At 34.2% G+C, this 68,252-nt stretch overlaps 1 long non-coding RNA gene and 1 other non-coding gene across 2 annotated transcripts; both read right to left on the minus strand.

Annotated features, from left to right (window-relative positions):
- Nucleotides 1-27,921: 27,921 nt before the first annotated feature.
- LOC130973753 (uncharacterized) lies at nucleotides 27,922-29,071 on the minus strand. The gene is made up of 2 exons (XR_009084264.1): nucleotides 28,936-29,071; nucleotides 27,922-28,577 (listed from the first exon to the last, which is right to left on the minus strand). It is a non-coding gene; the product is annotated as an uncharacterized LOC130973753 (long non-coding RNA).
- A 21,441-nt stretch (nucleotides 29,072-50,512) lies between these two features.
- On the minus strand, nucleotides 50,513-50,616 carry LOC130977681 (small nucleolar RNA R71). The gene has a single exon (XR_009085364.1). It is a non-coding gene; the product is annotated as a small nucleolar RNA R71 (small nucleolar RNA).
- Nucleotides 50,617-68,252: the final 17,636 nt, after the last annotated feature.

Genomic DNA, 68,252 nt, shown 5'->3' on the forward strand with positions numbered 1-68,252 from the left:
GGTGAAAAATTGTCAAGCTAGATTTTCGAGAAGAGCAATATTAGCACAAAAAAGATCTCTAATTTCCAGACCCCTAAACTTCTTAGGGGTGACCAACACCTTCCAGTTAACTACATTCAGGTCTCTACCATCAGCTTGACCCTTCCATAGAAAGTTCTGCATCATGGATTCTATTTTATTAGTTACCCCTTTAGGGAAGAGAGATACCTGCATGCAGTAAGTAGGAATCGCAGTCACAATCAAATTGAGCAAATAAAGTCTGCCCATCTTATTAAGCAATCTCTCTTTCCAACTGGCTAGCCTTTCCTGAATCTTGTCTAGAACATCGTTGAAATTTGTGTGTGTCACCCAAGAGTGATTAAGGTTCACCTCAAAATACTTGCCCAAGTTTTGGATGAATCTGATGAAGGACATTCCGGTAAAAATCTCTTTTCTTGTCAGCCCTCCATGACTGGTTCACAATATCTCTATATCCTGAATGAGTTTCCCAAGCTGAAATAAATCAAAAAGGTCTATTCTTTTTTTGTTAGGGATGACCTATATAGCGCACTAGGATAGGACAATGATCAAACTGAAACCTATTTAAAATTTTTGCATAAACTTCTAGAAGAGAGATAACCATCCACTATTGATACAGATCCGATCAAGTTTTTTTGCCACCTAAACACCATTTTTAACCCTTCTGTACTAAGAAAATCGTCTCCTAATAGTCTTCAAGTCAGACGTATTACTATCCCCTAAAGAGGTAGCAAGCCGATCTGCATGGCGACTCGAGAAGAGGCAACTCTTATATTCATCAGAGAATAGTACTTCATTAAAATCACCAAGAACAATCCATGGTTCACAGAAAGATGAGGACTGAGTAACAAGATAATCCCATAGCAAACTCTGGTATTAAATTAAGGATTACCATAGATACCACTGCACCTCAAAATCACATTATTTATCTGAACCTCAACTATAACACACTGATCGAAAACATCAACCCATTTGCAGTGAGCATCCTGCATTGTAGAAAGGAACCAAATACCCCCTTTTGTCCTGATGCCTCCACTATACCAAAAGAGTGATAACCAAGTCTTCTCCAGAACAGTTTCAAGTGTTGAAAAGGACAGTGAGTTTTAACCACAATAAAAATTATAGGTTTAAATTTTCTAACCATCTCTTTATAAATTCACCCGGGCTAACTTATTAGAAGTACCCCTAATATTCCAAGCTATTATATTTATACTATCCATAATATAAAATATAAAAATATAAAACAAGGGGGATCAAAATGCTTCACCAACCTCAAACAGAGGCTTGCCCAGCAGGAGTGACTCCTGCGACCTTCATGTTTGCTAGAACTCCATGGAATATCTCCACATTCCCGCCTACTATCACAACAATAGCCGGCAATGTGCCTTCCTTCTCCAATGGAACCACCACGGTAACATTCTCCTTTACGGGTGCAAGAGAACATGATGATGCTTCCACCGCTGTGTCTCCAATCTTCTCAACCAGCGAGCTCTGTAGGGACGCCGGCCTTGGTCGTTTCCGGAGAGAGGAGCCGCGAGGCACTGGGGTAGTCGGGTTGAGGAGATTGAAATCTCACCATCACAGAGAGCGCTGTGTCCGAACTTGACCCGTGACCCGACCCTAGCGTGATAGGAGCTGGAACCATCCGTGTGAGGGAAGTGGATGGTAAGCTTGGTTACCCTACCCAAACTGGTTCTGGATTGAGTGCCTCTTTAGGCCTTGTTAGATTGCTTCTAGCCCAGCTTGGTTTTTGGTGCAGATTTTGAGAATATCCACACCTGAACCAACAAGTACACTAGGTCGTCCAAGTAATACCTCAGGTAAGTGAGGGTCGATCCCATGAAGACTGAGAAACTGAGCAACAATGGTTAACTGATTGTCTTAGTCAGGCAAGCAGAAGAGTTGGTTTTGTGGGTTTTAAAAGCATTAAACAATAAATAAAGAGTAAAGAAAATAAACAATGCATTTGGTGTAGAAATCAACGAGAGAAATAGTTAAGGTATTAGAAATGTTTACTTTTTCGGATTAAGTTTTCTTACCAACTATTTTAGTCATGCAAGATTCATTTCATGGCAAACTGTAATTGATTAAACCCTAATCTCTTAGTGATTTAGTCTCCTCTAATCTTCATCAACCGCCAATCTCTTGGTCACCTGATTCTGATTAGAGGGTTAAGTTCAAATCTAGTTTATGGCTACAAAAACCCTAATCATCCAAAGCTAAACAGATTATATGTCACGTATCCAAATTAGTTCAAGTAATTAGTAATTTAGGAGAAATTTACTTTCAAGCTGCGTTCAGGTGAGAGACCTCTCCCAAGGGTCACAAGAACGCATCTAGAATAAGGGTCATACTCTCTTTCCACCCAAATTCATAAAATTAAGAACGAAAGTAATCTTTGAAACTGAATCAGTACATTAGTTAAAATAAAAAAATAATAATCTTAATCCATAGAAATAAACAGAGCTCCTAACTTTAACCAAGAAGGTTTAGTGGCTCATGACTTACAGAGAAAACAAGGGTTCTAAAAAAGTGTGAAAGAGAGAAGATCCTAGATGCCCCCTAAAAAGTGAATCTAATCCCTTTTATATCTAACCTAATTTGATTTGAAAATAAAATAAAATAATAAATACTAAAACTAAAAGATATTATTTGTAAATAAGAATTACAAAAATAAAAGATAAAATAACTAAATAAAAGCTAAATCCAACTAGAGATACTCCAAGAGTGGGCTTTAACTCGGGCTGCCTGGCGCTAAACGCCAGTTAGGTGTTTAGCGCCCATAAGGGGTAGAGACGCTTCTGTTTGCAAAGCTTGCTGGCGCTAAACACCAGCTTGGTGTTTAGCGCCCAGAGGGGCAGCTTCAAATCGTTTCTTTTTTGCTCCAAACTCTGTCAAATTGCTCCGAATTTAACTTGAAATTATACAAACACTAAAACAATTCAAAGTAGCATCCAAAGAGAATTTTTGCACTAAAATATAATAAAACTTAATAAATACTACTTGAAAATGACTAGAAAATAAAGGGAAAAAGGGTACAAGATGCTCACGCATCACAACACCAAACTTAAACTGTTGCTTGTCCTCAAACAACTAAAATAATATAGGACTGAGAAAAGAAGAGCGAAACTCTTAGGACTTGAGTGTTCATTTAAGCTCATGACTAGGTATTGAGTGGGGCTAATAATACTCTAACTCCGAATATGTTCGACATCTCACTATCCTTCGAAGCTTAGAAATATTGATGTCTCTCAGAACTAGAACCCAGATGATATTATGGACTCTCTTTCTCTTGAAGCTCTGATTGATCCTTGAACACAAATTTTTCTTTTCTTTTCTTTTGGTGCTTTGCATCTTGATCCTAGCCGTGACTCTAAGTGTTTTGTCCTCAAGCTTACCATGGCACAGAAACACCACAAGCACTTAACTGAGGAACTCTTTGAGTTCTAGTTTTTCTTTTTATTTCTCCCAGACAATGGTACTCAGAGCATTTGGCATATTCTGTAATTGCATTTGGTCTTAACTCTTAGTGCTCTGTCTCAAGGATTACTTGACACATTCACACCACAAGCATATAGTTAGAAAAATAACTCATTTGAGCTTTTAATCATTTTAGACCTTCCTAACCATTGATGCTCAGAGTCTTGGACCTTACTTTTTATTTATTTATTTATTTATTTTATTTGTTTTGCTTCAAAGACCAATGTCTTACTTAGTTAGAGACTCCATAATACTTCTCTAAGTTCCTATACCTCAAGAACTAACATTCTTAACTTCAAAATCATATATGCGCTATTCATTCATACATCCAAAAATTAAAGATAATGCCACCACATCAAAGTAACTAGAAAAACTCATAATATATACTCAAGCCTCATGCAGTTTACTATTTCTTTTCTTTTTCTTTTTATTTTGTCAAGTTCAGTGAGTAATACATGAGACATCTTTCAAAATAAACATAAAATGTAAAAATAAACAACTAAACTAGAAAGTAATAAACTACTCCCAATGATCATGCAAAAGCTTGAAACCAAAAACAAAAAATAAGATAAAATACTGAAGAACAGAAAAATAAGGGAAACAGTAGATAAAGAAACTCAACCTCCTCAGTCATGATGGCTGCTACTCCCTCCTGGGAATCTTTTCTAGCACTTCAGCTCATCTATCTCGCGCCCTTGCCTCCGCTACTCCTCCACCAACTGGTGGAGGAGGGCTGAGTGATCCTGGTGCTCAATCCTCAGCTGATAAATAGATGACATCAGCTCCCCTATGGATGTGGTCATTTGGTCCCAATAGTCACGGAGAGAAAAATAGAATCCCTGAGGCTTCTCTGGAAACTCCTACTGAGGCGGTGGAACTGGCTCCTGTGTTGGTACACGTCCATACTCTCTAACATGCTCCATATCCTTCCTAGTGATAAGTCTATCGACCTCAATAGGGGTATCTCCATCAATACGAACTCGGGCCTCAGCACACAGGTGAAAGATGAGGTGAGGAAATGCCAATCTCGCATAGGTGGAAGCCTTTGCTGCTATGTGGTAGAGCTCCTGAGAAATCACTTGATGCACCTCCACCTCATTGCCAAGCATGATGTAATGGATCATCACTGCTCGTTCCACTGTAACCTTGGACCGGTTGCTTTTGGGGATAATGGAGCACTGAATGAACACTAGCCATCCTCTAGCAACTGGCTTCAGGTCATGCCTATCCAGCTGGTATGGCTGACCTCTGGCATCCCTCCTCGACTGTGCTCCGGGGAGGCATATGTTTGGATGGATCTGGTCTAGCCTCTAGTCAATATTGACCCTTTGAGTGTATGAATGAGGGTCTTCTCTGGTGGTAGCAAGTGTAGTGCTTCTCTCACACTCTTGGGACTAAACTTCATAATCAATCCTCGAACCATGGTGCGCTAGTTCTTCGGGTCCGGGTTCACGCCTTGGCATGCTTGTACTTCACCCAAGCATTGGCGTAGAACTCCCTGACCATAAGCATGCCCATGTCAGTCACAGGGTTGGTCAGAACTTTTCAATCCCGTCTCAAAATCTAGTACTGGATCTCTGGATACTCATCTTGCTTCAGATCAAAGCGGACCTCAGAGATCATTTTCTTTTTGCTCACTATCTCATGAAAGTGATCCTCGTGGATCTTGGAGAAGAATCGGGTGAAATCATAAAGACCGGAGGCAGTGGCCTTCTCTTTCTTCTTCCTTGAGAAGGATTCACCAGTTTTGAGTGTCATAGAAATAGTAAAAATAAAGGAAAAAATGGAGCGTTCAACACCAAACTTAAAAGTTTTGCTCGTCCCTAAGAAAAATAAAAAAATAGAAAGAAGGGATAGAAGAAAGTAATGTAGTAATAGAAAATCTAAAAGAAAAATAGGGGAAGGAGGGAGGGGGCTTACGGCTATGTGGCTTGAATGAAGGTGGAAAGATGATAGTGTATGAAAGGGATAAAAGAATAAGAAGAGAGGAGGTATTGAAGGTGTGGTGAAAGTGAAAAGGAAGCGGGTATTTATAGAGGGGGATTGGGAGGGTTCGGTTTTAAGGGGTTAAGGTGGGAGGTAAATGAAATTTTAATGCGGTTATTGGGGAGGAAAGATTGATGGGATTGAGGAATGGTGATTGGGTGGAGTGGGGGTGAGTTGAAAGATGTATAGAATTTGATTGATGGATGGAAGGTGATTTTATGATTTGGGGTGGATGAATGTGGATGAAAAGTGAGTAAGGGAGAGAGAAAAAGAAGGCAGTCGATTGGTCAAAGTGGGTAGGGGTTTTAACCATGGGTTAAACTTCCTTTTTCATTCTCGAAACTGGCATACTGGGTGCCAAACGCCAGTTTTGGGAATAGATAGGTGGTGCTAAATGCCAACTTGGATGGGGTGAAAATACTTCAAAATAGTGGCCTAGCTGCTCCTGCTTCCTCTTTGTGGTGTTAAACACCACCTCTCCTTGCTCCAGGGTGTTCTTCTCTTCCTTCTGAGTTCTCCTGTCCCTGTTCTAAGCACTGTGCATGATCACAAACAAGATTAAACCTAGGAAAACTGTGAAAATCAATGAAAAGTAAATGAAAACTCAAAATGAAATAAAAACTAAAGGATACTCCTAGTTAGGTTGCCTCCCAACAAGCGCTTCTTTATTGTCACTAGCTTGATGGTCAGCTCCTCTAAGGAGGAGGTTCATAGGGGCTCAGGTCCTCGTCCCTCACTGTGAACTTCTTTCCTGTGCTATCATGTATCAACTCAATATGCTCCAAAGGCAGAATTTTATTCACTGTATGAGGTAGGACTGGACTTCTAGTAAAAACCACTTTAATCCCATGTGAGAAGTCTTCAGTGGAAATCTTTTTGTTCCTCCAGCCCTTAGGTACCTCCTCCATAGGACCTCCTCCCTCTTTGGTGGATGATGAATGCCCAACACCAAACTTAGGTTTGATGTTAGGAAAAATTGGTTTTGTTTCCACCAGAGGAGGAGGTTTAAGCAATGAACTTTGCATGCAGGCACCTCCTTTTCCAAAGAGTGGTGAAGGTTTAAAAACCTTGAATACCAAGTAGTCTTCATGCATCTTCAGAACCAATTCACCTCTCTCAACAGCAATCAGAGCTCTCCCAGTAGCTAGGAATGGTCTTCCTAGGATGATGGAGTCGTTTGCATCCTCTCCCATATCTAGTATCACAAAATCTGTAGAGAGGAAGGGCTCTCCAACCTTGACCAAGACATTTTCCGCTATCCTGTGCACCGACTTCAGAGATTTATCAGCCATATCCAATTAGGGGTGTCAAAAATCCCCAAGAGGTGGAGATCCTGGCGGGGACTGCCTTGAACGGAGCCCGATGGCGGAGAATTTTTCCTGCAGGGACGGGAATGTGGGACAAAATTCCCCCAAAGCAGATGTAAGGACTCGAGCGGGGATCCCCGTCCCTGTCCCCGTATTCTCCACAATCCCCGAATATATTAAATTACTTAAACAACCTTAAGAATTTAGTTTTTATTTTAGTTTTGTAGTCATTTCACCTTGCATCTATACATAGAAAAGTTAAAACCCTAACTCCTCTTCCCAGTTCCCACATAGAACGCCGCATTCCAATCCATAAACACCCTCAGTCTTTCACCCTGCTCCTCGCGAAACCCTTCATCTTTGCACCCTTCCTCTGCGTTCTCTCACTTGTCCCAGCCAACCACTTTTGACCACCATCGTCACGGCTTCGCCATTGTCCGTTTCAACCAGCCCACTTACTGCATCATCACCGCACCGCCCCATACGCCCTCTTCCGCGTTGTTTGCCGCTCTTCTCTTCATCGATGTCTCTAACCTCTTCGGCCATTTCTCCCTTATCCCTGGTAAGATCCACTGCTCTCTCATTTTCTTCTTATATTTTGGCATTTCATTTTAGGTTTTTGTTTTTTTTTTCATGAATTTGATGGTGATTTTGTTTTTTTGAAGTTGGTGGCTGTTGTTTTTGTTAATGATTGCTTTGTTCTATGAATTTCTGATAATTGGTGGCTATTTTTTATTTTTTCATACTTTAATTTTTTTATTTTCTATTAATTCTGAATTCTGATTTTATTGGCTATTTATGACTTTATGCTATGCTGTTCTGTTTATGAATTATGATCTTGGCTATTCTATTTATGACTTTAAGCAAGATTGAAGAAATCTCATTGGGATTCATATCCCCTAACAGCATACAAAGATATTACTGCAATAAACATTTTTGTTTAAATCCTAAACTGGAATTTTCTTAACTAGTACAACGATGTCTGTAAACCTTTTTTTATGTGTTGTACGAACATTTTGTAAAGGTAAAGCAAATTAGTAAATCCATTTTGTTGTGTCAGAATGCATGAACATTTTGTTATTAGAGAAAAAAGTATTTATCAATATTTATAAATGTATGTAAGGGTAAAGCAAATTAGCAAATCCATGATTGGCGTTTCAATCACTCTGATCCCCTCATATGCATGCTTTTGGATCTCATAATCAAAAGTATTTATTTTTGCTTGTTTTAAGTTAATTTTGTGGTTCAATTTGTTAATAATTCTGATTCCGTGATTCTGAGTTGCTGGGTTCAATTTGCTTGTTCTGAAATGATTCTATGATTTAGTGTTTATGTATTGAATTTTAATTTAATATTTCTGTATTAAATCTTACTGTATAGGATGGATAGTTCAAGCGACTCTTATTGAAAATAATAATGAGACAGAACCAACTCAAGATTATGAGAGTTAAGCAATTGAAGCACATGTCCAAGGAACACAAGAGGAAGGACAAGAAGAAACACAAGAGGGAGGACAAAAAGTTAGCCAAAGTGTGCAAAACAGTCCTAACAAAAAAGGATTAACTTTTGAGGCTTGAAAACATTTTAGGAGGGAGCAAATAGATGGAAAGTGGAAGGCAATATGTAAATATTGTGAAAGAAAGATTGGAGGTGACACGAAACAAGGAACTAAGTACTTGCATGATCACATTAGAATTTGCCCGATTCATACTGTTAGGGGACCAAAGCAATCAATATTGAAAATAGTGCAGCAATCATCAGGTTTGACAGGAGCAGGAAGGCCAACGGATTCACTTTTGGTTGGAAACTTCACATTTATTCAAGAGGCATCACGATGAGCACTTACAAGATGGGTTATTAGGGACGAACACCCTATGTCGTTTGTTGAGCAAGAGGGTTTTCATGAGTTTATGGCTGAGACTCAACCTTTGTTCAAATTTTATACAAGAAATACACTGAGAAGTGATGTTGAGAAGATGTATGAAGCTGAAAAGGCAAAACTTCTAAAATTGTTAGGAAAAAATTCAAGCCGCATTGCTATAACTACTGACATGTGGAGTGCTGATTGTCAAAACAAAGGCTATATGGCGATTACAGCTCACTTTATTGATGATGATTGGAACTTGCAAAATCGGCTTGTAAGGTATTATTTATTGAAGGATTATCATGTGTTCATAACACGCATCGGAAGAAAAGAAAGTAATCCTTAAAGATCTATTTTGTGCTTAAACTTTATTCCAATAATATAATATATAGTAAATTAGATCTAACTACCTGTATGTACGCTAGTAAAAATCACTTTCTCCTTCAATGGTACGAAGGCGTTATGCGTATCCACACCAAGACCAACCTTTTGCTGTCAACTCTTTGACCAATGATATCTGATCTAAATTGAGAACCTCTTTGCAACTCTTTGCACACCATAAAATTCTTCTCCAAGAATTAGGCTCACATACATTTATGTGTATAGAGGTAAAGGAATAAAACTCTTGTTATTCTCTCGTGACTTTCCTGTACTCTTGACGTACATATATATAGTATGAGATTTGTTACTGATTTTAAATTTGATTCTCAATTCAAATTTAAATCATATCTTGAAATTCCAAATCTGAATCATTCAAATTTTATGAATCATATCATAACTCAATTTGAAAACAGAATCAGTTAGGATCTCATCCAAATTCAGAAATAGAATAACTAATTATTCTCAAATCTCATTTAATATTCTCAATTATCATACTATTATTATATTCTTGGTGCTAGCAAAGAATATAATAATATTCCATTTGAATTAATATAATTATTTATTTGATCAAATCAAAATAATAATTAAATAATTCTATAGCAAAAGTTAGAACACTCGTTAGTGTGTGACCCCATAGGTTCAATACTAAGCGGGTAGTAAATTAGTCATACTAAATTTATTAATCAAGGTTGGCGTCTAGCAACACTCCTCAACGACCCGATAGTATGAAGTAATATATTTTTACTAAGAACCTCAGAAGAACAAAGTATAATTCCTTCCATCTTTCCAGCTCTTGGTTAACCCTTAGAGTTTGGTTTAATTGTCAAACTCTAACTTGTTACCATTATTATAATGAACTGTGAATGACCTAAGAAACTCATTTCTTCATTCATTCAATCCCTTGGCCAATGTTTTATTCATCTCATTCATTATAATCATAGAGCTCAAACTCTTTACTGAGAGTTGACGGATTCCTTATTGACTGATCATTAATTCTACAAGTATTTAAATCATAACCAATATCCATTCAACTAGCACCCTAGGGTGTTAGGTGTCCGAAATCAAAGTATAATAAATACGTTGTTAATTACTATGATAGTCGCAGGTCAAAGGAAACTCTATTACTATGTTCATCTTGAGAATATCCTATTGACAAATATGCGGTAATTATAACCATTAGGAATTCTCAGAGTGAGTCAGTTCAATGGTCATATCCCTATATGCACCATATATATATATATATATATATATATATATATATATATATATATATATATATAATCTTTCCGGATTATTAATGTCCTTTTTAGTAATCCTATGACCAAGAACAATTTAGATTAAATTATAAAAGATTTATCTCTCAATATTATGATCACTATCACAATGATAAATCTCTAAATTTAATCAAGGACCTTATTATATTAACATTTTAATATAATAACAATAACAAATTATTTGACACATGATTAATTGGATTGTGGTCATACTACTTATTCCCAACAATCTCCCACTTGCACGAGAGCCAATCATGATAGATTGGATCTTGGGCATACTATTATCTCAATAATCTCCCACTTTCACTAGAGCCAATCAATCATGATTATAATTTTTCAATGCACATTTGTGTTTGTCAAAATTCTTTTGACCTTAAACACCTTTACTCTTGAGCATATTTGCTTGACCTTTTGTAAAATACACCTAGTGCATAATAAATATCTCATTTTCTCAAAACATGAAATCTCCCACTACAATAGTGCATAATTTTATTTTAAGGACAATCCTTATTAAACATGATTATAAAAAATCTAAGTAACCATTAGATCTATCTTTATAGAATTATATCATTATACAAATAGGCTACCTTTTCGAAAATTTAGTTTGTACTCCCACTCTTTCTTTAAGATGGAATCCATTTTCTAAAAAAGAGTTTTACCTCTTATCATAGACACTTTGTCATAAGAAGAGTGATAAAAATAATCTCATTATTTCTTTAGAGTAACCAATAAATCTCATTTATTGGACCTAATATCAATTCTATTGTTGTGCAATCTCTTAACACATGTAAAACATCTCCAAACTCTAATGTTTTTGAGTTTCAGCTTATGCCTTTTCCATATCTCATATGGGAAAAAAATTGATTTAGTGAGAAATTTGTTAATTTAGCAACATTTCTAAAACGTAGTCCAAATATTTAACAAACACTTATCTTCAAATAAATCAAATTCCATGTTTCTTTAAACATGATGGAGTACATAGAGTACTAGTATTTGTGTGTTGAGAATCTCATTCTCTATTCAATAGAATATCAATTAGATAATTAGAGATTTTACTTTAAGCTCTTATAATAAAAATACTCAATATCTTTGTTATTGGTCAAACTAATCCTTAAGAGCAATTTTAATTGCCATCCTCAATACTAATATTGAGTTTGTCTAAAACGATCACAAACATTAATCATATTAAGAAAAATTTTGTTTGTAACAAAAAAAATCTCTAAAAATGCTTGTAAGAACAATTCTCATTAAAGCCATTTGGCCAATGATGTTCCAATTTCTAAAGTTGTTTAATTCAAAATATATGGCCCAATACTCTCACTAGTTTAAATAAAATCTTTAATAGTCATGCTATCTTACTTGGGTCACTGTACATCTTTTCAAGATGTTCAATAATAAATAGTGGGTATATGCCTTTGAAATTAGAATTTATGGCTGTCCAAACAACCCATGTAAAATAATATTACAAATATTTTAAAAGTTCTGACCATTTCAAAAACAATTTTATTTGAGGATATTATTTGAATAGAATTATCATCTCCATGATAACCCTTTCATACATGAGAACAATTCTCAAATGTCAATATATTACTTTCAAGTATGCCACACAAAAGGTAGACATATTTAAAATTTAAAATATGAAAGTAAATTAAGAAATCTATATTTCTGTTAAAATTATTTAGAATCATGAATGAGTACCTTGGTTGTCAAGTTATTACTCATACCTATTCTAAATAAATATGATTAAATTGTATCACATACAATTATAATCCCAAATAATTATCTGGTTGTCAGACAATTATTTAACTGAATTATATCTTATACTCCTAGGTTATTTAGGTTCAAGTATAAAATTAATTCTCCTTATATATCATCATATGAATAAATAAATTCTATCTTTGAGTACAAGTCTCCTGTTTGTCAGATTACTCATTGTAAACAAGAGATAAATTTATTTTTGGCAAACTCCTAACTTTTAGGGTTTATCTCAATTGTTAGAGAATTTCTATCAGTACTCGTGGATTAAATTTTATACTCCCAGGTTATCTAGGTAAAATATAAAATTAAATCCCTAATACATCAAATGTATATACTGATTATTATCTTAAAAATAAAACTCCTGGTTGTCAGGCCGCTCTTTATAATCAAGAATATTAGAAAATTTATTTGTTAAAATTATAGTGTTCAAAACATATCAATTAAATTAAAATTTGATTTTTCATGTAATAACGTTTAGCCTTTAAAATTATCAAATCAAATTTGACCTTTATATATACAATTATATATATAAGAAACAAATAAAAAATATTTTGCATCTTATTTTTTTTATTATGATCAAAATCACAATAAAATTTAATAAATAAATAAAATCAAACAAAATATTTGATTATAAATATAATTTTTATATTAAAAAATGATAATTTAATCACAATTAAATAATTAAAATAAATTAACTATTAATTTATTAAAAAACTATATCAATGGAAATAAATACATCACATGCTTAAAAATAATTTGAATTAATCCTATTAATTCACAAATTTTAAAAAAACAGGAATAAAATTTAAACACAAAAAAGCCAAAGCTCTGATACCACTGAAGGATTACCATGTGTTCATAACACGCAGCGGAAGAAAAGAAAGTAATCTTAAAGATCTATTTTGTGTTTAAAATTTATTCCAATAATATACAATATATAGATAGTAGATCAGATGTAAATACCTTTAGATACTTTAGTAAAAAATTACTTTTTTCTTCGATGGTACGAAGGCGCTATGCGTATCCACACTGAGACCAACATTTTGCTGTCAACTCTTTGACCAATGGATATCTGATCTAAATTGAGAACCTCTTTGCAACTCTTTGCACACCATAAAATTCTTCTCCAAGAATTAGGCTCACATACATTTATGTGTATAGAGGTAAAGGAATAAAACTCTTGTTATTCTCTCGTGACTTTTCTGTACTCTTGACGTACATATATATAGTATGAGATTTGTTACTGATTTTAAATTTGATTCTCAATTCAAATTTAAATCATATCTTGAAATTCCAAATTTGAATCATTCAAATTTTATGAATCATATCATAACTCAATTTGAAAACAGTATCAGTTAGGATCTCATCCAAATTCAGAAATAGAATAACTAATTATTCTCAAATCTCATTTAATATTCTCAATTATCATACTATTATTATATTCTTGGTGCTAGCAAAGAATATAATAATATTCCATTTGAATTAATATAATTATTTATTTGATCAAATCAAAATAATAATTAAATAATTCTATAGCAAAGGTTAGAACACTCGTTAGTGTGTGACCCCATAGGTTCAATACTAAGCGGGTAGTAAATTAGTCATACTAAATTTACTAATCAAGGTTGGCGTCTAGCAACACCCCTCAACGACCCGATAGTATGAAGTAATATATTTTTACTAAGAACCTCAGAAGAACAAAGTATAATTCCTTCTATCTTTCCAGCTCTTGGTTAACCCTTAGAGTATGGTTTAATTGTCAAACTCTAACTTGTTACCATTATTATAATGAACTGTGAATGACCTAAGAAACTCATTTCTTCATTCATTTAATCCCCTTGGCCAAGGTTTTATTCATCTCATTCATTATAATCATAGAGCTCAAACTCTTTACTGAGAGTTGACGGATTCCTTATTGACTGATCATTAATTCTACAAGTATTTAAATCATACCCAATATCCATTCAACTAGCACCCTAGGGTATTAGGTGTCCGAAATCAAAGTATAATAAATACGTTGTTAATTACTATGATAGTCGCAGGTCAAAGGAAACTCTATTACTATGTTCATCTTGAGAATATCCTATTGACAAATATGCGATAATTATAACCATTAAGAATTCTCAGAGTGAGTCAGTTCAATGGTCATATCCCTATATGCACCATATATATATATATATATATATATATATATATATATATATATATATATATATATATATATATATATATATATATATTGATCTTTCCAGATTATTAATATCCTTTTTAATAATCCTATGACCAAGAATAATTTAGATTAAATTATAAAAGATTTATCTCTCAATATTATGATCACTATCACAATGATAAATCTCTAAATTTAATCAAGGACCTTATTATATTAACATTTTAATATAATAACAATAACAAATTATTTGACACATGATTGATTGGATTGTGGTCATACTACTTATTCCCAACATTTATGCTTTTAGCATCTTTTAAATATTTGAATTTTTAATATCATGATTGTTTATTATATTTACATTACTCTAGGTTTGCATCTGAGCCTGCACCCCATACTGCTGAAGTTCTTAGTGATGCTTTGGTGAATTCCTTGTATGATTGAAACATAGATAGAAAATTGTCAACTTTAATGGTTGATAATTGTAGTACAAATGATGCCATGATTCATCTTGTGCTTGATAAGATTTTACCGTCTAACTTTGTTAAGAGAGGGAAATTTTTTCACATGTGTTGTTGTGCTTACATTGTTAATTTGATTGTGAAAGATGGCATGAATGCAATATATGGTTCTATTGAAAAAATCAAAGATAGTGTTTTTTTGGGTTGCAACACAGAAGAGGGAAGAAAAATTTGAAGAGACTTGTAGGCAATTGAATATTAATTATAAGAGAAAGCTTGCATTTGATTGTAGAACTTGATGGAATTCACCTTATCTAATGCTTGCTTCTGTTTTGTCATATAGAGAAATTTTTTTGCGTTTAAGACACCGAGAATCTCTATATAAAGTTGTACCATCTGATGATGAGTGAAAAATGGCAAATGAACTTGTTGATAAATTAGAGGTCTTTTATAGTGTGACTGAATTATTCTCTGGCATTTTATATCCAACGACAAATTTATACTTTCCCAAGGTATGTGAAATGAGATTGACATTGAATGAGTGGTTGCTTAGTCCTAATGAGATGATTCATAGAATGGCAACAAATATGATTAGTAAGTTTGAAAAGTATTGGGATCAAATTAATGAAATCATGGCTGCGGTGAAATTTTTTTCCTAAAATATATGGAAATTTTTTTCCTAAAATATATGGATCTCAAAGTGAGAATCATCTTAGCAAGGTGAAGAAAATGATGGAAGAATTAGTATGTGAATATCAACTAAAGGCTAGGGTTAAAAGAAGAGTAACAAATGATGATAGTTCAGCTTTTACTTTGAATGTTGGACATGATGAAGGATCTTCAAAGAGAAAATTTAGCTCTATTTACTTGTAATTTGTGGAAGATACATCTGAAGACTGTGCTGCAAAAATTGAGTTGGATTTCTATTTGAAAGAGATTGTTATGGTAAATAAAATAAATTTGAAAAAAATTGATATTTTGGGCTACTAAAAAAATATTGGAGTGAAATATCCAACTTTACAAAGATTGCAAGAGATTTTTTAGACATTCCCATTTTTACTATTGTCTCAAAGTCTGCTTTTAGCACCACTGGTCGAGTTATACATCCACATCACAATAAATTGGATTGTGAACTTGTTGAGGCATTAATTTACACTCAGCATTGGATACACTCTTCAGGTAAAAGTACTAATAACTCAAATTTTATTTCGCATTAAAGTTCAATTTCATGTTAAATTTAACTCTCGTAAATTGTTGATTGATATAATATAGGTAAATCAGGATCGAAAATTCCAATTCCTTGGGACTATGTGATAGATATGGAGATTTAGGAGTTTAGGTAATTATTTTTTTATTATATCAAATTCTTATTAAATATATGATATTCTTGTTTATGATGTATGTTAACATATTTATGTTTGTGTTGTATTTTAATAGAGAACATGGAGTTGTTTGTTGGAAGTTGAAGACTTTATTTTATGCCTTTTTTAAGAATGGAAGTTGTATTTTAAAATTTCGTTTTATGAACTATGATTTGTTATTTTAGATTTCTTGACTTGTAAGTTATAATTTTGGATAAGATATGTATGTTTCTGTGTTGTAATAATATTTTGTGATTTTTTTATATTTTTTAAAGTTTTTTATAATAATTTTCATATAATGTTCAACATAAACAGATGGGGAATGGGGACCCGCGAAAAATACAGGGAACACGGGGAATGGGGATGGGGGCAATTATCCCCCCTGGCGGGGATCGGGGCGGGGACGGGGACAAAATCTGAGGATCGGGACGGGAAGCAGGGAGGCATCCCCCGCCCCCACCCGCCCCATTGACATCCCTATCTCCAATGCTATTCTTGTAGGTTGTGTTTCTTGAATTTTCGGCTTCTTCATTACGGACAAAGACATCAGATTGATACTTGAGCCAAGATCACAAAGAGCTTTGTCAAAAGTGACATTTCCAATAGTATAAGGAATCTGAAAGCTCCCTGGATCTGGCATCTTCTTAGGTAGCTTGCTCTGAATGAGTGCACTACACTCCTTGGTTACACCATTATTTCATATTCATTTAAAGCCTTCTTCTTAGAGAGTAAGTCTTTCATGAATGCAGCATAGGGAGGCTTTTTCTCTAGAATCTCAGCAAAAGGGATATTAATTTGTAGCTTTTTAAAGACTTCCAAGAACTGAGAGTACTGCTCATCCTTGGTCTTCTCTTGGAGTTTCTGAAGGTGTGGTGCTTCAGGCTCTTAAATAGGTGTCCTAGATGGAGCGTGTAACAATGTAACCTCAGCTTGTCTTGAAGCTTCTTTCTCCTCTGATCCCTTAGCAGCTTACACCTTCATCTTTAGTGTGAATTCATCATCCATTGTGAGGAATTTACACTTTTCTTTTGGGTTTACCTCTATGTCACCAGAAAGAGTGTTAGGAGGTCTCTCAGGTATCTTCTTACTCGATTAAACCACTAGTATTTCCAAGTTTCAAATGGAAGATCTAGTCTCCTGCATAAAGCTATGAGTGCTCTTAGAAAGTACTGCAACTAAAAAGGCCAAGTCAGGAGTATTCTGAGGCTGAGTGGACGCCTACTGTGGCTAAGAGGCTTGAAATTGACGGTTGTTAAAGTTATTGAACTTGTTCTGATTGAAACCGCCTTGAGAATTTTTGTTAAAGTTCTGCTGAGACTTCTGGGGTTGCTCTCTCCACCCAAAATTAGGGTGATTCCTCCATTCCTGATTGAATGTATTTGAATAAGGGTCATTATAGGGATTTCTGGAGGAATTTCTCATATAATTAACTTGCTCAGGAGTGGGCTGAGCATAGCCATAATTATCCCCTTGGTTGAAGCCTCCATTCATATCATAAGATGCATCTCGAGTACTAACAGCTGAGACTTACATCCCACTCAAGTGTTGAGAAATCATGTTGATTTGTTGTGACATGATCTTGTTTTGAGCTAAAATGGCATCCAGTGTGTCCACCTCCATAACTCCTTTCTTCACAGGATTCACATGGTTCCTTTTAGAAGAGTACAGATATTGGTTGTTGGCTACCATCTCTATAAGATCATTAGCCTCTTCAGGCGTCTTCTTCATGTATAAGGAACCTCCTGCATAATTGTCCAGAGATATTTTTGTCATCTCAGAGAGGCCATCATAGAAAATTTGTAGCTTGGTCCAATCTGAAAATATATCTAGGAGACATCTCCTGATCATCTGCTTGTATCTTTTCCAAGCTTCATAGAGGGACTCACCATCTCTCTGTCTGAAGGTCTGGAGATCCACCTTCAGTTAGTCAGCTTCTGAGGTGGGAAGAATTTGGTTAGAAATCTATTGACCACTTTGTCCCAAACATCTAAGCTCTCTTTGGGATGAGTGTTTAGCCACTGCTTTGCTCTGTCCCTTATAGCAAATGGAAAGAGCATGAGCCTATATACTTCAGGATTCACTCCATTAGTCTTTATAGTGTCGCAAATCTGCAGAAAGTTGGAAATAAATAAATTCAAATATTTTTGCGGGAGTCCATAAAATTGGCAGTTCTATTGCACCAGAGGGATCAACTGTGGCTTCAGCTCAAAGTTGTTTGCACCAATAGGAGGTACGGAAATACTGCACCCATAAAAGTAAGAAGTAAGGGCAGTGTAGAAGCTCAACGTCCTCCTAGCTCGTTCATTACCATTTGGATTGCCACCATTATTGAGATTGTTGGGATCTATGGCTTCCTTCTCAAAAGTATCCATGAGATTCTCATCGGCTCTATAAGCTCTGCCTTGTTGCAAACACCGCCTCAAAATTCTCTCAGGTTCAGGATCAAAATCAAGAAGGGGTTCTTTGTCCCTGTTCATACTCATAAACAAACAGAAAACAAAAAAAAGTGGGAATCTCTATGTTAGAGTTTAAAAAATTTCCAATGAGATATCCTATGTAAAAAAAATAAAATAAAATAAAGCAAGCAATTAAATTAGAAATTTTGAAAAACAATAAAGAAAATCACCCAAAATTTTCAAAAATTAACAAAAAAAAGGAAAATACTAAAAATTTTGAGAATTTTCAAAAAAGAAAAATTACTAATGGGACACCAAATTTAAAATAAAAAATTAGAGAAAAAATTTTAAATAAAATAGAACCTAAATTTCAAAAATTTAAAGAGAAATAAACAAACAAATAAAAATAAGAAAAATACCTATTCTAAGCAACCAGACAACTGGTAGTTGTCAATCATCGTCAGTCCCCGGCAATGGCGCCAAAAACTTGGTGTGGATTTTGAAAATATCCACAACTGAACTGGCAAGTGCACCGCATCATCCAAGTAATACCTCAGGTAAGTAAGGGTCGATCCCACGAGGACTGAGGAACTAAGCAACAATGGTTAACTGATTGGCTTAGTTAGGCAAGCAGAAGAGTTGGTTTTGTGGGTTTTAAAAGCATTAAAAAATAAATATCGTAAAGAAAGTAAACAATGAGTTTGGTGTAGAAATCAATGAGAGAAACAGTTAAGATGTCAGAGATGTTTACTTTTTCGGATTAAATTTTCTTACCAACTACTTTAATCATGCAAGATTCATTTCATGGCAAACTGTAATTGACTAAACCCTAATCTCTTAGTGATTTAGTCTCCTCTAATCTTTATCAACTGCCAATCTCTTGGTCACATGATTCCGATTAGAGGGTTAAGTTCAAATCTAGTTTATGGCCACAAAAACCTAATCACCCAAAGCTAAACAGATTATATGTCACGTATCTAGATTAGTTCAAGTAATTAGCAATTTAGGAGGAATTTATTTTCAAGCTATGTTTAGGTGAGAGACCTCTTCCAAGGGTTGCAAAAACGCATCTAGAATAAGGGTCATACTCTCATTCCACCCAGATTCATAAAATTAAGAACGAAAGCAATCATTGAAACTGAATCAATACATTAATTAAAATAGAAAAGTAATAATCTTATAGAAATAAATAGAACTTCTAACCTTAACCAAGAAGGTTTAGTGGCTCATGACCTACAGAGAAAACAAGGGTTCTGAAAAAGTGCGGAAGAAAGAAGATCTCAGATGTCCCCTAAAGGGTGAATCATTTCCCTTTTTTTTCTAACCCAATTTGATTTGAAAATAAAATAATAAATCCTAAAACTAAAAGATATTGTTTGTAAATAAAAATTACAAAAATAAAAGATAAGATAACTAAATAAAAGCTATATCCAACTAGAGATGCTCCAAGAGTGGGCTTTAACCCGGGCTGCCTGGCGCTAAACATCAGTTGGGCATTTAGCGCCCATAAGGGGCAAGGAAGATTCTGTTTGCAAAGCTTGCTGGCGCTAAAAGCCAGTTGGGCTTTTAGTGCCCAGGGGGCAGCTTCAAATCTTTTCCTTTTTACTCTAAACTCTGCCAAATTACTCCGAATTTTACCTAAAATCATACAAACACTAAAACAACTTAAAGTAGCATCCAAAGAAGATTTTTACTCTAAAATATAATAAAACTTAATAAATACTACTTAGAAATGACTAGAAAATAGAGGAAAAAAAAGGTACAAGATGCTCAGCATCAGTTTTACCTTTCCTCACAACTTGATCCCAGCCCGGTTCATCATGCATGCAAACCTCCTCAACGTTATTTCCATTGTAAATTATTAGCCGCCAAATCCTCTTGCAAAATCAGTGCGGGATTCTCGCCAGTAACGCCGCCTACCGCATCAGGTTCTACTTCATTTGAATTTTGAATTTTGGGCTCAGAATTTGGCACTGCCGTTGTACCATCCTAGGGCTTGGTGGCATTGGAATCAGCACCCTTTCCTTCCTTAGAGTCTCTACCAAGCACTATGCCATATCGTGGCCATAACGTGCACAAGAATTACAAATTAAATTTAAACTTTCATACTCCACTGCATGAGTTACGCCTTTCACAATGATATGCTTGATCACCGACAGTCCTAAATTTATTTGAACACATACTCGAGCATATCGTCCTCTCACAGCCAACTTAGTGGCTAGGTCCACTTTAATGGGGATTTCTATTGCAGAAATAATACGCATCATGACCTGTTTCTTATAGCAGCAAATTGGGATCTTCGAAACCCGATGCCATACAAGCGTAGACCCAAAGGATTGCTCACATGGAAAAAAATCTACATTCCACGGTTTTACAGTAACATAGTGCTTTTCAATCAACTACGGGCCACCAAGCATGACCTTTTCACGATCTTCATCTGCATCGAAATTTACCATGAAGTACCCAAACCACACATCAAGCAGATCAAAGCCACCTTTGATGCGCTAGACCATTCGAAACTTGTGTGAAAGAGCTGGTGTAACTATAATTTTTATCAAGGACCTTGATCACCAAAACTTCTCGATAAGGCTCTGCCAAACAAAGGTTTGCTTCTTCAGTGAAGTTTACATACGAAAGTGGGGGATTGCCCTGCTTGCCCACCACCGTCGCTATACTATCCCCAAATAGAGATTTTGGAAGTGCAAAGGCAATTAATTTCTATGGACCAATGACTTTATTTTTAAAGGAGACATTTGTAGATTTTGAAAAATCCTTTTTTGACATTAGATGCACTCCACCCACACTCTCCCCCTTATCTCTTTTGACGGCATAGCCACCATCCTCCCTGAATTTCGCCCTCACATGCTCGCTCCCACTCTCTTATTCTCTCACTACTAGTTTGAAACATATTGCCTGGTGCCTAATTAAAAATTTCTTCATAAGAAGAGATTTGAACAAAATACTTGAAAGATGGAGAGTAATTTGAGTGTATCACTAGACCAAGTTATTTCTTATTATATATTACACTTTTTTAATTACATAATCATATATTATAATTCTCAATTAATATATTTAATCTAAAATATTTAATTAAATATTATTTTATATTTACTTTTTTTAAATTAATTATTTTTTCAACTGTACAAAATTATTTAATTGTTCAAAATAGTAGTAATTTGGTGATTAGTTCTAAAAACAGTGATAAATAGATAAAAAACTTTAATTATTTATCTTAAAATATAAATTTAAAATCATAACTTTTTAACTTTAAATTTTAAATTATAAACCAAATCGATAAAATTAACCAATGTTAACTACCTGTAATTTTTCTAATGTGAAATCAAAATGTTATGATTTTATTATTGGGTAGTGTGCAGCGTGCATTGTGTTGTGTGACAAAATCTAAATTATTTTTTACTAGATTAATTACATGCATCTAGATATGAGTCGGCTACTCTGTTTATTTATTTATTTATTATTGTAGAAATAATGTTTTGCATCCAATCATTTGCCACTTATGCATCCAATCATCCACCACAAGTGGCAAATTGTAATTTGCAAGTGTTAGGGTAAAGGCCAATACATAACTGCACAACCCCATTTGAGATTAGAGATTTCGTCGATTAAGGCCCATAACTGAAAGGGGCCCATTAATAACTTTTTCCTTAGAGGCCCAATTTTATCCTTAGCTTCCTTTCGGCAACAAAGTAAACGGATGACCATAGGTCACTTGACATAACCATGAATTCATGATCCATATTCATTCCTTACCCAAAAAAAAAAAAAAAATGAAAATATAGAAATACATCAATCCCACAGTCCTCCTAGTGTCCTACATATATAATTCAAGACCCAAAAGATAAAAAAAAATCCTACCACCAATTTTCATTAATTTTTGGTTCAATATACATACACACTATTTAATAATAATAATAATAATAATAATAATAATAATAATAATAATGAACTGGTTTGGTTTGTAATTTTATTTTTATTTTCTACTTTTTATAAAATTAAAAAAATTAAAATATTAAAAAAATAAAAAAACAAATTAGACACTTTTAAATAAGAATAGTGGACATTTTTTTTAGATACTACAACGACAATTTTATAATTGTCGTCGCGAAAAATATTTTTTTTGACTTTTGGATAATAGATTATATGGTTAGATTTTCATATGTTATAAAAGTGCTATCTTTATTTAAAGTGTGGCTAAATAAATAAATTACACTTTTAAACAAAGCATCTTTATAAAAAGATGTTTTTGCCATCTTCATTTAAATAGTTGTTTTTTTATGGTATTTTAATTTTCAATCCGAAAATTAATCACTGTCGTGAATTTCATTTAAAGGTTATTTCTAAATTTCATTTAAAGGTCATTTTTGAATTCTGATTTTATTTAAACGAACGAGTGAGTTAACTATTTTATAAAGGTTTAATTATTTTATTGATTCTTATAGTTTCGCAAAATTTTCAATTAAATCCCTATATTTTTTTCTTTTTAATTGGGTCCTTGCACCAATTTTTTTTTCAATTGAGTCTCTATACTTTTTTTTTTATTTGAGTCCCTGCATAAATTTTTTTTTAATTGGGTCCCTATACAATTAAGTCAATTACTACTAAAAGGGACCTAATTGAAAAAAAAATTTGGTACAGGAACCCAATTAAAAAAAAATATATATAAAAATCTTATTTAAAATTTCGCGAAACTATAGGAATCAATAGAGTAATTAAACCATCTATAAAATCAAGTTGGTTGAACAGTGGCCATTTAAAATGAAGGAAAGTAGCGGTTGTAGTTGAAGTGTTATTATGTTGGTCTTTAATATGTTAAGTGGTCCACAAACACCGTCCACCAACATCTATCGTTTTCTTCTCCGCGATTATAGCAGCCATGCCCATTCACTAAACCATATCACTAACATCATTTCTCTTCTTCATACACACAATACACATCTTTAAACAAAAAATAAAATCAAAAAATAAGAAAGCTTTTTTAAAAAATATTCCCCACCAATTAATTCATCCACAATAAAGCTTTTGGGACGAAATTTCAACGCCGGCAGCTTGCTTCAGCTACAATCTCGGACAAAGAAGAAAAGACATGCAAAAATAAAGGTTACAAAACTGGTCACAATATACACCTTCAATTAATTTTCTTTAATTTATATATCTCTTTTCACTTCTCAAGTTAATTCCTTAATTAATTGCTGACATGTGAGTAATTTTTATTCGACAGAAATAATTTTTAATACTAGTTCAGTTATGGACCTCCCATGGGAAAATGTCATTATACATTAAGATTAAAAAAAAATAATAAGTAACTGTATATTGTTGTCATTATATATTTGGAGTTATATTCATTCATATCATGCAATAACTTATTTTTAGGTAAGTATAAAATGGATTATTTCAACAAAAAAAAAAAATTAAAAAAAAAAAGAGAAAAAGGAAATTTTTATAATTTTGGCGTTGCATTCATCAGCTTCTCACTTGTAGTAATTAATTTAAGTAAAATGACGCCCATAAATGAATGAATCATCACTTTGGCAAAGTTTCATAGTGCAATTCTTTTGAATTCTTAGATAATACCTAGAAAGTAAAATCCAAGGGTCAGGGTTTGTGAGAAAATGATGTATGTAACGACGAAGGAAAAAGGAAAAAGAGAGTTTATATCTAATGGTTCAAAGGCTTTGTATTAATAATGTCTCAGATATATAAGTACAAAAAACAAAGATATTAGTTATTAGATATAGAAAGATCGAGATTTGGAAAAAAACATTAAAAGTCAAATCAACCAATACACAATCACAACGGAATTACTTAAAGAGAAATATGTTAGGGAATTAAATTTTTTTTTTCCAGTTAAACTTAGTTATTTTTTTAAATTATTTTATTTATCTTTAATTTTAAATTTTAAATTATAAATTTAAACTCTAAAATTAACTAATATTAACTAACTAAAAGTTATTTCTTTATATTTTATTTTAATTAAATTAATTGGTAGAAAAATTTATACAAATATTTAAAAGATAATAAAAAATCAGCCCAGAATAACACAAAATTATTTTATTTTGTATTATTTATAATCACTTATCTTATTTTATATTTTTAATTATCAACCTAATAAGTCTATATTATACATATAAAATTATAAATATTAAATTAAATACGATAATTTTAAATTATTATTTTATTATCTCCCTAATATTTCTGGCAATATATTCTAAAACATAAATTAAGTAGTCATTTATCATATATAATCTATTATATAACATACATGTCGGCAATGTAAATTTGTTTTTGTTTTTTAATTAAACTTTTTAGAACATGAGTAAGTACTAGATAGAATTAATTAAATTTAAGACTTCATATCTTTCATGATTCAAGTCAATTCTTAATGTTTAAAATTATTCTACTACTTAGAAAAAACATTATTAATTAATTTCCCCTTCCCATGAGGGAATTATTGAGAGGTAATTCCCTTACTTTTGAAAGGGCATTGAATGGAATGATAATAAACAAAAGTAAAACCTAATGAAGGAGCCATGTTCTTATGTAACCTAAAGGTGGAAAAAGGTTTGACCAAGATGGGGCCAATGCTGGTAGTACCAAATGAAAAAAGACCTCAAAAGGAATATGTGAGGTATATATATGCTCACTCTATAGCTAAATTTCAAGCCTCGCCCTTTTTGTTGTCACCCCCATATTACCATGCACGAACTACTAATTAAATATATAAATTTTAAAAATAAAAACAAAATGAAAAAAGGTGAAACCTCCCCCTCTCATATGTGGGGTTAGGGTTATATGTAAATACATCAATCTTGATATTTGAACCCACTTTTAAGTATTATTAGATATCATGTTGAGAAAAGGTTTAAATTTATGGAACCTACCATTAATTAAAAATGTTGGGGTGTTTTTGTGTTTCCATTTTTTTATTTTTTTAGTATTTTTTAAATTTAGCCAAAAAAAAGGAAAAAATAAAAGGTAAAAATAAAAAATTATTAAAAATACAAATCAAACATTCTCTGAATGTGTATTTAGTTTGTATTTTTATTTTTTGTCTTTATTTTTAATATTTTTTGTTTTTAAAATTTTGTAAAAGAAAAAAAACAATATAAACAGTAAAATTTTATTTTTTATTTTCATCTTCTATTTTTTCACAAATTATAAAAATAAAAAATACTAAAAATAAAAATACAAATTAAACATATATATCTTTAGATTTTAGAAGTACTAAGCATACATTATATTTTTTAAAATGCATATACTTTCTTTTTTACTGAATGCATATACTAATTGATGTACATGCAATTATATACACAAGAGAAAGGCATTTAACTTTTGAATGTCCCATTCGGAGACATCATCATTTTGTGCAAGAAGTAGTAGTCACATATCTCTGACCCCTTTTGTGATACTTAAAAAATGTAAACCAGTTGTATTGCTTATACCTTTAGTAGCATTTTTTTTAACTTCATCTTATTATAATTATTTTACCTTTTGACAGTTCCGTATAACTGCATGCAGGCCTCACAATTATTCTCTCATACTTCAGATGTGCCACACATTACATATTTCATTTGCTGGATCATGGAGAATTTCTATCTTATCCCTATACTATATATTATTCTGATAATGATATATATTAAAAATAGCCCTTATTGAACCCTATATTTACCTCTCCAAAGTGAAATACAATAATTTATCAATACACAATCTAGTTTTGCTATACTAGTTTATGTTTATATAAATGAGATGACAATGTTAATTAGCGACGGAAATTTTTTCAAAATTCTAATGATTTTGGCTAAATCTATAAGGCAATTATTAAAGAAATAAAAATTTGTCTATAAATTACCGACAAAAATAAAAATCCGTCAATAAATCATTATCGATGAGATTTTTACCGACGAACAAAATTCATTGATAAATCCGTTAATAATAAAAAAATCTGTCGGTAAAAAATTAAAATCTGTCGATAAATTTATCAATAATTTACTATTTTTTTTTTACCGTGAATACAATAGAAATGTTTCATCATTAGAAATTTGTTCCTAAAATTATGTGGTAAAATGTATGGGATATAGAGCTCTAGTGAGTTACTATAAGCAACAGACAAATTCATTTTTCAAATCAAATTAAAGCACATAGTGTCAAATCCTTTCTATTATTAGCATATACTATTTATCCACGTTACTTCTAATTCTAAGGTCTAAACCCTACAAATCCTGTTTATTATAAATACTAAACAAACTTAAATTGCAATGAATTAGATTATCAATTCCAAAAAAAAAAAAAAATAAGGGGTGAAAGTTTTGATGAGCGTGATGAGAAACCAAAATGAGAATTGATACACTAAATCCATCATATGCATCCCCACTTAGGAATATCATGCGGTAAAGCATAAATACAAAGAAAGATCACTGTCTACACTTGTCATCTTAATAGGGTAGGGCTGCCATATATAGATGATTGATAGCAACAATCTATTAGGCAGTCTCAAATTCATCATATATAATGGTTTATTTATAAACACGGTAAAATTTATTTTATTTTTTTCACCTTCTTATTAATATTATTATTATTCGCTTTTCAAATTTTTTAATATATTTTATTTTAACTTTTGATGCCGACAAATTCGCAATCTACAAAATAGCAGAATCTCATCCATAATAACTAATTTATAATTGAATTAATTGAAAGAGAATATATATAACTTTTCATATTTACTGTGTGTACTAAAATAATCTATGATTCTAATTCCATTAATTACGTATTTAATATTAATAAAGTGCAACTAATTAGTTTTCAATAACATGATGAGTGATACATTTTTGTTAATTAAAGAATTATAATTAGTGTAATTAGAATTTGAATATGGGGGAAATAGGTCACTGTCGCTGCCCCATAGAAAGAATGAAGGTGTAATATTCCCCTATGGGCTGATGAGGTTGTATTGTATCCGAATTTGAGTGTCCTTGGCCTGCTACATGAAAGGAAATGGCTGAAAGGGAGGAATAGGGAAATGAAATTTAGGGTTTTGATTTAATTGAAAATGTAACATTGGATGGCAGGGAATGGGGATGCAGGTTAGGGCACATGTATAGTGCCAAATTGAGTTTGCTCATCACATTTATCTTACTTGTCTTGTATAAAAGAAGAAAACACAACAAATCAACTTGATAGGGAAACATCAGTAGGGAATTCTCGAGATTAACTTTAATTTATATTTGAGTATACATAGGAGCAGTGGATATTATTATTATTTAGAGAAAATTAAAATTGTCTGAAATTGGAAAAGAAAGAGAGAGAGACAGAGAGATAAGTCCAATAATACAGTGGATATTTGTACATTGGAGAGCAGTCACGAGGGGCAGACTCTAAGCTTAGATCTAAAAGAATAATAATATTTACATACACACACTTTCTCAGCCAAACAACACATAAAACAACAACGAATTGAAACTGATCCCCTGCAACAACCACAGCATAAATATTCTGTCCACAATCATACAAAAGCCTAATTCATTGCCACAATAATGCCCTTTCCACTTTTCATCATTTCTTTATTTACTACTATACCCTTAGTTAATAAGGACCACGTTCAATTCAACTCCATTAATTGTGCCTTCAACTTCAAGCACCAAAGCTGTTGCATGCGCTTGGCGAGAATTGGAATAGCTCAGGAGGGATAGACAAGGAAGGAGAGGATGAGTTGGGCGGTAACGAGGAACGGCCAAGACTAGACTCTATATCACTAGATTTTGATATAGTGTCCGTCGAGGAAGAGGAAACAAAGATAGCGAACAAGGCGGGAGGTCTTACAAGGTCAAGAAAAGGTCTTACAAGGTCAAGAAGACGCTGAGAGGAAGGGGTATGGTGGTAGAAATTAAACAACAAAAGGCGAACATTAGAAAAAAAATGTATACTTTTAAAAAGCTCAGGTAGGATAGCACCCGATTATTAGAGTGAAGCGTCTGCGGCGGCTGCTGTCGTAGCTGCCAGCATTTCAGAGCCACTACTCATGGCATCCTTTTGGTCACAGCTTTCAACAACAATTCTCAAGGGGTTGACCATGGAGGCCTTCACATGCATGAAAAAACCCTTATAGGGACCTGCATCATAGATCATATTGTCACTTAGTTCAGAGAATGAAGAAGAATAATGGCAGGAACAGAAGCTAAGTTAGCCAGCTTTAGATTTAGATAAAAAGCAAAATGAGAGAACAAAATAAAATCACAAGCTAAGAGAATATATCTTCTATTGTGCTATAAAGTAAATAGTAGCTTCATCAGTTCACAGTAATAATGATGATCATACTGAAAAAAGCTAGTATAAAGATACGCCTTTTAAGCTTTTAAGATGAATTACACACATTTATTTTAAAAAAAGGTTCAACATATATATATATATATATATATACACCATAATAAAGATATTGTTATTATTATAGAATTCTTTAACATTATTTACCTTTAATAAACTCATCTTTTGGTTTCATCTTTGAGACCCCGTTTGGTTCTCCCTCCTCCTATGTCAAGAGAGGAAAGAAAAAGAAGCTAGAGAGAGAGAGAGAGAGAATATGAGAGAGGTTATGGTTACGGTAAGGTTATAGGGAAATGAGGGGAATGAAGAGGCTTATAAGGACATAAAAAGGGTGCATAAGGTGGAAAGTGGGCTTTCCTTATTGGACCTGACAGGTCCACGGCCCAGAAAGATCTAACTGATGGGCCTGATGACGTCACCATGGCCCACTTTTGGAGGAGTATAAAAGTTTGGGAACAGCAAAGTTAGTGCATGAATGCATTATTACAATAACATACTGTACGAAAAGGTCTTTTTCTCGAAAACAATGATGCTTGGGTAAAAATCGAAAAATAAATTTTGAATTTTATAAATATAAGTACAAGCTGATTAGTTTTTAATTATAACGATTTTATTAATTTGGCCTAAAATATTACATATTATATAATATAAATAATTATTTTATATTTATTTTTTAATTATATCACTTAAGATCTTCTTGATCATATATATGTGTATTTTTTTAGGATAAAATATATATTTTGTTCTTAAAATTTGTAATTTTTTTTAAATATTTGATTTTATTCAATTTTGTCATTAACGTTTTTGATTTGTTTCAAAACTATTTCTAGACGTTTTTAATTTTGTCTCTAATATTTCTGATAAAATTAACATACAAGAATAATTTTGATACAAACCGAAAATGTTAGAGATAAAATTAAATAAAATTAAACATTAAAATTTTTTAAAAAAAATAATCACAAACGCTAAGAACAAAAAATATATTTTATATTTTTTTTAAAAACTAATAATTATCAACGCCATATGTAGTTAGTTTTTAACGACGTGATAATAATAATAATGCACGGTGCGATTGAGCACTAAAGTAATAATATAATACATATTATTATTGAGAAATTGAAAAAGATAATTAAAAAAAAAAAGATTTAACATTTAGTGTTGCAGTTATGGCCAAGTCCGTACAAATGGAGGACTAAAGGGGCCTTGTGCTTTTGTGTACGCCATGTGAGTGTGGTTGATGAGTCATGAGGAGTCATGAGTGTTTTCACTTGCTCGTGTGCATTCCCAAAACTCCCAATTTTCTGCCTCCATGTTTCACACTCTCCATTGCAGATTACTACTTATATTAATACCCTTTCAAACTGGAAACACTTTGCCATTTCGCCTAACTTCAATAATGATAATAACAATTATATAAATTACTGAATTTTAAATCAAGTATTTTAATTTTTAAAAAACTTTTATTTTATAAAAATTTTCAAAAATTATTTTTATTAGACAGATTGATTTTTTTTGTTTATATCAGTCAGATTTTTAATGTGTTACTTAAATAAATTCTTAATAAATTTTATTATAAAATATATAATTAAATTTTAAAAATATTATTATAAAAAAATTATTCCCTTTTTTAAATAATAAATGGACCAATTTGTTTAATAAAAATAATTTTTAAAAATTTTTAAAAGATAAAAATTTGTTAAAGATTAAGATATTTTATATTAAATTTTTAGAGATTAATTTTGATGTTACTCTAATAATAATAATAATAATAATAATAATAATAATAATAATAATAATAATAAAAATTCCAAACAGAAAAAAGCAAAGGTCTATCATCTATCTAATACTTTTGCATTTAGAGTAGTACTAGTACATAAAGTTAAATCTCAAAATGATTTTTGAAATTTGTGTCATACGTTAAAATTTTTTCTGCATTCTAATTACACCAATTAAGTTTCTAAAATTGATAAAAGTGCATCACCTAAGTATTTGTTCTATTTTTCATTAATGATGTGATGACATAGATTGTTAATGACACGTATTACTCTATAATTTGGCCACATATAATAATATAATGATTTGTTAATCAGTGACATGTGACATGTGACATGCTGACGTGGATAGTTATGTCTTGTGTCATCATGCTATTTGGTCATATGTCAGTTTGTGCCACATGTCGCAACAGTATTCGTCCATATATCATTCGTTATGTCATCATTATACATATATTAAATTAATCCTTTACTTTACATTAAGTGACTCATTTTAGTCATAAAATTAAATGTTGTGCACTAAATTAGTCTCTTCACTAATTTTTTTCTCAATTTTTTAAAAATTTAAAATTTTTAATATTTTTGGATGCACTAATTTAATTCTATTTTTTCACATATTGTTTAAATACAATTGTTTTTATAAAAAATTTTAATATTTTTATTTTAATTTTATAATTTTTTTATAATAATTTAACATGGATAAATTTTATAATATATAAATATGTTATTATATAAAAAAAAGAATTATATCATTAATTAAATACATTTTTTTCATCTAAAAATATGTATTTTTAACAAAAAATCAAGAATTAAAATACATATTTTTTTTCTGGCTCTTATGAAATACACGTTTTCAATTGTGTATAAATGGGCTAGACCAAAGATATTTCAAGTACTCTCACTACCATCTCCGACCTATTTCGTCTAGCCTAGACAAAAGAAGTTAGAGATGGTAGTGAGGGTATTTGTAATGCCTTCACGTCAGCTTCAAAGACGGTAGTTGGGGGTACCTGCAAGAGAAAATATTTTATAAAAGCATTTGTATTTAAATAACATGTAAAAAATAGAATTAAAATTAATCCATTTATAGATATTGAGAATTTTGAATTTATAAAACAAACCAGTGAAGGAACTAATTTAGTATACGATATTCAATTTTAGAGGCTAAAATAAGTCACTTAATATAAATTGAAGGGCTAATTTAGTGCATCTACAATGATAATATAATAGATAACACGTGGACGATGTGACACGTAACACAAACTAACAAATAATCAAATAGTATTGTGACACGTGACATAAGGGTCCATGTCAATATGCCACACATAGGGGTGGCAAGCGGGGAAGCCCGTCCCGCCCCGCCAGAAGCCCGCTGTTAGGCGAGCTGGCCCGTCCCGCCCCGCCTAGTGAGGCGGTCTCAAAATCCCAGCCCGCCCCGCCTAACGGCGGGCTGGCAGGCCGGCGGGCCAAGCCCACCAAATATCCTCTTTTTTTTTTTTACTTTTAACTATTAAATAATATATATATAAAGGCATAAAAAAATCTCTTTTGTTTTTTACTTTTAACTATTATAATTTCTAAAAGTATAAACAAATTATAATTTTTATATTCACAAACATTAAAGTCTTTGTAATTATAAATATCTAATAAACATAATTATAAACCAAGTTTTCGTCCAAAACATAATTATAAATATTGTTTCCAAAGCAAAATAAACATAATCCAAAACATAATTATAAATATTGTCTCTAAAACAAAATAAACATAATTCAAAACACTCAATTTTCATCTTCATTCTCTTGTAAGTTGGGTTAGGAGAAGTTGGGTTTCGGTAAAAAATTATAAAAATACCCCTTGCTAAAAAAATACTAAGCCCGGCGGGGAAGTCCGCCCTGTCCCGCCAAAGTCTACGGTTTAAGCGGTGCGGGTTAAGCGAATTTTTGCTATTTGGCGGTTCCAATTTTTCAGCTCAACCTGCTTTTTTTGGCGGGTTACGCAGACCGACCCGGCGTGTTTAGACTCGTTTGCCACCCCTAACCACCACACATCACTGGTCAAACACATCATCATATCATTATATATAGTCAAACCATAGAGTAACATGTGTATTTAATAGTCTACATCATCAAATTATGTCATCACATCGTTAACGGAAAATAGACCAAAAATTAATATGGTGCATTTTTGTCAATCTCAATAACATAATTAATATAATTAGAATCTCAAAGATAATTTTAATATATGATGTTAATTTTAAAGACCATTTTAAAATTTACTCCTAGTAGATGTGTGATTGAAATTGAATGCGAAATTCAATTTTGTATCCATAATTGTGACTACTGTTGACAATAATCTTGCAACTAAATTAAGCTCAAAGATCAAGTGTGTAATGATGATGATGATAAATAATAATTAACCAAAGGAACAAAGTGGTTGGGGGCGTTGAATATGACCCATGTGGATGGCATTTTAGTACATTATGGTCGAGTAATAAGAAGTGGGTCAAATGTATTATTCCTTGAGATAGGGACATGAGACATTCATTAATGATTTCTCACATTGCTTTTAACATCTCATGTTGTTTTGTAGTTTTCATTGGACGACATTGCTTGTTTGTAGTAAGTAGCATACAACGTAAATACTATACACATAATTAGAGGATTCCCTTTACTCATCATATATGAGAAAAAAAAGGATTAAGTTAATGGCCAAGATTAAAAAGAGCAGTAATTAGTAACATATATTGAGGAGGGATACTCTTAGGTTTGACATGTTGATTTTGTGGCGAAAATTCTCCAACTCCAACTATGTATTTAATGAACTATTTTGATCTTTCTAAAATTTTAATTACTAGAGAGATAAATGATTAATTTGTCCTAGATTTAAATTTTATTTATAAACTTGTTATTGGCTAATGAATTATCGTATATATAAAATAAATTTAAATCTCCAAAATTTATTTATGGAGAAAAGTGAAAATTAACTATTTAATTAACTCAAATTAATTAAAAATAATAAAACATTTAATTTTATAAAAAAGAATTTTGAATAATTTATTGAGTGGTGATCATATTAGGTTAACTTATATATATTGATGTATGAGTATTTCTAGTTTATATGTCTATGGTTATTATTTTTTTTACGACATTTTTTTAATTTGGTAAACTAGTGATTAATCTGCTGTATATCTAATAAGTTCTATTTAAAATTTGTTGTTGATTAATGAATGAGTTGATCATTTGATTAATTCAAATTAGTTGTCTGTAATTATTATCATTATATTTTGAAGTCGCTTAGAATTGAAGCTACGACCCCAATGAGTTTACCCCATAAAAGAGGGAACACAAAAACGTGTATTTGCTCAAAATGATGGGTGAAGGGAACAAGGAATCTTAGGTAACCGAAATTAAAGGGAAAAATAAAAAAATATTATGCTAAACTATAGGCGATACTCCTAAATACTGGAGGAAAAAGTAGGGTTATATTATGATGGCAATGGAGAAAAATGTTAACTTGCATAGCATATCACAGTCTCCAAAGTTTATCTTGGTCAAACAAAATACAAAGTCACACCCTCCCCAATTCCTTGGCCTTCCAACTTGTTAATTAAATAACAAACTTTATACTATATGCTAACTTAAATTTTGATGCATGTCACACACTCTCACACATGACAACATAAATCTACAAAAATCATAGTTATTAGTGCGACTGTGTTTAAGATCTAATAATAAGATTTTAAATATTGACAGTAATCTTTTTTCCGATCCCCAACTTCGATCTAATTAACCGTGAATAATTCTCTAAGCTCTTACAAGTTCAGATTAATTTCATACTGCTTTTGTAAAACGTTAGTTTATAATATATTTATAATAGCGAGTGGTCCTATGTTAATAAAAACACCATGCATGGTATGATGACTATACTTTAAAAAAAATAAAAAATAAAGCTCAAAAAGCTAATCAACTATATGTTACATAGACACTAAAAAATAACTATTTACATATAAAATAATATAACTAAATATACAAAAACATATAACAACTGGTTTAATTATTAATTTAAGAGTCTTAATTATTAGAATAATAATTAACAATCTTAATTCATCCTTATTTCTAATTATTTTTATAATTTTTAAATAAGTAAAATTTCAAATATTATTTTAAAAATATCAAAAATAAAAATTTTATTTAAAAATTAAGAAGATAAAATTAAAAAGTAGATTAAAACTTCTGATATTCTTTTAATTACTAATATTAATGAGAGACCTTAAATCATATACCAATTAAACATATAATTCAATAGTTAGTAATATATATGGAATTCGATCAACCATGAATAAATTAATAAAATAATATTTTAATTACCTTTTAATAAAAAATTCGAAATATATAATAATATTTTTCACAATAAAAATTAATTAAAATATGAGTAATATATTTATGTGTAGGTTGTTATGGATTGACCAAAAGTCCTTGTACCCCATGTTAGGGTCCAAGTGTCCCCACTAGCTAATTAAACTTCATTCATGGCACTGCCCCAATCTCTGAGGCCTGTGAAGGGTCCAGTGCCCCTTTTTATTATCTCACAGTGTTCTACACTATGCACACTGCATATATATGAATGTATCTATAGCTATGCTAATAATAATGGCTTTTTATTATTCCATTCCGTGACCATACCAACGTTTTGCTATGCTACTATTGATTTCATTTGGTGAATTTGCATTTATGTGTGTGCCTTTAGTACCCTTAATTAGGGTCTTCAGCTCCCAGAGTTTGTTGTCAGTGAATGTATCCTGTATGTAAGTTAGGGATTAATAAAGGTATATCATATACAGTGTTGGAAATGTCAGTCACGCACACACATGATTATAATCTTACTCTCTCTGTTTGTGCGCCAAACACGCCCTTAACTTTCATATTTGGTAAATTAGTTAGTGTTGCAAGTGTTATTCATCTAATTATTTATATAGCTATTTTTATTAGTTTAAATTTTTAGAATAAATAATTTTATAATATTTTGTGATTAAAAAAAATTAGAATTTGATTTTTGTTGGTCACCGAAAAAAAATTTCGACACAAGACAAATAAAAAAAAGACTCTTCAATAAAGAAATATGTTAAAAATATAATTTGTGTATTTTTTTTTTCATCATGTTAATGTTAAAAGGGAGTAGAATTTGTAACATCAATATTTAGTTATAATAGTTAGCTTTTACCTAACTTTGCATCCTAAATGCCTATTTTAAAAATATAATAATAAGATTTTTAAATTTTTTTGATATATTTAATATATTGGAAATATAAAAAAATATGTTTTTAATAAAAATATTTTTTTTATAGTATTCTTAATATGTGTCCTATACTTTCAAACCACATATTATCAAAATCCTAATAATTACAATGAAAGAAAGTGTTTCTTATCATAATGACGTGGCATATTATATATGTACTCAATAAGCATGTAGTAATATTATTATTTACTACGAGTTGAGTATCGTCGAATTAATCGTCGGATTTAATGTTGTTGATTACTGGCAGATTTATCGATAGAATTTGCATTAGATCAAAGGTAGCTAAGATTTTCCAAAAATATTTACCGTCAGAATATACATCCTGACGCTAAATTCGACGGTGAATGGTAGCACGAAATACGACGATGTTGGTGTCACATATATTGACGAATTTACCATAAGATAAATCCAACGGTAAATCAATTTAATAAAACGTTGTGTTTCACATATTTACCATCGGATTCATCCGACGGTAAACAAGTTTAAAATTCAAACGCGAACCCTTCCTCTCTCACTTTAATGAGTTCTCTCTCTCTCTCCCTTCTCTCTCTCTCTTTCCTGCGGCATTCTTTCTCTCTCTCCTCCCGTGCTCCGCCGTCGAAGGAGGTGCTGCCGGCGTTGCCGTCACTACCGGAGCCTCTGGTGCCACCGCTTGAACTGTCAGTCACTGCTGGAGAGGTTGGGAACGCTGCCGCTGTTCTTGGTGGCCACTGCTGTCGATGTCGCCGTCACTACTGGAACAACCACTGCTCCAGCATCCTGCAGCCACCATCAAAGATAAGTTTGGCATAATTTTTTTATTTTATTAAGTTTTTTACGTAGTTTAGGATTTTTTTGTTAAATAATTTATGAAAATATTGATTAAGTTAGTGTAATGAAATTTGTGATTAGGATTTGGTATAATTTTTAACTATTTTTTAGATTTTTTGTGACTTTAGAATTTTGTTAGGTATTTTACCAAATTGTTAATTAAATTATGGTAACGGATTTTGTGGTTAGGATTTGGTTTGTGATTTTTAGTTGTCTCATCTTTTTATAAGTATAGGATTTTGTTATGTACTTTATTATGAAATTATTGATTAAAATAGGGTAATGTAGTTTGTTTTTAGGATATCTTATGTTAATTTAAGGGCAATTTACATAATTAAATAAATCTGTTGAATCCTTTACCCATATACACAAAACACAAATTTGTTACGTGCATGTGCAATTTATATTATTAGGTAAACTGTGGGAGCCAACCACGGTTTCTACTATCCACATAAACCGTGGCTGGCAGGGACGAATTACATGCGAACGAGAATCATCATAAACCGTGGCTGCCTACCACGGTTTATTGAGGCAGAAAAATGTACATAAAATCTTGCTACCAGCCACGGTTTATGTAGGAGTTCGAATGGCCATAAACCTTTGTGAGTTACAACGGTTTATGAGGAGTGAATGAATGTCAAAATGTTTGTTTAGTGTACTAAATTCATAATCATAAGTCTGTTTCTTTTACATGTTTATTTGAATCACTTTGGTATGATTTACATCACGCGTGGTATTTGTGACGAAATAGGTCGTAACCATAGAAGCTCAAACGTATATAAATATTAACTAAATAGCAGATAATATTTCACACAATTCCGATACATATAACCCTAAACATCATTCTAAGTACATAAAACAACATGGGACGAGGGGACTGAATATAAGACATAACTAATCAAAATCTTCAATGGTGTTACTGTCATCATCGTCGAAATGACCAAGCAGGTGACCTCCGGTGCCATATAAAGGAGGACGCCTCACCCTCTTTGGTCTCTGGTCCGCCTCTGGTGCTGCTGTCTCTCGGGGAACGGCGCTGAATGCTGAAGCCGGTGTCCCTCCTAACACGAACCATGGGTCAGAAGGAGATGCTGCAGGCTCGTTGAGGTCAATGGCCAACTGAGGCTGAACATCGGGAATAGGTGGCTGGTGATCAGCAAACTGGAAATGAACCTCAGGCATCTGTGGCCTATAATGGGCCGCATCGTCAGCCCTGAGCATGTCTGCTATATCCCTAAAGAACTCTGACTGAGTAACAGGATCATCGATGTCCATCCCGACAGCAGCGGTTGTAAACTCAGCAAATGCCTGTGGCTCAAAACTCCCAAACAGCTGAGAGCTACTGCCCACGTCGTAGGTGGGCTGATCCATCCCTGAAGCCGAACCACCCACATCATCACGAACACCGTGCTGAGTACCCTCATCCTCAACGGAAGGTCCTCGACCTCGTGTCCGTCCACGACCATCCCGGGCAGGCTGTCGTCTAGCTCTACGACGAGGAACACAATAATCCATCACATCTCCGTCATCAGCAGCGGGTTGGTCCTCATCCAAACGATCGTCCAGCCATCGCCAATCTCGATCCGTGGTACGGGTGCCTATACGGCGACGCCGATCGACTTGCGTATTATCTAGTCTATCGTAAACCTGTACCCTGGAGGGGGCCTGGGACGACCCTCTATGAAGAGCCTCCTCAGTCAACACAATCGGCCTCGGATCCTGAAATGCAACATCTGGAGATAGGAATCTGTGGGCCACACGACACCACCAGTCCAAGTACTCAACTGATGGACCGGGGTCAAGGACTCGATCGACCGGTATGACTGAATAAAGCCGGTTCTCCCAATGCCCGTGTCACTCCTAAAAATATCTGGGGAACCATCGGTCCCCACCCCTGCCATCCTTGGCATGTAGCCAATCTATGTTCAGAGTTGGCTAGGGAAGATGCTGAACACCGCCGAACTGAGGTAGCACCGTATCCACCTGATGTCACTCAATCGTAGCAAAATATATTAGGCTAGTGATGGCCGTCCATAGCCTACGGTGCTCGTCAACTAGTATCTCCAGATGAATAACAGCAGCAACTTCGGCAGAGGAATAAGGCTCCCACACAAACTGTATCGAAAAAATGACACTTAAGTTAGACCATAAAATATAATCTAAACCAGTCCAAGTAAGAGCAATAACTAAATGACTCACAGCATGAACACGCAATCGATCCAACAAAAGGCGTGCAGAGTCGACTCTTTGACCTACTGCATCGTTTCTCGGTAGATATGTAGCCCACCTACAATTTTAATTGAAATCATATCCTAACAAAGAAGAACACATGATGTTGAACAAGTTATGAAATGAAAATATTAAACGGTACCTGGATGCAAGCGGAAACCCGAATCCATAAAACCCACTAGGCCTCAGAGTGGGAAACCTCCAGAAAATCCAAGACGGTAGAAGCTGTAGTGGCCCTGCCAAGTTAACAACATTTCTGTTTGTCCCACGATAGAGACATCTATACAACCAGGCCAGTGCCGCCGAGCCCCAGCTATATCTCTCCAATTCGTCCAACGATGCCAAATAAGGCAACCAGCGAAGGTGACCCGGTTTGCGTTCTTGTCTGCAAACAACTAAGAGGACAACAACATCACAATATAAGCACGCGCGTATATACGCAAGGCCTCCTCACTAGCATCTGTTGGGAGAACCCGGAACCTATCGTGGAACCATTTGTAGCACACCGTCATCTGCTTTACTTTATTCTGTGGAGGTAACTCCCCAAACAACTCGCGAAACCAAACCCATGCCGGTTTTCCATGTTCCATCAGACTCTCAAAGTCAGTCAGACACCCACTAACAGGCTCCCCATCGATCGGCAAACCAAGCTGATATGCCACATCTTGCAAAGTGATAGTGCACTCACCAAAGGGCATGTGGAAGGTGTGGGTCTCAGGACGCCACCGCTCAATAAATGCGCTAAGTAGAGGCTCGTCAACCCAGAACCAATGACTGTTCAGCCTAGCCAAATGATACAACCCCGCGGTCTCCAGATACGGTATGATCTGCTCGTGTAAAGACATATTCTGTTGTCTCCTCACGTCACTAATAACCCTAGTAGGCTGCAAAATGTCGGTAACAAATTTCCTCAACATACGACTAATACTAATAACATTAAACATAATTTAGAAAAAAATAATTAGATACCGACATTGGTTTTCTATTTTCTTTAATGATAGTTACAACAAACACGAAGCAATAGGAATAATAACAATACCAACAAGAATAACTATCTACTAACAATAACAATATTTATAATACTAACAGCTCCCATTACTAATAAAAATAAAAGTAATAATGATAACTACCATTATCATAATAGTAACAAAAAATAATAATAGTAACAATGATACTACCACTACTATCAACTCATAATAACAATGAAAATAAAATTAATAAAATAACTTGACTACAATAATAATAATAATAATAATAATAATAATAATAATAATAATAATAATAATAATAACTAACCTCATCATCGATGGATTCAGCCACGTGAGCAACGCCATTTAGTCGGTACAAGCGAGCTTCATCCTCTATAACTCCACCACCCAAACCTCACCAAACTTACAACCCTCTCTCTCAAACTCTTTCAACCACGAACAAGCTTCAAAATTTTTGTTTCCTCCCAAATGATCCGTCCTTAGCATCAACGGATTATGTATTTATAGTACTACAAACATAAACCGTGGGAGGCAAGGGGTTTACGTTCATTGCCTCCTCTTCATAAACTGTGGTAGGCACCCATGGTTTATGCCCATCAGTTTCCCTTCCTAATCCGTGGGACTCAGCCACGGTTTACAGCCATTATTTTTCATGCGTAATCCGTGCCTGCCAGCCACGGTTTATGTGGATAGTAGAAACCATGGTTGGCTCCCACGATTTACCTAATAATCTAAATTGCACATGCATGTAACAAGTTTGTGTTTTGTGTATATGAGTAAAGGATTCAACAGATTTATTTAATTACGTAAATTGTCCTTAATTTAACGTAAATAAAAATTATAATTAAGTTAATGTAGGTTAAGTAGGGTGAGATTAACAGTGTTTGACTTTGTGCAGTTTGTTGAATTAATTAGTTTCACCTTGTGAGTTTAATAAAAAAAATTTATTAGGACGATGCTATTTTTGTGACATTAATTGGATTTTGCTTCTTCCGTATTCTGTGTATCTGTGTTTCAGGTAGATTTTCTATCTCTAACTATAATCAATTGTTTAAGTTTTATATTCAACTTACTTTTTCTAGGATAGTGTTTTAGGATGGAAGTGAGAGAAGGTCGTGTAGAGGCGCCTTCTCGAAATCCTTGTTTATTGGAAAATTGTGGAGTTATAAGGAGTTGCGTACTAGAACGGTTAGGATTTGATATGTTATTGATTTTGTATTGTTCTAACATATGCTTGCAGTTGTTTTCTTTGAGAAATTGTTATATTTATTTGATGGATGTCTCTGAGTTAATAAATCTCTAAAAAACTTTTCCATCGAATTATTCCGGCTATAAAAGGGCGCGAAAGTTACCGTCGGATTAATCCGACGGTAACTACCTCCATATTGCGTCATCCCACCCTCAATGATCCGTCGCAAATTCCGACGGACTACAAAAATCCGTCGGTAAATATTTTTCATCGAAGTTTATATCATCGTATTTTTTCTGTCGCTAAATTTATCAGTAAATTTATTATTGTTTGATTCATCTAAAAATTCCGATAATAAATCTAACGATATTCGACGATTTTTTTATAGTGATTAGACTAAAATTAAAAAGTAAAATAAAATTATTGACACTAAATTATTTCTGGACATGATATTAACAGCTAACATTGATAGAGAACAACTATTAATAACATATTATAAATTTGCAAAAGATTAAAGAAATGCATGGGAGGCTTTTCAAATTGGGAAGCGATATATAGATTCAAAATTCTTTCCTAAGAAATATATGAAACAATTCCCACAACATTAAGAAATGTTCACTAAAATAAGAAAAAAACACACTTAAATATTTTGTCCTTACAAAATATTCCTAATAACGCATAACTTCCTTTAAATTATAGAAAATTACATGATCCTAATTGATGAAAAATACAAAACAACATTGAACTAAACATACTTTCACAAGTTCAAAGCAAAGATAATTATGATAAGTTTATACATAAAAATTATTTTATCATATTCGATTTAATTCTAATTAAATCTAAATTAAATTTTTAAATCTTTAAATCTTTAATTTTATCAGTATAGTAATACTAATTATTAATAACCGATTTGATTTTCGTAACATAGCTTATGTAATTTATATATATATATATATATATATATATATATATATATATATATATATATAAATATTGGCACTAGTGTGCATTGTGGCAAATAGTTCCAATAAGATGTTGCTCTATTTTTGGGTCATAGGACCACTACTTGTCCTTTTTTATTCTCTTATCATCACCTTTTTTCCAGAAACTTGAGCAAAGTAAAGATTGCAAAAGCCAAATTTCATGCCCACCCTCACACATGTTGTGTGTTTTTTCCTTTTGAATTTCGATACAATAATCTCTTCTTCTATATGATCCATCCTTTTCTATCTCACCTTTCATCTTCAATTATTCACCGTACTTGTCCATACATATAAACATTAACCTTCTCACTTTCACTTATTATTGCAGTCAAATGCTTCACATCAATAAAATAATACCTTCTTTATTAATTGCATTGCATATAAACCTGCTAATATATTATAAGAGTTTTGGGTATTTTAGGAATACTAGTGTTTTAATATTTTTAGTCGTTGATTTCAATTATATATAAATTTATAATTAAGATTAATGAATTAAATCACTAAAACATCAATATTTTTGAAATATCTGAAAAAATTTCTATATCATATAGTTTAATTCGTATGAATTTTGTTACTTTTTCACGTTCAAAATCATATCAATTACTCTCAGGTGGAGCCTCTTTTCTTTTGTAACATAATAAGTTTTCACATAGTCTTTGAATAAATGGTGACACTATATATTATAGAGATAGCTAGCTGTAACAAAATTGATAGCTGGGATTTTATGAGTTTGGTGTGGATGTTATGTTTGATGTGACGCATGAATAAACATGCAGAATGATGAAGCTCTCACATTAGGACAAGGAATCGCTTGAAAACTATGGTGACACGCCAATAGTAACTAAACGGCAAGAATAATAATGTATCCACTGTTCATACATTCTGTTTTGTCGATTTTTAACAAATCGACGGTGGTTTGATTTTAATAGTTTGGGAGCGAAATATACTTCTCTTTTGCAGGTATCAATTTTTCTATAAGTGCATCAAAGATCCTCAAATTAGACAAGATTTAAAGGAAAAGACTGAAAAGGCGTAAAATAAAGATTTTGAAAGTAAAATTGACTGAAATCGAAATAGTTTGCATTGAATTTAAATAAAGCGATAAATTGCTTTCGATTGAGTCAAAGGACTTTTGACATGGAAATTAAAGATGCTGAAATGTAAATTTTGACAAGGAAATTAAACGGTACTTGAAAGATAACTTTGCATGAAAAGTAAAGTTTGCAGGAAAGATAAATCGAAAATAAAAACATGTGGAAGGAACCCTACAGAAAATTAACTCGACGCAGACTCAGGAAGTCCCTACGATGTGAGCGTGCATAAGTAATTTCTGAAGCAAAATTCCAACCCCTTGTATCTTTGAGCCTTCTAGTATTTATAGCCATTTCCTTAACCGATCAATTTGAAATGAAACTTCCACGTGTGCGAAAACATGGGTAACCGTTCCTGCTCTTTTTCCTGATAATGTGACGGTTGCAAAATAACAATCGATTTCAAAGTCTTCAATCTTCTCTGTCGAATAACTCCTCAGTTTGCTAAGTTAATCGAGCTCTCACTTAATGTCCCCAAACATGTCTCCTTCGACGCCAACTTCTCTCCGAAAGATCATTTAACAATTCGAATGACCTCCTTCTTTAAATTCAATTATTTTTTACTAACAAATTGTCCCCTACGATTAATGTGTCTGTTCTCGAAACCATTTTTTGGAAGACAAAACGCTTAATCATGATTTAATCATCAACAGGAATCACCTTGATTAATCATAAATGACATTCACTTTTTCCATTAACTTTCCATCCGTTTGACACATTTCCCACAATTCATAATCTCTCTCTTCCACCACTTTACTTTCTTTGTGAAGTTACCTCCTTTTTGAATTCTTCTCTATAGCAACGATTAGAAAACAAACCTTCTTCTTTAAATTAATTTTTCTTACTATCATCTCACTTCCCGAATTCTTACTTTCTGAAATTCCAATTTCTCTTCCAACTCTGAACCCTCTTTTACTCTGTAACTGCAATTTCTTCTTCCTATTTCTCACTTTGCTCAACAATAGCTTCCCCTTCAATTCGCGTTAATTCTCAAGATAAGGGCAAAGGCCCCATGGCTCAACAACCAGCTCCTCCAACCTTACAAATACTCAACTAAATCAACGACGAAATTATTGAAGACCCCCAATCTCATATCAAAGACTGAAGGATCCTTATCCCCTTTAACATTGGCGATGAAACCCACTGTTTCGTCGACCACATTCTTTCTTTGGAGAAAGCAAATAAACGTCTCCAATTCTTTCCGAACGCACAAGGAGAAGATTTTCTTATCAACCAGAACATCCTTATCTCCCCTTTTACCAATCCTCAAAAACCCTTCAGAAACAACCCTACGATTACCCGATGAGGAGCTAACTTCAAGGCCTGGCACAAGCGTCTGGAATCGGAGAAAGATGCTGCCTGGAGAACTCTTGGCATCCAAGATCTCTTATGACTCTCCCATTTCACACCCTCAGCTCATCCTTGGATGATTGGAGCTGTAGTTAATTTTTGGAATAGAACCACAAAGAATTTTCACCTTCCCTATGGAATGATTGGCCTCTCACTTCTTGATGTAGCTGCCATTACTAGACTCCTAATAATTTTTCCCGAATTCACTTCTGACATACAACCTAATCGGGAGTATATGATAGTCCACCAGACTTCTTATAGTGAATTTATTGCTCAAAATATGGGTCAAGAGAACGAACCTGTGACCGATGATGAGCATGTAGCGTGTCTGTTTTATTGGCTGAATGCCATTGTCTTTTGCTCTTGAAGTGTTTAGATGCAAAAAAGTCTTCCTCCCTATCACTGCCCTTTTACATGGAGGAACAATTTTAATTTAGCCAAGTTGCTTTGGGCCACTTATTCGAAGAACTTCGCTATCCGGTCAATTGCCTTCGAAACAACTCTCGAATTAATGTAGAAGGTCCTCTCTCGCTTATCCAACTCTGGCTAAATGCCATTTTCGAGAAGTTCAAGTAGAAAGATGGGAATAGTTCATCTGATAAGCAATACATTGAAGGGTTTCGATTAGCTTCCTTTCAACCAAATTTCCAAAATACCCAATCGACTGAAGATCATTTTTGGGCTATTTTTTCTCTCTTTCATTCTTGTAAAAATGTCAACAATGACAACTTCAACTTCACTCCTTTTTTAAGTCGAAGCTGTGGTCCCTTATGGTTCGAATGCTTTCTTTTTCCGAATGATGATTAGGAGGATGAGATTGCCAACAAGAATTGGGCAAACGTGCTTGCTTTTCAGCTAATTCTCACCGGAATGTCTCAATACAAGAAAGAATAATATAAGGCAATTCTCTATACCCCTCAATATATTGCCAGGCAATTTGGATTTTCTCAAACCATCCCACTTCCTCTTCCTCGAAACAACCGACCTTTTTGTCATATCAAGTTGCGTTCGAAGAAAGATATTAACTTCTGCCTTTCCACCAACTAGAAACAAAAAGAGAAATATAATCATGTTATTTATGATCGTAGCTCATACATAACCAAATCTTAGTTTGAATGGTGGAATACTTTTTTCTCTAGATACAGCCGCACCCTTGAAGAAATCAAGAATTTTGCCATCAGGACAGTTCTAACTGCCAAGAGTTCACCAAAAAGAACTCTAAAAAGAAAAGTTGATACGACAACACCTTCAAAACAACAGTCAAAGAAAATTCAAAAAGCTCCTGCAAGAGCTTCTAAAAAGGTAATCTTTCAATCATACTCCTCAAAAATCTCTTTCGATTAAATCCATTCGAACATTTCTTGACTTCGATTCCCTATTTATGACCAGGTTCCATCATCAAGTGAGAGCTCTTCGAGAGAAAGTGAGCAATGAACACAGAATATCTCTGCTGCTTTTTTAAACTCAGATGATGATTCAGAAGTTGAACCAACTCATCAACTTATTCGAAGAAGATCTACTCCGATAAATTTATATCAACTTTGAATATGTCAAATCAATTGGAATGAATTTAACCCATTATATGTTCTGTCCTAGGCTGCAACTATTGTTCAATTCACTTCTTCTTCCTAGACTCGTGAGTTTGACAACCAGATGAACTACAAGTTAAGCTTAGAACTCGGATAGCAAACTTCTTTAGTTCTGGACAACTATCTCCATAAAAGTCCCACCACTCAGCAGGTAGCATGATCTTCCTACTACTCTTTGCAGTTTCATTACCAAAGAAGCCTCTAGCATAATAAAAGTCAGAAAGCTGTAGATCAACCTTTTTCCTTTCTTTTTGGTTAGGAACCAGTTTTTTCAAAAAACTATATAGACCAATCTTAATGTCAGCATCATCAACCATGAAATTAGGTTCATAGTGATAATGAGGATTAAGATAATACGCAGCAGCATGCAATGGTCTACACAGTTGCCTTTTCCACATTCTATCAATAATTTTCCACATAGTTTCATAACTAAAAATAACAATGCAAATGAATAAAAATAAAAAAATTAAATAAATAACTGAATATAATAGGAAAACATGGTAACATGATACATTGATAATCAAATATTAAAGCTTTATATTAGTCAAGACTCAAGATTACCTCTTTTTAACACAACCGAAGTTACTCTTGATTGTTTCTTTGGCTTTTCTCATGCCTTCAAAGATGAAACCCATGGCTGATTTTTATCTAAATCAACCAAGTGAAGAACTGTAATGAGAGGAGCAGCAGCCTTGAGTTCTTCCATAGCCTACTATCCAATGCCATGTTTTGGACTCTTATTTCTTCAGGCATTGATGCAACTTTAGTTGTCTTCCAATCATCAGAAGTAAACATAGTCACTGATGAGCGGATAATTTATACGCTTTTTGGCATTGTTTTTAGGTAGTTTTTAGTAAGTTCAAGCTACTTTTAGGGATGTTTTCATTAGTTTTTATGTTAAATTCACATTTCTGGACTTTACTATGAGTTTGTGTATTTTTCTGTAATTTCAGGTAATTTCTGGCTGAAATTGAGGGACTTGAGCAAAACTCTGAAAAAGGCTGACAAAAGGACTGTTGATGCTGTTGGAATCTGACCTCCCTGCACTCAAAATGGATTTTCTGGAGCTACAGAACTCCAAATGGCGCGCTCTCAACGGCGTTGGAAAGTAGACATTCAGAGCTTTCCAGCAATATATAATAGTTCATACTTTATTCGGGAATTGACGACATAAAGTGGCGCTCAACGCCAAGTACATGTTGCTGTCTGGAGTAAAACGCCAGAAACACGTCACGACCCGGAGTTGAACGCCAGACACACGCTATAACTCGGCGTTCAACTCCAATAAAAGCCTCAGCTCGTGAATAGATCAAGCTCAGCCCAAGCATACACCAAGTGGGCCCCAAAAGTGGATTTATGCATCAATTACTTACTCATGTAAACCCTAGTAGCTAGTTTAGTATAAATAGAACATTTTACTATTGTATTCAGTGTCTTTGACCACGTTACATCCTTGGTCTCAGTTTTGTTTTATTCTTCATCTTAGGAGGCCATTGATCACGTTTTGGGGGGCTGGCCATTCAGCCATGCCTGAACCTTTCACTTATGTATTTTCAACGGTGGAGTTTCTACACACCATAGATTAAGAGTGTGGAGCTCTGCTGTACCTCAAGTGTCAATACAATTACTATTATTTTCTATTCAATTCTCTTTTATTCTTATTCCAAGATATACGTTACACTTCACTTTGATGAATGTGATGATCCGTGACACTCATCATCATTCTCACCTATGAACGCGTGTGACTGACAACCACTTCCGTTCTACCTTAGACCGGGTGCATATCTCTTAGATTCCCCAACAGAATCTTCGTGGTATAAGCTAGATAGATGGCAGCATTCATGGGAATCCGGAAAGTCTAACCTTGTCTGTGGTATTCTGAGTAGGATTCTGGGATTGAATGACTGTGACGAGCTTCAAACTCCTGAAGGCTGGGCGTTAGTGACAGACGCAAAAGAATCAAGGGATTCTATTCCAACCTGATTGAGAACCGACAGATGATTAGCCGTGCTGTGACAGAGCATAGGACCATTTTCACTGAGAGGATGGGATGTAGCCATTGACAACGGTGATGCCCTACATACAGCTTGCCATGGAAGGGAGTAAGAAGAATTGGATGAATGTAATAAGAAAGTAGAGATTCGAGAGGAACACGACATCTCCATACGCCTATCTGAAATTCCCACTATTGATCTAGATAAGTATTTCTATCCTATTTTATTTTCTGTTTATTATTTATTTTCGAACTTATCATAAACCATTTAATCTGCCTAACTGAGATTTACAAGGTAACCATAGCTTGCTTCATACCAACAATCTCTGTGGGATCGACCCTTACTCACGTAAGGTATTACTTGGATGACCCAGTACACTTGCTGGTTAAGTTGAACGGAGTTGTGACCACACATAGTTGTGAACCATGGTATTGGCATCATGTTTTTGGCACCATTGCCAAGGAAAGAAAAAGCAATGAATTTTACAAAATACAATAACAAATGAATCACAATTTCGTCCACCAAGTTTTTGGCGCCGTTGCCGGAGATTGTTCGAGTATGGACAACTGACGGTTCATTTTGTTGCTCAGATTAGGTAATTTTCTTTTCAAAAATCTTTTTCAAAATTTTTCTTTTCTTTTTCGTTTTTCCAAACTTTATTTTCGAAAAAAATTAATAAAAATAAAAAAAAATCATAAAATTATAAAAATCAAAAATATTTTGTGCTTCTTGTTTGAGTCTTAAGTCAATTTTTAAGTTTGGTGTCAATTGCATGCTTTAAAAATTTTTTCTTGCATTTTTTGAAAATTTCATGCATTCATAGTGTTCTTCATGATCTTCAAGAGGTTCTTGGTAAGTCTTCTTGTTTGATCTTGATGATTTCTTGTTTTGTGTTGTTTGTTATTTTTCATATGCATTTTTCGCTTGTTAGAGTCCATGCATTAAAGATTTCTAAGTTTGGTGTCTTGCATGTTTTCTTTGCATCAAAATTTTTTCAAAAATATGTTCTTGATGTTCATCATGATCTTCAAAGTGTTCTTGGTGTTCATCTTGACATTCATAGTGTTCTTGCATGCATCATGTGTTTTGATCCAAAATTTTTATGTTTTGGGTCATGTTTGTGTTTTTCTCTCTCATAATTAAAAATTCAAAAATAAAAAAAATATCTTTTCCTTATTTTTCTCATAATTTTCGAAAATTTGAGTTGACTTAGTCAAAAAATTTTTAAAATTAGTTATTTCTTACAAGTCAAGTAAAATTTTCAAAAATTTTAAAATCTTATCTTTTCAAAATCTTTTTCAAAAATCATATCTTTTCAATTTTATCTTTGTTTTTCGAAAACTTTCAAAAATCTTTTTCAAAATATTTTCAAAATCTTTTTCTTATCTTTATATCAAATTTTCAAAAACTCACTAACAATTAATATGATTGATTCAAAAATTTGAAGTTTGTTACTTTCTTGTTAAGAAAGGTTCAATCTTTAAGTTCTAGAATCTTATCTTGTAGTTTCTTGTTAGTGAAGTAAGTAATTTTAAATTTAAAAATTAAATCTTTTTATCTTTTATCATATCTCTTTCAAAATTTGATTTCAAAATATCTTATCTAACTTCTTATCTTCTAATCTTTTCAAATTTGATTTTAATATCTTTTTCAACTAACTATTTGACTTTTTGTTTGTTTCTTATCTTTTTCAAAACCACCTAACTACTTTCCCTCTTCAATTTTTGAAATTCTCCCTCTCTTTTCTTATTCTATTTAATTGTTTACTTACTAACACTTCTCTTCACCTCTCTTCATCTAAATATCCGAACCCACTCTTCTTCACTCTTCTCCCCTTTCTTTCTATACTGTGACATAGAGGATTCCTCTTTCTTTTCTTGTTTTCTTCTCTTTTATATGAGCAGGAACAAGGACAAAAGCACTCTTGTTGAAGCTGATCCTGAACCTGAAAGGACTTTGAAGAGGAAACTAAGAGAAGCTAAATTACAACAATCCAGAAGTAACCTTTCAGAAATTTTCGAACAAGAGAAGGAGATGGCAGCCGAACCCAATAATGATAATGCAAGAAGGATGCTTGGTGACTTTACCAAACCCACGTCCAAATTTGATGGAAGAAGCATCTCCATTCCTACCATTGGAGCCAATAATTTTGAGCTTAAGCCTCAACTAGTTGCTTTAATACAACAGAACTGCAAGTTTTATGGACTTCCATCTAAAGATCCTTACCAGTTTTTAACTGAGTTCTTGCAGATTTGTGAGACTGTAAAGACGAATGGAGTAGATCCTGAAGTCTACAAACTCATGCTTTTCCCTTTTGCTGTAAGAGACAGAGCTAGAATATGGTTGGATTCACAACTTAAGGATAGTCTGGACTCCTGGGATAAGCTGGTCACGGCCTTCTTGGATAAATTTTTTCCTCCTCAAAAGCTGAGCAAGCTTAGAGTGGATGTTCAGACCTTCAAACAAAAAGATGGTGAATTCCTCTATGAAGCTTGGGAAAGATACAAGCAGTTGACCAAAAGGTGTCCATCTGACATGTTTTCAGAATGGACCATATTAGATATATTCTATTATGGTCTATCTGAGTTTTCGAAAATGTCATTTGACCATTCTGCAGGTGGATCCATCCACCTAAAGAAAACACTTGCAGAAGCTCAAGAACTCATTGACATGGTTGCAAATAACCAATTCATGTACACTTCTGAGAGGAATTCCGTGAATAATGGGACGCCTCAAAGGAAGGGAGTTCTTGAAATTGATGCTCTGAATGCCATATTGGCTCAAAACAAAGTGTTGACTCAGCAAGTCAACATGATCTCTCAAAGTCTGAATGGATGGCAAAATGCATCCAACAGTACTAAAGAGGCAGCTTCTGAAAAAGCTTATAATCCTGAAAACCCTGCAATAGCAGAGGTCAATTACATGAGTGAACCTTATGGAAACACCTATAATTCATCATGGAGAAATCATCCATATTTCTCATGGAAGGATCAACAAAAGCCTCAACAAGGCTTTAACAATGGTGGATGCAATAGGCTAAGCAATAGCAAGCCTTTTCCATCATCTTCTCAGCAACAGACAGAGAATTCTGAACAAAACACTTCTAATTTAGCCAATCTAGTTTCTGATCTGTCAAAAGCCACTTTCAATTTCATGAGTGAAATAAGATCCTCCATCAGAAATCTGGAGGCACAAGTGGGCCAGCTGAGTAAGAAAGTCATTGAAGCTCCTCCCAGTATTCTCCCAAGCAATACAGAAGAAAATCCAAAAGGAGAGTGCAAGGCCATTGATGTAATCAATATGGCCGAATGCACAAGGGAGGAGAAGGACGAAAATCCTAGTGAGGAAGACCTCCTGGGACGTCTCTCAAGCAAGAAGGAGTTTCCTATTAAGGATCCAAAGGAATCTGAGGCTCATATAGAGACCATAGAGATTCCATTAAATCTCCTTCTGCCGTTCATGAGCTCTAAAGACTATTCTTCCTCTGAGGAGGATGAAGATGTGACTGGAGAGCAAGTTGCTCAATATTTAGGAGCTATCATGAAGCTGAATGCCAAGTTGTTTGGTAATGAGACTTGGGAAAGTGAACCTCCCTTGCTCATTAATGAATTAGATACCTGGATTCAGCAAATTTTACCTCAAAAGAGACAAGATCCTGACAAGTTCTTAATACCTTGTACCATAGGCACCATGACCTTTGAAAAAGCTCTATGTGATCTGGGGTCAGGGATAAATCTTATGCCACTCTCTGTAATGGAGAAGCTGGGGATCATTGAAGTACAACCTGCCTTGTTCTCATTACAATTGGCAGACAAGTCATTAAGACAAGCTTATGGAATAGTAGAGGACGTGTTAGTAAAGGTTGAAGGCCTTTACATCCCTGCTAATTTCATAATCTTAGACACTAGGAAGGAAGAGAATGAATGCATCATCCTTGGAAGACCTTTCCTAGCCACAGCAGGAGCTGTGATAGATGTCAACAGAGGTGAATTAGTCCTCCAATTGAATGGGGACTACCTTGTGTTTAAGGCACATGGCCATCCCTCTGTGACAAAAGAGAGTGAGCACAAAGAGCTTCTCTCAGTTCAGAGTCAAGAAGAGCCCCCACAGTCAAACTCTAAGTTTGGTGTTGGGACTATACAACATTGACCTGATCACCTTGTGGCTCCATGAGAGCCCACTGTCAAGCTATTGACATTAAATAAGCGCTTGTTGGGAGGCAACCCAATTTTTATTTATCTAATTTTAATTTTATTTTATTGTTATTTTGTATTTTATTAGGTACATTATCATGTGGAGTCACGAAAAAAAATATAAAAATTAAAAACAGAATCAAAAACAGCAGAAGAAAAATCACACCCTGGAGGAAGGACAGACTGGCGTTCAACGCCAGTAAGGAGCATCTGGCTGGCGTTCAACGCCAGAACAGAGCATGAATCTGGCGCTGAACGCCAGAAACAAGCAACATTCTGGCGTTTGAACGCCAGGAATGTGCCTTGAGAAAAGTTGGCACTAAACGCCAGTAACAAGCATGGAACTGGCGTTCAACGCCAGAAACATGCTACATATGGGCGTTGAACGCCCAGAACATGCTTCACATGGGCGTTGAACGCCCAGAACGTGCATCACCTCGGCGTTTAAACGGCAGAATGGTATGCAAAGGCATTTTACATGCCTATTTGGTGCAGGGATGTAATTCCTTGACACCTCAGGATCTGTGGACCCCACAGGATCACCTCAGGATCTGTGGACCCCATAGGATCCCCACCTAACATATTCCCACCTTACCTCCTAATCCTATAACACTCTTCCCCATGTCACACTTCCCAACAACTTCAATCTCTAAATCCCTCCTCCCAATAAACACTCTTTCCCAAATCCCCATCACCTCTTCACCACTCACATCCATCCACTCTTCCCCATAAACCCCACCTACCTTCAAAATTCAAAAACACTTTCCCACCCAAACCCACCCTAAAATGGCCGAACCTACCCTCTCCCCTTTCCCTATATAAACCCCTCCATTCCACTTCATTTTCACACAACACAACCCCCTCTTCTATACCTTGGCCGAAACCTACACTCCCCCTTCTCCTCATATTTTCTTCTTCTTCTTCTTCTTCTTCTCTTCTTTCTTCTCTTGCTCGAGGACGAGCAATATTTTAAGTTTGGTGTGGTAAAAGCATAAGCTTTTTGTTTTTCCATTACCATCAATGGCACCTAAGGCCGGAGAATCCTCTAGAAAAGGAAAAGGAAAGACAAAAGCTTCCACCTCCGAGTCATGGGAGATGGAAAGATTCATCTCCAAAAGCCATCAAGACCACTTCTATGGGAGATGGAAAGATTCATATCCACGAGCTGAGGCTTTTCTTGGAGTTGAACTCCAAGTTATAACGTGTTTTGGGCGTTCAACTCCGGATCATGACGTGTTTCTGGCGTTTAACTCCAGACAGCAGCATATACTTAGCGTTCAACGCCAAGTTACGTCGTCAATTTCCGAATAAAGTATGGACTATTATATATTGCTGGAAAGCTCTGGATGTCTACTTTCCAACGCCGTTGAGAGCGCGCCATTTGAAGTTCTGTAGCTCCAGAAAATTCATTTTGAGTGCAGGGAGGTCAGATTCCAACAGCATCAGCAGTCCTTTTGTCAGCCTTTTTCAGAGTTTTGCTCAGGTCCCTCAATTTCAGCTAGAATTTACCTGAAATCATAGAAAAACACACAAACTCCTAGTAAAATCCAGAAATGTGAATTTAACATAAAAACTAATGAAAACATCCCTAAAAGTAGCTTAAACTTATTAAAAACTTCCTAAAAATAATGCCAAAAAGCGTATAAATTATCCGCTCATCAAACATCATGAGCACTCCATCATTCTCCATGAAATAAGAGAAGATCAAAGAGCAATGAGGGAGGAACAACAAAGGCAAGGAAGGGACATAGAAGAGCTTAAGGACATTGTTGGTCCTTCAAGAAGAAGACGCCACTAAGGTGGATTCATTCCTTGTTCTTATTTCTTTCTGCTTCTCGGTTTTTATGTTGTGTTTTGTGTCTCTACTTCATGATCATTAGTGTTTAGTAACTATGTCTTAAAGTTATGAATAATTCCATTAATCCTTCACCTCTCTTAAATGAAAAATGTTTTAATTCAAAAGAACAAGAAGTACATGAATTTCGAATTTATCCTTGAATTTAGTTTAATTATATTGATGTGGTGACAATACTTTTTGTTTTCTGAATGAATGCTTGAACAGTGCATATTTTTAATCTTGTTGTTTATGAATGTTAAAACTGTTGGCTCTTGAAAGAATGATGAACAAAGAGAAATGTTATTGATGATCTGAAAAATCATAAAATTGATTCTTGAAGCAAGAAAAAGCAGTGAAATAGCAAAAGCTTCCAAAAAAATGGCGAAAAAAAAATTTAGAAAGAAAAAGAAAAAGCAAGCAGAAAAAGCCAATAGCCCTTAAAACCAAAAGGCAAGCGTAAAAAGGATCCAAGGCTTTGAGCATCAATGGATAGGAGGGCCCAAGGAAATAAAATCCAGGCCTAAGCGGCTAAACTAAGCTATCCCTAACCATGTGCTTGTGTCATGTAGGTCCAAGTGAAAAGCTTGAGACTGAGTAGTTAAAGTCGTGATCCAAAGCAAAAGAGTGTGCTTAAGAGCTCTGGACACCACTAACTGGGGACTCTAGCAAAGCTGAGTCACAATCTGAAAAGGTTCACCCAGTTATGTGTCTGTGGCATTTATGTATCCGGTGGTAATACTGGAAAACAAAGTGCTTAGGGCCACGACCAAGACTCATAAGTAGCTGTGTTCAAGAATCAACATACTTAACTAGGAAAGTCAATAACACTATCCGAAATTCTAAATTCCTAGAGAAGCCAATCGTTCTGAACTTCAAAGGAAAAAGTGAGATGCCAAAACTGTTCAGAAGCAAAAAGCTACAAGTCCTGCTCATCTAATTAGAATTAATATTCATTGATATTTTGGAATTTATAGTATATTCTCTTCTTTTCATCCTATTTGATTTTCAGTTGCTTGGGGACAAACAACAATTTAAGTTTGGTGTTGTGATGAGCGGATAATTTATACGCTTTTTGGCATTGTTTTTAGGTAGTTTTTAGTAAGTTCAAGCTACTTTTAGGGATGTTTTCATTAGTTTTTATGTTAAATTCACATTTTTGGACTTTACTATGAGTTTGTGTGTTTTTCTGTAATTTCAGGTAATTTTTGGCTGAAATTGAGGGACTTGAGCAAAACTTTGAAAAAGGCTAACAAAAGGACTATTGATGCTGTTGGAATCTGACCTCCCTGCACTTAAAATGGATTTTCTGGAGCTACAGAACTCCAAATGGCGCGCTCTTAACTGCTTTGGAAAGTAGACATCCAGAGCTTTCTATCAATATATAATAGTCCATATTTTATTCGGGAATTGATGACGTAAAGTGGCGCTCAATGCCAAGTACATGTTGCTGTCTGGAGTAAAACGCCAGAAACACGTCACGACCCGGAGTTGAACGCCAGAAACACGCTATAACTCGGCGTTCAACTCCAATAAAAGCCTCAGCTCGTGAATAGATCAAGCTCAGCCCAAGCATACACCAAGTGGGCCCCGGAAGTGGATTTATGCATCAATTACTTACTCATGTAAACCCTAGTAGCTAGTTTAGTATAAATAGAACATTTTACTATTGTATTCAGTGTCTTTGACCACGTTACATCCTTGGTCTCAGTTTTGTTTTATTCTTCATCTTAGGAGGCCATTGATCACGTTTTGGGGGGCTAGCCATTCAGCCATGCCTGAACTTTTCACTTATGTATTTTCAACGGTGGAGTTTCTACACACCATAGATTAAGGGTGTGGAGCTCTGCTGTACCTCAAGTGTCAATCGATTACTATTATTTTCTATTCAATTCTCTTTTATTCTTATTCCAAGATATACGTTACACTTCACTTTGATGAATGTGATGATCCATGACACTCATCATCATTCTCATCTATGAACGCGCGTGACTGACAACCACTTCCGTTCTACCTTAGACCGGGCGCATATCTCTTAGATTCCCCAACAGAATCTTCATGGTATAAGCTAGATAGATGGCAGCATTCATGGGAATCCGGAAAGTCTAACCTTGTCTGTGGTATTCCGAGTAGGATTCCGGGAATCCAGAAAGTCTAACCTTGTCTGTGGTATTCCGAGTAGGATTCTGGGATTGAATGACTATGACGAGCTTCAAACTCCTGAAGGCTGGGCGTTAGTGACAGACGCAAAAGAAGCAAGGGATTCTATTCCAACCTGATTGAGAACCGACAGATGATTAGCCGTGTTGTGACAGAGCATAGGACCATTTTCACTGAGAGGATGGGATGTAGCCATTGACAACGGTGATGCCCTACATACAGCTTGCCATGGAAGGGAGTAAGAAGAATTGGATGAATGTAATAAGAAAATAGAGATTCGAGAGGAACACAGCATCTCCATACGCCTATCTGAAATTCCCACTATTGATCTACATAAGTATTTCTATCCTATTTTATTTTCTGTTTATTATTTATTTTTGAACTTATTATAAACCATTTAATCTGCCTAACTGAGATTTACAAGGTAACCATAGCTTGCTTCATACCAACAATCTCTGTGGGATCGACCCTTACTCACGTAAGGTATTACTTGGATGACCCAGTACACTTGCTGGTTAAGTTGAACGGAGTTGTGACCACACATATTTGTGAACCATGGTATTGGCATCATGTTTTTGGCGCCATTGCCAAGGAAAGAAAAAGCAATGAATTTTACAAAATACAATAACAAAAGAACAAGGGCGACAAACAGAGGAGGGGAGGCAAACGCAGTGAAGCAGAATAGGGGCGAGTGCTACGGCCGACGAACACAGAATAGAGGCGAGTGCGACGGCCGACGAACGCAGAACAGGGGCGGTGAACAGCGTGCCATGAATCGTCGAGTACTCCGACGTGGGTGGTGGGCGGGTGTCGACGAGGAACCTTCGCTGCGTGGTGGTGGGTTCTACGACTCTGCGTGTCCTTTGTGTGGGATGAGGAATGAGGGATGAGGCGAGGCGACAGGCGAGGGATGAGGGATCCATCCAAGCGTTCGGCCTCTGTGTGGCGGCGCAGACAACGGGGCCGGTAGATGGTGGCAATTTAGCGACGTTGGAGAAGAAGAAGAGAGTGAACAGTGAGGGATTGGTGAAGTGTGAGGGTTTCGAATTAGGGTTACTAACTTACTGGGTCTGGGTTAGTGGTTGCTGTAGTTTTTTTGGGGGGGGGTGGGGGGCCAAAACGACGCCGTTTTGGCGAAAATGGGCACCGAATTCAAACTTGCTGACTCGCTAGCAAACTCGCAAGTTTGAGTGATTCTGTCCAAGTTTACCCAAGTTTACCTAGAAATGAGTTTGTGTCCGAGTCAACTCGATTCCACTACTTAAACTCGTAAACTCGTACGAGTTTACGAATTAACTCGCAAGTTTGACAACTATGCATACACTAATTTATAAGGAGAAGTACTTGTTGATCCTCTTGGTGAGTTTCGATAAGCCACAATACCTAACTCAAAGTCTCATGCCATGTTCGAGGTCTACTTCGAATCTATTTTTTAATCAAACTGATTAAAATTTTGTTTGCTGCTTCAACTTGCCCATTGGCCTGTGCATAATAAGGGGTTGAAGTAACCATATTAATATTTCTCGAAGCTGCAAAATTCTTAATTCGCTGTCCAGTAAACATAGTCCCTTAATTGGTACTTAATGTTTGAGGAATTCCAAATCGATGGATTATATATTCCTCAATAAATTCTATTACTTCATTTTGCCCAGCCTCTATTAGAGGAACAGCTTCCACCCACTTCATGAAATAATCTATTGCTACCAAAATAAATTTATGATTTTTTAACGAAGGAGGATGTATCAACCCAATTAAATAATCCAAAGCCCAACCTTGAAATGGCCATAGTTTAATGATCGAATGTAACTCGGATGATGGGATCTGTTGTACTACCCCATGGTGTTGACACTCTTGACATGCCTTTGCATAATCGATACAGTCTTTGATCATAGAAGGCCAATAAACATAATTTCGATGTAATACCCATTTCATTTTTATCCCAGCTTAATGGGTGCCACATATACCTTTATGGACTTCTCCTAAAGCAATATTTTTATCGACTTGACTCAAACATCTCGAAAGGCTTCCATCGACTCCTTTCTTGTATAATTCATCACCATTAATACAAAATTCATTACCTTTAACTTTATTTTTCTATCCACTCGAATACTGGGATTCTTCAAATACTCAGCAATGGGTTTTCTCTAATCATCATCTTCCCTTTCATCTAAACACAAAGCTTCTCTTTCATCTATAGGCACCAATATTTGGCAAATTTTTGCCAATTTTCTTAGTGTTTCTGGGAATATCTTATATCTCGAAGCAATTTGAGCTAACTCATTAGCAATCTCATTTTGAATTCTCGGAATATGGACTAATGAAACTTTTAAAAAAGAAGTCAACAATTCTCACGCCGTTGCCAAATACTTTTGCAACTTCTCATTGTTACATTTAAACTTCTTCGCTAACTATTTCAAAACTAACTGAGAATCCCCAAGGATTTGATCTTCTAAAACTCCTTTTCCAATCAAAATTTCAAGGCCCAAAATTAAAGCTTCGTACTCAGCCACATTGTTCGAGCAAGGATATTTTAACTCAAACAAAAATTCTGATAGAATTCCCTCTGGTGAGATAATTAAAATTCCTATTTCTGCACCATCTTTATGCTTTGAACCATCAAAGTATAACTTCCAATAATCGATATGCACGTCAATTATATTTGCCCCTTGGTCATTCAGATTATTCGAATGATCAACTAGAAAATCTGGAATGAGCTGTCCTTTCATGGCCTTTACTGGGACATATTGCAAATCAAACTCTGTTAACGACAACATCCATTTCCCTAGTCGACCTCTTAACATCGGATAAGTCAACATATTAACGAGGTTAGTCTGTGCAATGATTTTCACAGGTTTGGAAACCATATACCATTTTAACTTTGTGCAAGCGTAATACAAAGACAAACACAACTTTTTAATATGTGATTTCCTCGTCTCGATATCAGTTAATACTCGACTAAGATAATAAATGGCTCGTTCATGACCGTTCTCATCATTCTGAACCAACATACACCTAATCGTGTTCACAGATGTGGCAATATATAGTTTTAAAGGCTCATGAGGGCGAACATTCGCCATTACCGGTGCTTTTGACAAAGAAGCTTTAATTGACTCAAAAGCGTCTTGATGTTCTTTCGTCTATTCGAACTATGATTCATTCTTTAGTTTTACTAAAGGTGCAAGTACTCGGGTTCGACCTGAAAGATTCTATATGAAGTTTCAAAGATAATTAACCTTTTCAAGAAAAGATTGTACTTCTTTCTTTGACTTAGGAGGGGATAATGTCAAGATTGCATCAGCCTTATTCTTATCGATAACAATCCCCTTTTTATGAACAACAAATCCTAGAAAATTCCTTGCCGATATACCAAACGCACATTTTAAAAGATTCATTTTTAATCCTTTCTTCTGCATAGTAATGAATGCTTTTCTCAAATGATCGATGTGTTGAGTTACCGAATTCAACTTAACCATAACATCGTCAAGATATACCTCCATGAATTTTCCAATGTACTCATGGAAAATAGTATTCATAGTACGTTGGTATGTTGCACCAGCATTTTTCAAACCGAATGGCATAACTACCCATTCATAAGTGCTCAACGCTCCAAGACATCGAAAAGTAGTTTTAGACACATCATCTTCCGCAATGAAGATTTGGTTATACCCTGAATAACCGTCCATAAAACTTAAAATCTCATTTCTTGCTGCAGAATTGATTAACATATCTGCTATAGACATAAAGTACTCGTCCTTTGGAGTTGCATTATTCAAATCTCGAAAATCAATATACACTGTTAATTTTCTATTCTTCTTCATTACATGCACAATGTTCGAAATCCATTCAACATAACGAGCGGTTCGAATAAATTTTGCTTTAATCCAAGTTTCAATCTCTTCTTTAATCTTTTGATTAGTTTCAGGAGCAAATCGTCGAGGCGTTTGCTTTACAGGTCGAGCGTTCGGTTTTAACGCTAATCGATGTTCCACAAGAGAACGACCGAGACCAAGCATCTCATGATAATCCCAAGCAAAACAATTTTTCAACTCGTGTAAAAGATGGTATAATTCAGTTCAAAACGGGACTGCAAGGTCCTTGCATATGTAAGTGATTCGAACATCATCAATAGATCCCAAATTATTCTCTTCTAAAGGATCCTGCGATTCGAAACCTTTCGCATATTCATCATCTTTTAGCGAATATTTTTCAAAATACAAGGGTTCTAAATCATAGATGCAATCAAAAGATAGATAAACAGATACGTTAGGATTGAAACAAACTTGATTATTTGCTGGATTAACAACAACTTTGTTTTCAATACAATGGACCTCTACTACATAAGCAGCATTTCGACTGTCAACATTACTAAAATTATGAACACAAAGAGAAATTAAACCATGACTAAATTTGATCAAACGAATCGAATTTTCACTACAAGAAGAAGAAGAAATTACATTCCTAAATGATTCAACTTCATCAGAAGAATCATCTTTATTTTCTACTGAAAGAAAATTACTTAAATACTTATCTAAAGTTACTAGATAATCTGAGACGTCCTGGTTACTTGCCATTGAAGAACGCCCTCGAATCTCCACTTATGTTGCACAATTCCACCCAATTGGAGGCACATCAAGATGTGGACGATGGAACTCCACATTCAAATCCTCTGAAGTCAGATAACAGCCCTCGTAATTGAAAGAATTCAAAACTCTATCAACATTCAAAGGTTTTAATTTTGGACTATACACCCTGAAATCGACATGCAACTGTTCGACATACAGATTCGAATCAGCCTTGACTATTTCAGGTTTTCCATCGTTTGTCCAAAGAAGGACACTCTGATGCACAGTAGATGGTACAACTCCAACTCCATGAATCCAGTCTCGTCCCAATAAGGCATTATAACTTGCCCTCGAAGACACCACCACAAAGACAGTATTTCGATCAGATGATCCAACTTTTACCACCAAAGTAACTAAACCTTTAGTAGGAGTCAAAGCACCACTAAAGTCTGTTACCGAAATGTTAGTAGGAATTAGATCATCAGAATGTTTTCCTACTTTCATCAGTATCCTTTCAGGCAAAAGGCTTATAGCCGCTTCTCCATCAATCAGGACCTTGTTTACTTTGATCCCGCTCATTGTTGTAGAAATGTACAGTGGATGCAAATGAGACTTTTGTTTCTCGGAAGGCCTTTGAAAATAACTAGGTTCATCCTCATATCGAATGAACGAAAAGGCTTACTCACAATCCACATCATAATCCTCCATATGATTACCTTCATATTCTCCCAGATATTCGGTTGGGATAATCGAAATGGTACTGACCATCTCATCTTCACCTTCTTCAAAGTATTCTTCGTCCAAATCAGCACTATTATCTTTATCAACATCTGAAACTAACCATTGCTTTTCCTTATCCAATTTCACAGGGGAAAGAAATCATTTTGGATACGTCTCCCCATTTGTCGGGAAAACTACTCGGGAATGTAGAGATGGCGGTGTTGCCCCCTTGCCTTTGTCAACATGAGACACCTTAGGCAGCTGTTACCCTCTTCGTCCTCTACCCCTTGGATATCCTCTGGCTCAACCACGGAAGTAAGGATATCGACCTCGAGGAGGACCTCTGTGCCCCTACTGTGGGTTACGTTTGTAATGAGCATCTCTATTTTGGAATTCTTGGCAGTTTTGCATCCATTGTACACCTAAAGCCTGAGAGTGGCTTATAGGTGCAGTAACACCTTTCTAAGGGCCCCTGGAACTTTGACCCTCCACTCGTCGAATTGGATGCTTTTGACGAGCTTGTTCTTCTTTATGAGCCAACTCCTTCTTCATTCTCTCCTTTTTGAAAATTGTTGCAGTCTCAGCATCGAATACTGCATTACATCGAGGACACAGAGATATGTCTCGATCTTTGAGTTTCTGCTGCATCAAGTACTCCAATAAACCATCTCCCACACCGAGATAGATAGAACGAACATTCGATTCAAAATCCCCCCAAAGCCACATCAAAGTCATAAAACATTCCAACCATATTCACACTAAAATGTGGCTCAACAAAGCTGGCTTTAGTATCGAAAGGATCAGAATCGAATTTCATTTCTTTTTTACCATCATCAAATTTCAACTGTCCTTCCACGATAGCTTCTTGTATTAAATCCCTGAAACAAATACAGTTGTTAGTCGAATGGCTAGTTGCTTGGTGAAACTTACAATAAGGTTTCCCCTTTAAATCTTTCACCGAAAGCAAAGTTTTGTCTTCTGGTAAAATTAACTGTTTATCTTTAAGCAACACATAAAAAATCTGATCAGATTTCGAAATATCAAAACTGTATCTCTTTCTACTTTGCATTTTTGAATCATTTGACTTCTTATTGTTAGGAATTTTCTTAAGTAAAGAACAAACATAAGGAGTTCCTTTCTTAAGTTTGGCCAAATCAACTTCTGCCTCTAAATTGGACTCCTCATCAGAGGATTCCATGGCCACATAAGCAACTTTCTCCTTTCAAGAAAAAGATTTACTCTTTAACCTTATTTTGTTCTTTTTTCAAAATTTTTACCTGATGAACCTTTTCAGCCAAATGAGCTAAGTCAGGAATATGCACATTGAGTAATTTTCAACGCATATAAAATCATAATCGCATAATTTCTATTTTTGCCACTTCACTTTTGGGGAGGGACACATAGCACCGACTTCTAGCATTTTTGAAACAAATCATATAATCATCAATGGTTTCACTATCCTCATGTTTCAACGCCACTAGATCAGTAACTGCCACATTCAACTCTCCTCGATAAAATTGGGAATGAAAAGCAGTTTCTAACTGAGCCCATGTTGTTATCGAATTTGGTCTAAGATTCAAAAACCAAGTAAATGCATTTTTCGTCAACGAAGAAGGAAAAAACTTTATTTTCAAATTTTCATCATTGGCTAAATTTCCAATCTCAACCAAATATCGAGCAATATGTTCAGTAGTCGATCCCCCAACTTCTCCTGCAAATTGTGTAATTATTTTTGAATTTTTCACTCCTCTTGACACTTCGGCCATTTGAACATTATGGGGAAAAGCTGACACAAAGTGGGGTCGATTCATGAATCCTACATTGAATCCAACCCTATTAAGCACATCTTCCACAATTCTCGTCACTTGATAACATTCCCCAACTTGATTAGCACGTAATCAAGCTAGAACGTCATCTGCATTTTGACCTCGAGGAATTAACTGAGGGTTTTCTCTGTTTCTAAAAATGTTACTTTCATTTTGAAATAAATTTTCAACACCCTTAATATTTCCTCTGGCATCATGCCTTTCTCCTTCATCATAATCAACGATTCGAGCATTCCGTTCGACTTGCCATGCAAGACGATCGAACTTTGACTCGCGATCTGCCATCATAGGATTCAGAAATGTGGCCATTTATTGAGTCAATAAATTAACCAAATCATGATGGCTTTCTTCTACATGTTGTCAAAATATTGCTATTGAATTAGAAGTATTCGATATAGAACCCACATTGTAATCACAAGAATATTCGGTTTGCTGCTGTGGATTTTGAACACCATTTACTTCACTTACACCCGCAAATCAAATCGGAGGCACAAAATCACTTAGTGGTGGAGTATAACCAAGAGGAAGGCCATAAGGAGGCCAACCAGCATTTACTTGGGGATGAATTGGTGGTGGATTACCATGTGGACAAGTATTACGCTCGTTATTTTCAGCCTGCACATTAGTAACCGCCACACTTTCACTTACAACCACCCCTTCTGAACGTGAAGTAACGTCCGAAGGTTGTATAATTACTGGTGCACCGTCATTTGTGGCCGAACCACTATTCACATTCGAAATCTCATCAGCCATGTGAATAATTCTTCCATTTCTTAATTGCATACACTAAGTGACACCAAAATCATTTGATACACTTAAGTTTTAAAAACTATCCCACCTGGCGTACCAATTTATTTTGTCGATTTTTAGCAAATTGATGGTGGTTCGATTCTAATGGTCTGGGAGAGAAACCTACTCCTCTTTCGCAGGTACCAGTTTTTCTATAAGTGCATCAAAGATCCTCGAATTAGACGAGATTTAAAGGAAAAGTCTGAAAAGGTGTAAAATAAAGATGTTGAAAGTAAAATTGACTGAAATCGAAATAGTTTGCATTGAATTTAAACAAAGCGGTAAATTACCTTCGATTGAGTCAAAGTACTTTTGACATGAAAATTAAAGATGCTGAAATGTAAATTTCGAGAAGAAAATTAAACGGTGCTTGAAAGATAAATTTGTATGAAAAGTAAAGTTTGCAGGAAAGATAAATGGAAAATAAAGACACGTGAAAGGAACCCTACAGAAAATTAACTCGAAGTAGACTCAGAAAGTCCCTGAAATGTGAGCGTGCATGAGTAATTTCTGAAATAAAGTTCCAACCATTGTATTTTCTAGCCTTTTAGTATTTATAGCCATTTCCTTAAACCGTCAATTTGAAATGAAACTTCCACTTGTGCGAAAATATGGGTAACCATTCTCGCTCTTTTTCTCTGTCGAATAACTCCTCAATTTGCTAAGTTAATCGAATTCTCACTTAATGCCCCCAAACATATCTCCTTCAACACCAACTTCTCTCCAAAAGCTCACTTAACAATTCAAATGACTTCTTTTTTCAAATTCTATTATTTTTTACTAACACATTCATACCAACATATCATACACTTTAATTCAATTAAATCTTTTCATTCCATTTAATTTGAATATCCTAACTATTGAATGTAATTAAAAAGCCAGAGTTACTCTTATTGACGTAATAACGTATAACTAAATATTTGTATAAAATACGTTATCACGATAAAATATAATAATTTGATATATTTAATTAAATTATTCGAAAATTTTTAAGTATTATTTTTACATAAAAGACAAGTTTGTGCGAATAATTACGGAGAAATATACACATGAACATGTAACGTACGTAGATGATGAAAAGAAAAAGGGTGGAGGGGCAGAGCACCGTTTCGAATTATTCGAAAGAAGTGACTGAAGATGGTTAAACTGTGCATAGCCAAATCAGGAAAGCAATAATGCAATGAGTGAGAGAGAAGAAAAAGAATGGTGGTAATGGTGGTGGTGGTGGAGTATATAAAATAAAAGAAACCGTACATGATGTTCCCCCTTAGCTTATGAATTGGCATGTGGCCAAAGTGGAGCTGTTCCGGCATTAATATGTGGTACCTCTTCTTTCGGAAGAGAAAGGAACAAAAATATATAGATTTCAAAACCTGCAAAGATTCTCTAGCTTCTTAGGGAGGGAGAGAAAGATGAATAATAATGAGTATGGTTATGGAAAATGAATCCTCCACTATATATATATATGAAAATCTTATATAATAATAAGGTAAGATGCCAATTAAAGGTGGTATACGTTGTAGTAAATAATATGTTTTTGTATTTTACTTTTTATGTGAAAAAATTTTTATTTTTCAAAATAAGTATGTTAAATGGAAATGCTAAGGGTAATATTTTATTGTAAAAAAGTGAAGAATTAGTTTAAATATAAGGCAAGAAAAAAAATGCAAAAAAGCTTGATCACCTAATATTTTTAAAATAAAATAAAATTAAAATACACTTGATAGGTATAGGTAAAAAAGAAAGTATACTTTTGATAAGTAACAATTTGTAAGTAGTTTTGTAAATATTCTTAAAATTGGGAAGTATATCTTTATAAATTGATAAGAATTAAATTGATTATAGAATATAACTGGGAGACTGGGAGTTGACAATTTTGTCACCTCTCTTATTATTTATTATTTTTAAATTATCCTAAAATTTTTATGAGTATTTTTTCATAAAAAATAACATTAACTACTAGAATAATATAATGCAGAAGAAGGTTAAATAATGAATAGTAAAAACGGATGCATATATAATATAAGAATGAGAAATTTGTGGGTAAATGAGTGAGGCATTTAGAGAAGAAGTAGGTGCTGGTGAAATCTGAATTTATATTCTTTGCAGTCTTCAGAAACAGCAATGCAAGAAGTAATTAGTAGTCATTCCTCTTTGCAATCCATGTGCAATTCTTCACTCACTACCGCCATGTGCTTCCATATATATACATGCATCTTCTTGCACTTCAATATTCCTGTGTACAATTTTTTCAACTAAATAATACTTCACTTTTCATCCACACTGTCACCATCTGCCGTAAATTATTCAACAATGCTATATCTACTAGACACATACATGTCGGTTATTAAATTAGTCATTTAATTTGTATAAAATATACATTAAAATATAAAATATATATTCAATAATATATAAAAATATATGTATACATATATAAATATATAATAACTGATTTATTAATTAATTTTTATATAGACATGCTATTTTATTTTTATTTTATTTTTGACTTTGTTAGCAACTACATATATATATAAGTACTTAGGTTAAAGATAGTATTAAATAAATATATAATCATAGATGATTGAGTTAATAAATACTGTAAAATAAGTTTGACCTAATATGATTTTTAAATTATTCTGTTAGAATTTTTGCTGAATTTTCAAGAGGTTTTTTTACCTTAATTTTTTAATTATTTTTTTATTTTTTCAAATTCTTTTTTTCATTTGAATCTATTATTTACAATTTTTTCTCCTTTTTTCACTTTTTTTTATTCTTTTTGTCTTTCTTTCATTTTATTATAATCATATTCTCATTCGTATCATAACTCAAAATCAGGAGAAAATTCACATTCGAACCCAAAAAACATGAAAGAAGAATAGAAATTGGTGTTTGTAATAGAAGAAAATTTCTCTAAGAAACTAGAAACATGTACTAAAAATCTATTTGACCATGTATTTGTTGATAAGGTCTTTTCAATAGGAACCATTGACAATGCATTGAAGGTTATCTGAGGAGGCCAGATGAATTTAGATAAATGGAATTAGAATAAAACCAATTCCAATTCTTTTTTGAAAACGAGTTAGATGTATTCAGAATTGAGAAGGATTCTCCATGGCTCTTTATGGATTATGTTTTACATGTTCGGAGGTGAACAGATGCTGACTCTCAAGACTATGAAGAAATTAGTTCTTTTTTCATTTGGATTCAATTTTGGGAACTTCAAAAAAAATTCAAGACTATTCAGGTTGGCTGTAAATTGGGTGAGAAAATTGGTGAGATTATTGATATTGGCTTTTTCTCTGTCAGAGAAAAAGAATCTAGAATCCTTAAATCTAGAATTCTAATCAATAGAAATAATAGGGTGAAGGACTCGATTTGGATGGCTGCTCCAGGAAGTAAAGTATTAAAAATTGGATTGAGATATGAGTGTATTAGGATCTTTTGCACCTATTATTCTCACCTTGAAAATGATTTAAAGCACTGCCAAATCTTCATGTCAAACTCTGCTTCAAGTGATATTTAGGTGGAAAGCGTTAACGACTGGGTCAAGGCTAATCAGGTAGGAAAAAGAATTGACAATGATGGTAGTGATAATGCAAGCAATTTTAGCAATCAACAATCTAAGCCTTCACCACTAAGAAAAAAGCTTGCTCCTTCTTAGTTGCTTGAGAGCTTCTCTAAGCTAAATATGAAGGATGAAAGAAATGAATTCTCAAAAAGTACAGAGTCCTCCAACCAAATTCCAGAGTTAGCTTGGCAGTCGATGACAAAATCTGGTTTTTCTGTTATATTAAAAAATATCACAAGCTCCATGAATGAAATCCAAGAAGACAATCAGACGATAATAGAAAAAGTTAGCAGCAAAAAATTAAATCTAAGATGGCAAGAGACGACAGAGTCATAATTCACTTAACTAATTGGGTGGGACAAAGCGAAGAGTCTCCCGTAAAGAAAATGAGCTTGTAGCTAAGAAAATGTGTGTTGAACAAGAGTTAATTATTGATCAAAGGGAGTAGGGTTTCAGCCAATCAATGGCACCCCAAGACCCATGAGAATGTTATCATGCAATTGTCGGGTTTAGGGAGACCT

Source organism: Arachis stenosperma, chromosome 4, assembly GCF_014773155.1.
Source record: "Arachis stenosperma cultivar V10309 chromosome 4, arast.V10309.gnm1.PFL2, whole genome shotgun sequence".
Classification (NCBI taxonomy): domain Eukaryota; kingdom Viridiplantae; phylum Streptophyta; class Magnoliopsida; order Fabales; family Fabaceae; genus Arachis; species Arachis stenosperma.